We start from the raw sequence: 61505 nt of genomic DNA on the forward strand, positions 1-61505 counted from the left end.
CAGATACGAAGTCACTCACGCACCAGTGGGCACCACGGGCAGCGGAAAGGGCGAGCTGCCCTGCCTGTGGGTGGGCCACCAGGGCCCCGACAGTGGGGTTCTGTGTGCACCATTATGAGTGGCCTGGCTGAGCCACTCTTACCAAGAAACAGGGTTGCCCAGGACACTGGCCTGGGAAGGTCTTGGGGACAGCCCAGAGGGCTGGACTGGCTTGCAGGCCACGTGCACCAGACGCGTGGCCGACATCCATCTCCTCCACGTGCTCTTAAGACCTACTTCCATAGAGAGCAAAGAGCAAGAAAGCAGGCAGAGATGGGGGCGAGGCCAGCAGAGACCCCCACTGTCCCCCTCCCTGGGTATGGATGGCAGCAAAGAACCCATCAGCCCACTACAGCTCTCCCCAAGTGCCTGCACAGCAGCGAGCCCACGCGTGTGCCAGACCTGACGGGTGGTGTGTGGGCGCAGGGCCCGGGGAGACCCCACTTAAATAGTGCTCTATCCTTGGCTGGTCCCAACTAAGCAGAGCACAGTCACATCCTGGAGGCCACGCTCCCCTTGGGACGTGGGCCCAGGGCACAGAGGTCAGCGTGGGCAGCTGGCAAGGAAGCAGAGAGCCAGACCGAGGCTTGAAGCTAGAGTAGCCAGCACCAGCAAGGAGCCCAGGCGGGCTGAGGGCCAGGGCAGTGCCGTGGTGAGTCCAGGAAGGAGGCGGCCAGGGAACATGGCGGAGAACAGGCTGAGGAGGCAGTCAGCAGAGGCCACGGAGCCCACCCTGGTCCTCACAGAAGGCGTCTGCAGGACGGCGGGGATGGAGTGAGTGGACCAGAGCTCGCCCAGGCTGGGCACTGGGGACTTGGTGGACCAGGCGGCCCAGGCAGTACGCCCTGCCTTCACCAGGCCAGGGTGGCCTCAGCTGCTTCCAAGCCCTCTTTGGCCACCGTGACAGAAGCTGCGCCGATTAAGAAAAGGAATTTGTCCAAGGGAGCTGGGCACTCCTGGACTGCGGGGGCCAGAGTGGTGGGCGGAGGGGCCCATGTGGCCCCTGAGTTCTAACCCTAACCCCCCAGGGCACCATTCCTGCTGACGGTCAGCAGGCAGGGATGCACACCCCCATTCCCGCTCGGGAGGAGGCTCCTCAAGATGTCTCCAAGGACCCCAGGAGACCCCCAGTGTCGGGAGTTGCTTGGGATGCCACGAGGCTGAGGGGCCCCTGGAGCAGGGCGCGGTCCCGTGAGTGCAGTTCTAGGGCGTCCGGGGGCCCACCCTGGACCGACGGGCAGGTGGCAGACACCCCCCGGGCGGTCCGACGTGCTGCCGCTGCACACGGAAGTAGAGACACCTTTACTGGCGAGTCTTACGTTTACAGTTTATTAGCTAATCAACCTCAACATGCAAAAATAAGCGCTGAGTACAAACCTCTACCGTACGGTTTCATATAAACTACAACAGTTCGTCCGATTTGAAAAGTCATTGGTGGTTACTTCAACTGAACTACTGGCTTCTGTAATGAATAGTGTTTAGAGCTAGAGTTACTGAGCCGTCGGCAAGGCCTCTGCAGACACCGGTCCAGTGGGTTTCCACGAGATACATTCTCAGGCAGGAGACGAGGCGGCAGGAGTGGCGTGACACTGAGCCTACAGGGCTGAACGCGGCCCCTCGGGTGCGGCCTCGGGCGGGCGGCGGTCCTGGAGGCCAGCGCCGCCTGCAGCCGCGGTGCCGGCGTTTTGGCAGCAGCTCTAGAGGAGTGACAGGGTCCCTCGTGGCACCAGGTCACCACAGGTCAGCCTGGCGTGGCCACTGCCGCTCCCGGGCCATGGCCGAGGACCAGTCCGCCCGGCGGCTCCTTGTTAGCAGAAGGGCAGGGGCTGTGAGAACACGCGGAAGGAATCCGTTCCTGTTGTGAAAGGTTCCAGCCTCCCTCCGCGTGGTCAGTCTGTAAAGAAGCTTCTCTGAAAGCTGAAGCACTTCAGAAGCATCAACAGCTGACGTGTTTCAAACCCGAGTGCGCGCGTGTTCAGTCTCTCCTCCTCTTCCCAGGAGTGTTGTCGTTGCTCAGATCTTTGGTCGCAGAAACAGAAAGGCAGGTCGGCGGGGCCTGAGGCCGCTCGGCGAGGCGGCCCTACATGATGTACACCTTCTCGGCCTGGGAGAAGTGGAAGACCTCTTTGGTTCTCGGGCAGACGACCTTATCATCCTGCCGGATAGAGAGCAGGGACTGAAAAGAAAGACCAGGCGCATTAGGAAGGGCCAATCCAGGCTACATCCACGCTTATGAGAAGCCCAGAGAACCGACTCTCAGGAAACAAATCGCTTCACTTCACGAAAGTCGCTTTCTGCAGGCACCCCTGCCAGGAACTCCTGAGCTTTCTCCACTGCCCCTCAACCCGCCTTGCAAAGGACAGCTCAGGCCCCAACCCCCGGGGCGCTCGGCCCGGCCCCGCCCCCTCCGCACAGGCCCCGCCCCCGGCCCTCACGTTGTAGCCGTAGACGTAGCCGTTGGGCAGCATCATGGGCGGGTTGTTCTCATTCATGACATCTCCCGAGATCTTGCAGACGAGGCGCGAATTGGCGCAGTGCGCCATGGGTAGGGGCTGCGCCAGCTTGTTCAGCGAGCGGCTGCACACGGGGCAGTCGGGGCTCCGCGAGCTGCCGTCCTCCTTGTAGCACTGCCTGCGCACGGGTTAAGGAGGGCGGGCCAGCCGAGGTCCCAGGATGCCGAGCACCCCGAGGAGGCTGCTGAGCATTATGGTCCCTCTCTGGGCACGGGAGCCCTCCTGCACTGGGGCTGCAATGCAACTAAGGCACGGTCTGGGGGGCGGGGGGCACTGCAGAAGTTTCAAGGACAGGGGCTAAGGCTGGTAAGGAGCGGGGTCTGGACGCCAGCCCCGCACTAGAAGGGGCACGTGGGGAGCACTCCCGCAGAGAAGGATACGGCGTCTTTATAGCGGAGAGGCCGGCCTGCAGGGTGAGGGTGAACACGGAGTTGTTTCCCAGCTGGTGCAGCCGGTAGTTGTCGTACCGGAACTGCTGGATCAGCATCCGCCACCGCGCCGGGTCCAGCAGGTCCTGGAAGAAGCGGGGCAGAGTCGATAACAGGAAACAAACAAGCTTAAAGTCTCTTCTCTGCAGACGCAAAATGAGAGCCACCCGGCTCAGCCACGCACCAGCGCCCAGAGGGCAGCCTCGACTTCCGCCCGCAGCCAGGCCACGGCTGACTCCCTTTCTGGGACGTCGACTCGATCCGAGCCTATGCTGATGCTCCGGAGTGTGGGTCCTGTGGCCCAGAGGCAAGTCAAGGACTCGCGGCTGGGAGGAAAGCCCCTCAGTGAACAAGCTCCAGAGCCTCTTGCTGAGGGCGTTAAGGTTTGCAAGGAGAAGCCTTATTCCAGGGGACAGCTTAGTAGAATAGAAAGTTAAACCTGGCTCATGTGGGTCCCTAAAACCACCCAGGTTTAGACTCAAGAAGGGGTGGAGGCAGGGAGGGAGGGGAAGGCAGAGGTTCTGTGAGCCCCTCAGAGCCCTGGCACAGGGCTCACATCACACTCCGAACATTTAAAAAATGGTTTTAACATGTCTTTTATCCAACAGTCCATGGTGAAGGAGGACCGCCCCTAGGGGCTGCTGCACCCAGCACCAGCTGTGAGCCCTGCAGTGTCTGCTACAGCCCTCTCAAAACAAAGCACTTTGTCCATTCCCACCGTGACCCGTCTGGACATGTCTGTGACCTCTTGCCACGAGGGACGAAGGCATCGCTCCCTTGATGAGGCGGCTCCAGCACGTCAGGAATGCCTGGTCCCCTGCTCCTGCTTCCAGAACAGCCGTCCCAACTGTTTCCGAGCTCCCTGCACCTGAGACCCCCCGCTACCTGCGCGGGGTCACGGCTCTCCTGTCACCCAGGCCTTCTCTTTGGAGCCAGGTAACCTGCCAGACCAGCTTTCCTGGGCCATAAAGAAGGCTGAGCGTGGAAGAGCTGATTCTTTTGAACTGGGGTGTTGGAGAAGACTCTTGAGAGTCCCCTGGACTGCAAGAAGATCCAACCAGTCCATCCTAAAGGAAACCAGTCCTGAATATTCACTGGAAGGACTGATGCTGAAGCTGAAACTCCAGTACTTTGGGCACCTCATGCAAAGAACTGACTCATTGGAAAAGACCCTGATGCTGGGAAAGATTGAAGGGGAGAGGAGAAGGGGACGACAGAGGATGAGATGGTTGAATGGCATCACCAACTCGATAAACGTGAGTTTGAGCAAGCTCCGGGAGTTGGTGATGGACAGGGAGGCCTTGCGTGCTGCAGTCCACGGGGTCGCAGAGTCGGACATGACTGAGCGAATGAACTGAACTGAACCTGCCAGACCAACTTTAACAGCCAAAGGTTGTCATGTCTCAGTTGGTGGAGAACTCTGCCCAGGGGAGGGGAAGCCCGCCCTGGGGTCTATTCTGAGGCTCGGTCCCTCTGGGTCCAACAGCAGTGATGACATCACTGCCTAGCTCTTTACAGCTGCTGTGAGACCTCACCAAGGAGTAAAGAGATCTGCTCCACACCCTCCTGAGCTGGGCACCTCATCCCCAAGGGCAGCTGGCCTTTGCTGCACTTTGAAGAGAAAACGCTGTGAGTTAAAATCTGAGTTTAGACCTGAAGATCTTTGTGACCTGATGATTTATTATATTCCCAAACACCACAGAAAGCGTGAATTCAGTTGGGAAGAAGCTTCCAGCAGCTTTCCAACGGACCTGCAGGCACTCTGGGCGGTGGGGGCTGGGTCTGCCCAGAGGGTCCCACAGACACTGAGGGGCAGCGGGGCTGCAGGGAAACACTCGGCCTTGGACAGAGGCCAGCTTCACGGCTCAGAGGACACGGTGGTCCACCACCCAAGGGTTTTACTCTCTCCCCCACAAGTACACCGCTGAAACACTGAGGCCCCAAGTGATGGTCGGGAGAGGCCCTCTGGGAGGGAAAGAGGTCATGGGCAGGGGGCTCACGAACAGGACTGCTGTCCTTCTAAGAAGAGCCCCAGAGAGCTCCCGACCCAGCGGAATCCACTATGGCAGGACCCAGCGGACTCCACCACGGGAGGACCCAGCGGACTCCACCACGGGAGGACCCAGCGGACTCCACCACGGGAGGACCCAGCGGAAGTCGTGCCTCAGGCTGGCACCTGACCTTGGACTTCCAGCCTCCCAAGCCCTGAGCAGTGCATCCTGCTATTCACAGCCCTGGTCTGTGGTACGGGTTGCAGCTGCCAGAAGGGACTAGCCCAGAAAACAGCTGCCAGGAGTGGACGCTGTGGCGACAAGCGCCTGAACCCGGGGGTGGGGCTTCACCACCCGGGGCAGCAGCTAGGCCGACAGAATGGGCCACTGACAGCGAGGGCTCAGGGAGAGAAGAGCGTGGCAGAGCGCACCCCCGTCTCTGCAGAGAGACCTGAGAGCTGTGCACCATCAAGGCCACTGTGATGAGACCTCAGACCCGACGAGGACTGAGTTACTGGGAACTGGAGCAAAGGCTCCTGGTTACAAAGGGTGGCGAGCCTGGCAGAGGTGTGCTCGTGGACGGGGCTGCGGACGACGAGTCTAGCATCTGGCTGAAGCCGTCTGTGGGCAGAGTGGTGAAGGTGGGGCCGGGCTTCTCTTGGGTGTTTATCCTGGGGGTGGGGGGGATGAGGGGAGATGAGCCCAGTGATCCTGACGCAGGGAAGAGAACGCAGGGAGGGAACAGGTGAGCTCAGCAAGGACGCCAGCCGAGCCTCGCAGAGGCTAGGCCTGTCCAGCCTTGACCAGGCCTCCAGAGGAGTGAGCAGGCACTCGGAACTGCCCTTTCCAGCTGAAGTGCTTTAGGAGCTGTTCTGATCAAAGATTTTGCCAGCAAAATGGGAACAAGATGGGAAAAAAGGCCTGGGTGGTGTGCGGGCCACCCTGGTCAGTGGCAGTGACTGCAGGCCCAGCCCAGCCCCGCGCCCAGGGCATGCCGTACCTTGTAGGGGGAGATGTGCGTGTCCGGCGGGAAGGCCAGCATGCCCATGACCTGGCGGACCTCATCCAGCTGGCTCCCCTCGGCCTGGCTGAAGTGCTTCCTCGCGTGTCTGGAAAGGCACAGCGCCGCCTGGAGACGCCCGCGCCCCCACAGCCCCGCCCCGGCGCTGGCTGCGCCTGCCCACACCTGGCCCAGGGGCGGCCCGGGGGCCTGCCCCGCACGCTCGGGGGCCCCACCTCACCGCGTCCAGCCTCTTGTTCTGGCGGATGAGCTCAATGAACTCCTGGATCCTCAGGCTAAACTCCAGGCAGCTCTGAGGGTGAAGACAAGACAAGGGTCGGCTTAGCCAGGCTCACCTGAAGCTGTGTCCCGGCTCGAGGCTGCACGCACTGCTGCAGAAGCTCGGCACTGCCAAGGGAGGCAGGGCTGCTGCTGAAATCCTAATTTCAACCTGCAGCCAATACTTGCTGGGTCCTGACAGGCCATGGCCTGGCCCCAGCCCACATCTCTCAGGGCCAGGCCGGGGGGGCCGGGCGGACATGGGGTGAGGAGCAGCAGGGGTGCTCCCAAGCTGCAGCTGGCTGCACAGACACGACAGCCTGGTCAGCAGAGTCAGCACAGCGCCCTCACCACCCCCTCCTACCCGCAGGTCTCCTCTTTCCAGCCCTGGGCCACACCGAGGGCTCTGGGGAACAGAGACCCGCATGAGGACCCTCACAGTGTGGGCCACGGCGACTCTGCGAACGAGCTAGCTCAGAGGCCCTGGGTGGGCGGGGCCTCGGCACGTGGCCAGGACCGGGCGAAGATGGCAGAGGTGAGCAAGCAGGTCAGGGCCGGCTCCTGGAAGAGCCCAGATCGTGCCGCGGGTGCGAGGGCCCCGGGGCTGGGGCTGCTGTGCTGGGAGGCGGCCGTGGCCCAGCTCCATCTGGGAGGCTTCTGTCCCAAGGCTCTACAGGAGACCCCGGGGGATGCTAATACGGCCGCATCAGTGGGGTAGCTTGTAAGGAGCCCAAGTGAACTTTGAAACCTTAGCAGTATCAACCCAATTTGGGCTAAAACTCCTGCAGCTAGGGGTATAGGGCAACCAGGCAAAATTAACTTTTGTGACCTAAGATGGAAAAACTGGATTATTTTACCACAAAACTAAGACCACATAACATCTCCAACACAGCTTCAGAAAACACCCAGTGTTTCCACCCAGAAACGGAGCATGTGGAGCGCACGGCACGGAGGCGACCTCAGGGCCTCCGCTCAGCCGCCCACAGTGCCCAGGCCCCGAGACGGTGTCAACACTGCCCTGTGCCTGCTGCTTCCACAAGTATGCCAACCTCGCGCCTTGCTCCCTGCCCCCCAGCCTGGCGTACACACTGCTTCTGCGGAGGTGCCTGGGCTGGAGGGGCCCTGGGAGGGCACCCTGCACAAGCCCCGGGCCCGGCGCCAGGCGTACCAAGTGGCGCACAGGCTGGCCTGACTGCAGACCATGGCGCTGGCGCCGGGCACGGCAGAGGTGCAGAGCCACTCACCTGGCACCCACACATCCACTCCGCAGGGGCTCAGAAAAGGTGGTCTGCCTCCCTGCCCAAGCCTTCCTCCCCACCCTGTGCGGGGCACTGCGCCCTGGGCAGCAGTCTGTCCTGACCCCACATGGGTGGGGCAGGGCGAGAGTGGCGTGGCAGGCACCCCATAAACCAGTGAAGAAAATCCCAGCCCCTTTCAGAGGCCAGAGGAGCACGGCTGAGCCGGGGACGGAGGGGAGGGGCGCTGCCTGCCTCCCAGGGAACGATGACCACTTCCATGTGGGGCTCCCGGCCGCGGAGCGTTACCACTAAACCCTAGGTCAGCTCTACAGAACCGCCCCGTGGAAATGTGTCTCCGCGTTTACGGTGGCTCTCTGCTCTCCGAGTTAACCCTCAGACAGTCCCGAGAAGGCAGGCACGAGCGGGCGTCCAGACCGGACAAGGACTGCCGCCACCCAGTGAGCGCATCGCAAGCGGCCTGAGAGGCTCTGCGCACTCCCACTCACGGCCCCACTGAGGCTGCAGACGCAGTGCGCACGGGGCCCCCGCCGGCCTGCCTGCCGTGTCCAAGACCCGCCTCAACTCAGGAGACTTCTGCGGGCTGCACTCACTCCTTTGGAGGCATTTTCAACGACAGGAAACGTGGGTCTCAAAGATTCTTTTCTCGTCTAGACCCTTAGCACAGGTCTGAGGGGCCCCTGGCATCTGGCGTGGGGCCCCTGACACCCCGCCCCCAGCCTGCACGTGCGATCAGGTACCGGCGCTCACGTGTGCCCACAAGGGGACACGCGGGACGGAGCGTGCACACCCGCTCGCGCTCAGCGGAGCTCTGCCCTGAGCGCACCCTGGCGCCCCCTCAGCCTCCGGGTGCACTTCCGGACAGCTACTTAGGCTCCCTCCGGGTACGTGGCGAGACCACAGGAGCGCGCCCTGGGGGGCTCGCCCCGCCAGCCCACCCCCGGCAGGCAGGTGCAAGGCTCCCCGCTGCGACCCGACCCCCGTGGCGTGCCTGGCCAAGCAGCAGTGTTCTCGGGGAGGGAGCAGGGCTTGCAGAAACTGCCTGTTGCACCGGAGGCGTTTTCCTTCTGCCCTGGTTCCCGCCGAGCGCACAGCCTTGGGGGTGGAGCAGAGCGCGGGCGCGTGTTACATACCAATTCTGGCTTTCCTTTTATGGATTCCATACCAAGATCCTCACTCTCTTTAGGGGAGCCACTGGCCACTCTACTTTTCCGTCCCGTCTTCGCGTCGTGCTCGCTTTGGCGGCCCTGAGTGGCAGAGAGTGTCACCCTTGGCTGGTGACTATGTGCACACGACAAGCTCAACGGGGCGGGGTTAAAGGCACTCAGTTTAGAACACAGTTTTTCTAATTGGAGGCAGGAAAGGTTAATACAATCAAGCATTTCTGAAAGCCCTAAGGCGCTGACACCTTTCAGGAAACAAGTTTAAATCCTGCAATTTATGTTTAAGTGTCTATTTTTTAAGCTGCTTCTGGGTCTCAAGAAAGGCTGTATTTGAGAATATCCCAGCCTGGAACTCTGCACCCTCAGAGGCGGGCATCCACTCCTCGCAGGGTGCCTTCCAGAGTCAGTGAGTGGGTGGGTAGGAGCTGGGCCCACCCGGCTCCAATCCCCGGCAGCACATGCGTGGGCCACACCACGTGCCTTCAGAACTTTACTCAACATCTGTCCAAACCATAATGCAGAGAGTGCTTTCCCTAAAACCCAACACCACCCTCTCATATAACAACCCCAAACCCGCACCAAACCCAACAACGGGGACGTATGCATCCACACAACTCCGAAACGACAGGCTCCGGTGCAGCTGGCGCCGCCCCTCCCGACTCGGCAAGCTCCGCCCAGGCACGACCCGCCCCTCCGGGAGCCTCGCCCCGGCGCAGCCCTCGCACCTTCATCTTGCGCAGCCGGGACTTGTTGTCATGGCACCAGGCCAGGCAGGTGGCGGTCTCGCGCCTCTCCAGGGACTCCTCCACCTCTTTGGCAGTCAGGAACATCTCGATGTTCACTAAGTCCTGCAGTGAAGGGAGCCCTGGCTCAGAGCACTGGACCCCGGACCCGCCCGAGGCTGCACGGACACGGCGCCCGGCAGCTGGATCCTCTCCGGCGCTGGGACACCGCGCCGCGGGCCGGGTCTGCACAGCGCGCGGGCCAGGTGACAGCCCAGGTCCTGCCAGAACCTGGGGCCCCACCAGCTCTCACAGGGCCCACATATGGAGATCCCGGCGGTCCACACTAGCAGTTTCTATGCGTTTTACTCTGCAGATTGATTTCAAGTTTAGGCTTTTGAGAAGGGGCAGCTGGGTCTCTCGCCTCTGCGGTCCGCTTCTCTCCCACCCCGAGGCGTGCAATCTGTGCGGGCCAGCCCAGTGCCGCCGAGCTGGAGGAGCCCAGCAGAGCCAGGGACCCACAGGAGCGAGCCCAGCCACTCGAGTGCACACCCGCCAAGTTGAGGGGGCGCTGTGGTGCCAGGAAGTGCGGGAGAGAGGAAGCGCGGGGCCCAAGCAAGAGGCTGGGGTAGCCTGGGAGAAGGACCTCCCTGGCCACGCTGGGCAGGTAATGGACGTTCCGACATGACAAATGAGGGGTCGCCGTAAGATTTCGGAAAGGGAGTCTCTCTTCCCTCAGGCGCAGACTGACCAGGCCATTTTCTGTCACCGGGCGGAGGGACACCAGGCACACAGCGGCCCCGGACTCCCGCGTCTCCAGAGCCTCCACTTCGGCCTCGCGGCCACTCGGACCGCAGAGCATGGGGCAGGACACCGCCTCGCCCGCGCGCTCTCGGCCAAGGCGCGCCGCGCAGAGCAGCTCGGAGCGCGCCAGGCCGAGCTCCGCGCGAGCTGTGCTGCAGAGGGACGCAGAGCCCTACCGGTGGACGCAGCGCGAGGAAGGGCTGCCTGCTCCACGCCGAGACAGAGCCAGTGGAGGCGCCCGGCCAGTGAGGCTGCCGCGAAGCCAGGCACTGACAGCGAAACTAACTAGAGGCTCCACCCGCGGCCCCGGGAGGGGCAGTGGCAGACGCTGGCAGATGCTAGGGCCTGCAGGACGCGCCCCCAACCGCCCCAGCCTGACCCCTCCTCGGCTCCACGTCCTGACTGCCAGACAGAGCAGGACGCGGTCAGACAGGGCTGGAGCGTGGCTGGGCCAGCTCCGGACTCCAAGCCTTCCCGCCAAGGCCCCTGCTCCGCGCAGCTGCTCTCCTGCTTCTCCCTGAGCACGGGGTTCAGGTAAGGAAGTGGCCTGTGGCTGTGCAGCCGAGACTCGCTAGTCCGGCCCTCGCGCACGGCCCTTCCTACAGCGGGGCTGCAAGGCTTCCAGCCGCGGCCGCGCCCCGCCCTCCCGACAGAGGGGGCTGTGCTCTGCGGCTCCCTTGGCTGTCTCTCCACGGCCTCCTTTTTCCGGAACGTTTCCCGCTAGGCCAAGGCCAGGCTGTCTTCCTTCTCTCCCGTGCCCCATCCTCCCCAGGCCTTCTCTGACTCCCAGGCGGTGGCCTCTCCTGCCCACACCCCTGGAGTCTAGCCTTTCCCAGCCTCTCCCGTTCCTGTGGACAGTCCTCTGATGACCGTGGACCCTGGGCTGTGGGAGCCACGGTAAAAATGTTACACCAGCCCGCCGAGAGTGAGCCAGTGAGCGAGCACCGCCCACGGCCCCTCCGGGGAGGCGCCACCACAGAGGCGGCTAACAGGGGGCCTCGGCTGACCCCATCAGGCCTGCTGCCCACCACAGCCCCAGCGGGGCCCGGGCGCCCTTCCCTCTTCACAGTGTCTTTGGATGAGGAGGAGGAGCCCCAGCGCTACAGCCTGTTCCTGGGAGGCCTTGCCCACCCCAAGGCCAGGAGGGTGCCCTCCTGTGTCTGCTGCAGAAAGCAAGCTCCTTTCTGTGCTCAGTGTGAGGCTGGGGGCTCCACGGGGAAACCCCTTCTGGGACTGGCTCCGAGACATTCACACCAACTGACCATCTGGGGCCCCTGCCTGCCCGCCACTGCAGACGGATGACCACCGGCCCCCGCCCGCCCCCCGCTGCTCCTCTCGGCGCCTCTGCAGATGGCTCACGTTCACTGCATCTGGTCTGGCTTCGCGCTTCCCCCCACGGTGCACACCTGGGGGCCAGGAGGCACAGGGAGCTTGGGCATCACCAGCCAGCGAGGGTGGGTGAGCCTGGCCACGCCCTTGCAGGTGCAGGGGTGGGTGCAGGAGTGAAGCCTGACCGACGGACAGGCTGTGCCGAGGTGAGGCAGGCAGAGCCTGTGGTGAGGCGGAAGCTGGCATGGTGGGCGGGGGATTGGGCGCTGGGGACCCCTGGGCACCAAGCTGAGACTGGAAGCCCTGCCATCCACAGCAGGAGTCTGGGCCCAGGCACGCCCAGCTCGAGGAGCTGCCTGGGGTTGGGGTGCAAGCGGGAGGACGCCCACCCCCGACCCCCCTACACGAATGTATCAGCCACGTTGGAGGAAAGGCCTGGAGCTGTAACTAGGTGAGGACAGGAGCCCGTGGGAAGCAGCTGGGCTGGGCATGTTGCTGGAGACCCCAGGCACCTCCTGGGACGGGAGCAGGGTCACACCACATTCGGAGCCACCAGGGCTGAGCCCCGTCAGCCCAGGGCGGGAGCCACGCACACTGGATGGGGATGGGGTTGTGGTGGGGGCCGGGGGGCCTGAGGACACGAGGGCACGGAGGCTCAGGCCCAGGGGTCCCAAGCGCAGCAGAGGAGCTGGCTGGGGCGGGACCCGGGATGCAAAGACAAGGACACCGCCCTCAACAAAGGTGCTCCCACCAGAAGCTCCAGTCGTTGGAGGTGGGCACACGGGGTGACCACGCACTCCTGCCAGGCACGCCTGACTATGCCCACCGCAGTGAAGGCTGCCCTTGGGACATTGAGGCGCCGCCGCCCCCAGCCAGCAGCCTGAAGACAGGGGGACCCGCAGGGGCAGTGCAGGGCACCGGCGGGCCAATCACCACTGCACGCGGCCTGGGGCATCGAGTGCTTCAACACCTGCACCCTGGGGCCGCCACAAAGGGACAGACAGAAAGCACGCCCGGCCCAGAGAGAAGCTCACACGCGGGGCAAGGGCATGGGAGGTCACCACGCGAGGGAGGGGCTGCCCGGCTCAGGACAGGGCGAGGGCCCTGCCCGCGCCCACCTCGATGCCGCTCTGGCGCGCCAGCTTCACGGCTGTGTTGTAGTAGCCGCAGCGCAGCAGGTGCTCCACCATCATGCGGTCCATGCGCTTCCTCTTCCACACGCTGGCCGCCGCCGGCTGGTCGCTGCTGTGCTCCTTGAGGTGCTCGATCCGGCGCTTGCACAGCTTGGCGCTCTCATCCTCTGCCTGGATGGACTCCACCGCCTGTGCCAGTCACAAGAGCTCAGGGTTCTCCGGCTGCCACCGGCCGCCTGGACGGCCCACCTAGACCGCCCACCGGGACCACAACGGCTAGGCAGCAGGGAGGCCAGAGCGGGCAACAGGCCCCTGGGCTGCACGGGAGGGGAGGGACGGGAGGGGAGGAGACGGGAGGGGACGGGAGGGGAGCGGAGGGGAGGGGACGGGAGGGGGCGGGAGGGGACGGGAGGGGACGGGAGGGGACGGGAGGGGAGGGGGAGGGGAGGGGACGGGAGGGGACGGGAGGGGAGGGGAGCGGAGGGGAGGGGAGGGAGGGGAGGGGAGCGGAGGGGAGGGGACGGGAGGGAGGAGGGGAGCGGAGGGGAGGGGACGGGAGGGGACGGGGAGGGGACGGGAGGGGAGGGGAGCGGAGGGGAGGGGAGGGGAGGAGCTACTGCTTCCAAGGCGATGGCAGGGTCTGTCCTTCCCCACAGGGACGTTACTTTCTGTTTCAGGTACTCAAGCTGCACTGCCCGAGACAGAGAACTTCACCTTTCTCCAGCTTCGCGGTTAATGAATCCACTTGTCATTATAACCTGAGTTTCATCTCTTATAACGCTCTCTCTATTAACACTTTCTCTAAACACTCTCTCTACTTAGCTCTCTCCGAACTAAAGGCTACTTAGTCCGGAATTGCGATGGCCAAGTGGCCGTGTTCTGTGCCTGCTTATCACACAGCAGCCGCTGGCGACCACCTGAGGTGTGGCCCTGGGGCCCTGGCACCGGGTCCCTGACTTCTCCACGGGAGCGTCAGTGACACCGGCGGCTGGTGCCTACGTGCTGGACGCCAGGTCCGGAGTCCTGGTCAGCCCTTGGCTGCTTCCAGCACATTCCACCGTCAAGAAGCCAGCTGTCGGGGCGTTCGCTGCTCCTTGACAAAGGGCCTCTCCTCTACCTGCTGTTCTAAGCTCTTCAGTCTCACTGAGTGAACATCCCAGGTAGGCTCGCTTGCAGTTACTGGGTTGAAGTCCCTGAGCTGCGGACCGTCAGTGGAAACCTCCCAGTCATCTCCCCGCACTCGGGGCCCAGGGCAGGCTCTGCCCGACTCGCCCGCCTCTCGCCCTCTTCTCATCTCTGCGCTGTGTCCCAGGTCATCTCCTCAGACGATCTTCCAGCTCTCCAACTCTCTGTTTAGCTGCATCCGATTGTTAAATGTAACATGTTTGTTGTGAGTAAAATCTGAGTTTCTCATCTGTTCTCTTTCTTTTCTTGAATTTTTACTTGGCAGTTTTTAACTTCAAACCACTTGCGCTTTCTACTCCCTGCAGGTATCTCCGAGCTGTTTTTCCACCCTTTAAACGCAGTGAAGCGTGGCGTCTGCTAGTTTCTGCCTCTGAAGTCTGTGCGGACTTCCTATTCCTTCTGAGCCTCCCTCACGGTGTCCAGTGTACCTGTCGCCTCCCACTGTGCTGGCTAATGTCGCAGAACCACCCGAGGCTCAGACTGGAGGCAGCCTCCACCTGGGAGAGCCTGGAGGCAGCAGCTGCTGGGACCACGCCTACCAGACGGAGGCTGGGGGTGGAGTCACAGCGCACAGTTTAGGCTGTGAACCTGGGTGCCAACGCCTGCTGGGCAAACCGCTTCTGGGCTCCCTCGCCCGAGGTACAGCGTTTCTGCCATCAGACCCCCGCTCTCAACGGCCCGAGGCCCGGGCCAGGGAGGCCCTTGCGGGAGGGGGGGCCTCTCCCGAGGCAGCAGAGGTCCCTCACCTTCTGCCCCATCCCACCCCGGACCGCGTGTTCTCCAAACCTGATGCTTTCTGTCTCATGAGCTCCCGACACTTTTGATAAAATGTTTTCAAAAATCTTATCTCACTCGGGGGGTTATCTACCATCCTCAGAAACAGGAAGGCCAACGTGCTGTTTTGAGGTGAAACAGAGGAAATGATAACCCTGCTCCCATCCTGGACCCAGGACACATGGAGACGGGAACTGGAAGGGGGGCTCGGGAAGCCAGCCTCGCGGCGGCAGAGGCCCAGAGCAGGACGGGTGGGGGGGGCGGACAGCCTCCGCACAGCGCCCCCCGGGGCAGCCGGGGAAGGGGGCGCCCGCGGGCGCCGGCGGCTGGGGGCAGGGCAGGCGGGCCGCGCCGCGGGAGCGCTGACCTTCCTCTTGAGGACGCTGAGCTTCTCCACCACGCCGTCCAGGAGGCTGACCACGGAGTCCACGGCGGGGCAGCCGCCCAGCGTCCGCTCCAGCTCGGCCACCGCCGCGCTGACGTGGCTCGTCTCCCGGTCGATGCTTTTCTGCGCGGCGCGGAAGCGCTTGTTCAGCGTCTCGTAGGGCACCTGCGGGAGACGGGGGCGGGAGGCCGCTGCCGCCGGCGCCGGGGCGGGCGGGGCCTTCTCATTCGCTAAAAATGTGTCTCCTCTAAAGCCTGCCTGGGCCCCACAGAAGGCCCATGTGAGCGAGGGCCACCTGTGTTCCCAGACAAGGACATAAAGGCTGGCATGCGCCCAACCCGCGTGAGACGCAGGGCAGCCTCCACTCTCCCCAGAAACCCCCATGTGCTGGTGAACAGAAGCGCCCCCGAGTTCATCTACAACAGCACACAGTTAAGGCAAAGACCACACTGGGGGCGGGAAAGCCCACGATGGCCCCCGCTCAGCGGCCGGGACGCTGATGAGGCCAGGAGCACGGACAGGAAGCAGCATCTTGGACGCCGCGGTCAGGAAAGCGGAGGCGGGAGTGCTCACAAGAGACGACGCCCATTCCCCAGAACCCAGGATGGCAGACAGCCCCCGGAGCGCCACTGAAGTCACAGCACCTGGGGACTCCGGGAGGGACTCCCTACCAAGAGGGGGGCTCCCCGCCGGCACACGCTGCCCACAGGGCAGGCCTGCGCGGAGCTGGGCAGGGGCTGCCCCAAACCCGCCCTGCCTGGGGCAAGGACCGCTCACGGGGGCCCCGCCGGCTGCCCCGACACTCAGGGGGAACCGACCCTGTGCCAGGTGCTGTGCGGGGCGGGGAGGAGACAGGGCCTGACCCAGGGCCTGGGCTTCCCGGGAGCAGATATCCCTGGGTGACGGCGGGGCTGGGGCGGGGACTGGCCAGGAGACCCGGCAAGGCCACCACCTGCCTGCCCCGGCTGCCACTCCCACTCGGCATGGAGACCCGGCTGCCCACACCTCGGCTCGTCAACGGGAAGCTGAGCCGACCCGCCAGGCCTCGGGCTCCCTGATGGCCGTGGGCAGGGGGGTGGCGGCTCTCAAAACAACCCGGCTAAGAGCACGGGCCCAGCGGACACGGCGACGGCCTGACAGGGCGTTCAGGGCCCTGCTAGCGGCGGACGGCACGGGCCCCCTGCGCAGACCACCGACTGGTCCCCTGGCCCGCCCGCACACTGCCGCCCGCCTGGACTCACTGCTCGTATCAGCAAAGCGGAGGCTGCTGGGGGCCCGCAGCTCAGGAGTGACCACCACGCAGCACCGTGGCCAGCAGCCGGCACAGGCCCTGGCTCGAGGCAGACGCGCAGCCAGGACTCAGCCCCTCGGTGGAGGGCGCACCCGCCTCCAGGTGCGGCTTCTGGAGGGAGCAGGCACACCTGGCCTCCAACCACTGCCTGCGGGAGACCGGACTCGGGGAGGGGGGAGCGTCTCTGCAAGGAGCCGAGCGGCAGGCAGAGCCCCCGAGACCACACGACTCACACCAGGGAAGACGCCTCAGGGCGCTGAGAGGCCTGGGATCTGCGACCCGGCCCGCGTGGGGAGAGCATGCAAGACGCCGTGGGGGCGCAGGGCAGGGGCCCCCTTCGAGAACCTGGGCCGCCTGTGAAACCCAAGTGGCAGTGGTGGCTCCACTGCCTGCCCGAGTGAGCGCTCGGCTGCAGGGACCCCCTCACCCGGCAGCTGCACCCCAAGGACCCCCCCACCCGGCAGCTGCACCCCACGGACACCCCCACCCGGCAGCTGCACCCCAGGGATCCTCCACCCGGCAGCTGCACCCCAAGGACCGCCCCACCCGGCAGCTGCACCCCAGGGATCCTCCACCCGGCAGCTGCACCCCAGGGAAACCCCCACCCGGCAGCTGCACCCCAGGGACCCCCCCACCCGGCAGCTGCACCCCAAGGACACCCCCACCCGGCAGCTGCACCCCAGGGACACCCCCACCTGGCAGCTGCACCCCAGGGACACCCCCACCCGGCAGCTGCACCCCAGGGATCCCCCACCCGGCAGATGCAACCCAAGGACCGCCCCACCCGGCAGCTGCACCCCAGGGATCCTCCACCCGGCAGCTGCACCCCAGGGATCCCCCACCCGGCAGCTGCACCCCAGGGAACCCCCCACCCGGCAGCTGCACCCCAGGGATCCCCCACCCAGCAGCTGCGCCCCAAGGATGCCCCCACCCAGCAGCGGCACCCCGGGGAACCCCCCACCTGGCAGCTGCACCCAGGGATCCTCCACCCGGCAGCTGCGCCCAGGGTCCCCCCACCCTGCCTGCTGTGCTCCAGGGACCACCACGCCCCCCTCCCGCACTCAGGGGCCACACACACCCAGTGCTGAGTGTTCTGCTCCCCTTTCTGCCGCCCAGGCCTCCCACAGACCTGGCCTCCCTCCCCACCATCCCTTCACAAGCTCCTGGAACCCATGTCCTTTCCGGGCCACCCGGCCACCCAGGCTTTGCCTCTCGCACTGTCCCCAACTGTCCTGTCGTCACCAGCTCCACAGGCGCCTCCTGAAGGGCTTTTGCCAAAAGGGACAGAATTCCAGAAATGCTGCAGACTAGAGAGCCTCCTGGTGAGAGTGAGAGAGGAAAAGCCTCCTGATGAAGGTGAGAGAGAGGGAAAACGCCGGCCTAAAGCTCAGCGTTCAGAAAACTAAGATCATGGCATCCGGTCCCATCCCTTCATGGGAAATAGATGGGAAACAGTGGAAACACTGTCAGACTTTATTTTGGGGGGCTCCAAACTCACTGCAGATGGTGACTGCAGCCATGAAATTAAAAGCCGCTTGCTCCTTGGAAGGAAAGTTATGACCAACCTAGACAGCGTATTCAAAAGCAGAGATATTACTTTGCCAACTAAGGTCCGTCTAGTCAAGGCTATGGTTTTTCCTGTAGTCGTGTATGGATGTGAGAGTTGGACTGTGAAGAAGGCTGAGTGCCGAAGAATTGATGCTTTTGAGCTGTGGTGTTGGAGAAGACTCTTGAGAGTCCCTTGGACTGCAAGGAGATCCAACCAGTCCATTCTGAAGGAGATCAGCCCTGGGATTTCTTTGGAAGGAATGATGCTGAAGCTGAAGCTCCAGTACTTTGGCGAAGAGTTGACTCATTGGAAAAGACTCTGATGCTGGGAGGGATTGGGGGCAGGAGGAGAAGGGGACGGCAGAGGATAAGATGGCTGGATGGCATCACGGACTCGATGGACGTGAGTCTGAGTGAACTCCAGGAGATGGTGATGGACAGGGAGGCCTGGCGTGCCTCGATTCATGGGGTCGCAGAGTCGGACACGACTGAGCGACTGAAGTAAACTGAAACCACTCTAAGGAGAAGGCAGCGGCCCCCCACTCCAGTCCTCTTGCCTGGAAAATCCCATGGACAGAGGAGCCTGGAAGGCTGCTGTCCACGGGGTCGCTAAGAGTCAGACACGACTGAGCGACTTCACTTTTACTTTTCACTTTCACGCACTGGAGAAGGAAATGGCAACACACACTAGTGTTCTTGCTGGAGAATCCCAGGGACGGGGGAGTCTGGTGGGCTGCCGTCTGTGGGTCGCACGAGTCGGACACGAGTGAAGCGACTCAGTAGCAGCAGCAGCAGGCCAGTGCAAAGTGTCACTGAGAAGAAGGCAAAACGGAGATGCTTCCCGAGCAGTGAGACTCCAGGCTTGGCTGCCAAATCCTCTGGAAGGAGAATTACTCAGAGACAGTCCTGGTGCAGATGACAAAAAAATCACGGAGACACGAGAGACGGCAGTGAGGGTGGAACCCAGGGAAGAGCCAGACCCAAGAGGAGGTGCCGCTCCTCCACTCGCGCCCATCAGGACAGGCGGCAGAGACAGGATGAGCAACGTTCAACTTCAGAACTTTGTGAAACGAAAGAAACCAGCATCAGAGGGAAAAGGCAAGCCAGAACAGGAGGAAATGTGTGCGAAGCCCACGACCAGGACGGGTGAGCATCTGGGCTGCGTGAGGAGCCTGACGGCCCCCGTGACAGACAAGAGCAGGCTGGAAACCAGGCAAAGGACGGGGACTGACGCTGCTCTGAGGCAGACAGACACCGCCCCCACACTGAGCATGGGCGCTCAGCCCCACCTTCGCGGGGCAACGCCCCCCAGGCCTCCTGGAGCACCTGGGACCCGCGGAGGGACGGGGGCAGCAGTGCCGGGGGCGTGCGGGTCCCCCCTGCCCTGGGTCCCTCCTCCAGGACCGGGAGGAACACGTGTGCTGTGGCACGCCATCTGATCATCAGAAGCCGACCGAGACGGGCACGGAGCTCCCTGCACGACACAGCCCTGCTGGACGGTCAGAAACGATGAAGATGGTCACCTGGTTTTGACCACAGTAAAAAAAGACTCTGAATGATTCTGTTAACATACGGACAGTGGTGCCTGATTCACAGCACTGGCCCAGGGAGGCTCGGAGACCAAGGAGGGGTGGACCTGGTGGGAACCCACAGGCACAGTCTGTGTGGCCAACCAAGGAGGCAGGGCCACTCGGGCAGAGGACCGACCGCCTCCGCAGCAGAGGCACCAGACGGAGCCCGCTCGGGCAGAGGGCCAACGTGCGCTGCCCAACGTGCACTGCCCAACGTGCGCTGCCCAACGTGCGCCTCATACCATCTGTACAGATTCCCTCGAAGGGGACTGCAGACAAAAGGTAGGCGCTGCAACTCTAAGGCTCCCAGCTGGAAAGCACAGGGGGAGAGCTTCCTGGCCCTCAGGGAACGCTCTCCCGCAGGGATACAGACAGCACCCACTGTAAAAGACCAGTCAGTCTTTATCCAAACTAGGACTTCTGCCTTCGAAAGACAACTTAAGAATAAGGACAATCTACAGTAAGCCGCATCGCTATTTTACAAATTTCTGACATATACTTCAGACACCATAAAATTTACCCTTGTAACTCAAGAATAGAGCCCAGCGGAGTTCACTACAACCCCAAGGCCATGCAACCAGCAGCACCATCTGCTTTTGGAACATTCTCCTCACCCCGAAACAGAAACTCCTGCCTACAGAAGTCGTGCCCCCAGTCAAGGAAGCAGCCCCCCCCCCCCCCCGCCCCGTGTCCACCTGGTGGACCTGCCGCTGCGGGACACTCCTATCAGCGACTCATCCCGTCTCTGCGCCCGCGAGCGCGGCTCCTCCTCAGGGCCGAGCGGCATCCCGGCACGGGGGCATCCCGGCACGGGGGCATCCCGGCACGGGGGCATCCCCGCACGGGGGCATCCCGGCACGGGGGCATCCCCGCACGGGACCGCGCTGCCTCTGCACTGCGAGGGAGACGGGCGCTGAGGCTGCTCCCGCCTGGAGAGAGGCGCCGCTCTCAGAGGGGAACCGCTGGGCCGTGTTCTAACTGTCTAAGCAGGCGGCTTTCCTCAGCCGGCGCACCGCGCGACACTCCTTAGCGAGGACCAGGGTTTCGGCTTCTCCGCATCCTCGTCCAGCAAGCCTCCCGTCCAGCTCTGTGACCGGGCCCTCCTGCGGGCGGCAGGTGCAGCCGCGCTGCGCCGCACTGTCCGCCGCCGCAGCCGCCGCCATCTCCGCCGCGCGATCAGCCACTCCTCTCTCTTCAGTCTCCTCGCAACCATCTGCTGTTTCTGCAGCTCATTCGCTTCTGCTATGGACTGTGAGAGTCGTTTGTTTATTCTGTATACTAAAGCCTTAGAAATTGTTTGCAAATATTTTCCTTCTGTACGTAAGCTTTCCTCTTCTTTAAACGGCGTCCTTTGAAGTACAAGCTTTTTTGGTTTAATGAAATTCAATCTGTCATCATTTAACTATAAACAAAATTGCTTCCTCCATTTCCCTTTCCACTGTTCATCTTCAGGGTGGAAAATGAGAGTCGTCGTTATCTGCTGGTCTTGCGTCCGAAACTGTTCTGAGCCCGGTCCTCGGCTCGGGGAGGCCTGCGGGCGCGCGGCGCACGTGCACGCCTCCGGATCTTCGGCTCACGATCATCTCATCTGCAAACTGTCACCGCTGGCTCTCCAGTCTGCCTGCCTGCTGCTTAGCTTTCTCGCCCAAGCCCCCGTGAGGGTCTCCAGGGCGACGCTGAATGGGAATGGTGAGTGGACACACCTGTCCTTCTGCTGACCTTTCCGAGTTCCACCACGGAGTGGGATGGCGTCTGCGGCTTTCTCAGAGTCGCTCTTTACCAGGCTGAGGACGTCCTCCTCTATCCCTAGCTGGCTCGCTGCTGTATCGTGAAAGGGTGATGGGCTTTGTTCAGCGCTTCCGCCTGCGCCTGCTGAGACGGTCGTGCGGTTTCGTCCTCTCTGTTTCCGGGGCAGCGATGCACCGGCTTCTGCGTGTTGAGCCAGCCTCGCATTCCCGGGGTGAGCCCCACTTAGTGACGGCGCGCAGCCCTCTTCATGTGTTGCCAGGCCCCGTCTGCAGGCACCGCTGAGAGTTCGGCACCTATATTCATCCATGAGACTCGTGCAGTTTTCTTGCGGGCCGTGTGTCTGGTCCCACTATCAGGGTAAAACTGACCTCATTAAGCTCAAGTGCTCTTCCTCTCCCGCACTTGGGTTCTTGTCAGGGAGCAATGCCTCTTCTTCTTTAAACATTTAACAGAATTCACCCGAGAAGCCATCAGGTCCTGAGTCTTTCTTTATGGGAATTTTTTTTTAATCTGTCTACTTGGTACAGAGGACCCAGCCATCATGTTCACAGAAGGGCGATTTCATGGTCCAGCTCCACACGCTTTCCTCCCATGTCTCTGCCCCGCTTCTGCAGCACTCCACTCGGAAGCGGGGCGGGGAGCTTTCTCATCAGCTGGAACCAGCTCTTCACGGGTCACAGGTGGTGGCTTTTTAAGGTCTGTCATGTGCTTTTGAATTCTGGTTTCGGGACTTTCTGGCGGCCCAGTGGCTGAGCCTACTCTGCGCTCCCAATGCAGGGGGCTCAGGTTCAGCCCCGGTCAGAGAACGCGCTCCCACACACCTCCACTAAAGCTCCCCTGTGCCAGAACCGAGACCCGGTGCACTCAAAACAAATAAAAGCTAAAATAATAATGATAATTCTGGTTTTATCTTATCTAGTTATACCAAAGACTTAAACCTGTATTAATCAAATCTACTTAATGTTTCCTTGGTACAGTACAGCTTTTAAGACTACAGGATTTCTCCACTTAATCAGCTGGTGCAACTATTCCCTCCAGCACCTCCTTGCCCTTCAGTGGCTCACAGAAAGTGACCCTGCCTGTTTTAGTAACTGAAACAGATCCTGGCAAACACCCTCCGCTGAGACCTGCAGGGAACCTCTGCAACTCCGGTCCCGCTCTCAGCCACCCTCCCACACACTGCCGTCTGCCCCAGGGTGTGCGGCTCCCACCTTCTCCAGGGCTTGCCTTCTCCAGGGCTTGCCATGGTCTCCTCGTCGTATTTGCTGACGAAGAAGCGCATCTCCCTCTGTCATCACGCTCCCACCACTTCTGCAGGCGCAGGAGGGAAGCCTCTCGCCAGCGGCACAAGGCCCTTCATCTTTCACAAGAACCTCCGAGGGGGTTCCCACATATTTATCACAAAGCTAAAGGAGTCCTCTGAAACTCTGGGCTGCACCCTAAACACAGCAGACGCCCCTCCCTGTCCTGGGCTGACCTCCCCCGGCACACACACCCCTGCAGAGGCTCGTGAAGGACAGCAGGGCTGAAAACCCCTATTTCTAAACAGGCTTCTTAGAAAAATGACCTTTCTGGTCCACGCCTGTGGGCATGGGGTGAGATGGACAAAGCTGGAGGAGGGAAGGACACCGTTGGCACCTCTGTGGCCCTCTCATCCTGATAGCCAGGGTCCTCACAGGAGTTTTTCCATGCCACCGGTCCACCTCAGCAAGGGCAACAAGCCACAGGGACACGGGGGAAAGGATTCTGCACAAAGCAAACAGCGGCACAGACTGTGAGGCCCCCAGCGCTGGCATGTCCTGTAGCAGTGGGAGGCTGCTGTGGCTCAGCGTCCAAAGGGGTGGGGGAGCAGGTGGGGAGGGGGAGTGGGGGAGGGGAGATGGATGAAGGCGGGGAGGAAATGGGGGCAGTGGGGGAGGGAGTGAGGAAGGGGAGGTGGGGAAGAGAAGGGGGAGGGAGTGGGGGAGGGGTGGTGGGGGAGGGGAGATGGGGAAGAGAAGGGGGAGGAAGTGGGGGAGGGGAGATGGGGAAGGGGGAAGTGGGGGCTGTGGGGGAGGGAGTGGGGGAGGGGTGGGAAAGAGCAGCGGGGAGGGGAGGGGAGGGGGCAGGGGGAAGCTGGAAGGAGGGGGGAGAGGGGCCCAGTCACCGCAGGCCAGGGGCCCCTCTAACAGCCCTGGAAAGTGAAAGTGTCAGTGGCTCCCTCGAGTCTCCACTCTTTGAGACCCCATGGGCTGTAGCCCACCAGGCTCCTCCATCCACCGGATTCTGCAGGCAAGCACACTGGAGTGGGCTGCCATTTCCTCCTCCAGGGTGCCTTTCCCCGGGTCTCCAGTGCTGCAGGCCAATTCTTCACCATCTGAACCACCCTGGACTTCAGTCCAAGTAAGACGGGAGCTGCCAGGCCAGAAGGACGGCCCCACTGCGGCTGTGCGGGCATGGCGGAGCCAGGACAGTGAGGGCCGCCCACAGCCCAGGGAGCCAGGGCGAGAGGCGGCCAGAGCGCGCGTCTGTCCTGCAGGCAGAGTGAGGAGGGGCGAGCTGGGAGAGTGGGGGTCCAGGAGGGCTCCGCGGCGCAGCCCTCAGGCTGGCTCAGCCAAGTCTCCCCACCGGGACTAGGGCGACGGGGTGGGGGTCTGGGGAGGCGGCGGGCACGGGAACAAGTTTAGATCCCCAGCTGCTAAGAAGCTGGGCAGACCAAGATGGGGCATCGGGCAGGCTCCAGGCCACCGCTCTGGGGCTGGAAGGGGTCCCACTGGGAGTCAGGGCATGCAAGGGGGTGCTCAGAGAGGGTCACCAGGGCTATGAGCAGCCCCGACGGGGGAATGAGGCAGGGCCAGGAGCCTGGGAGGTGGTGCTGTGGGAGCCAGGGGGAGCTGGTCTGGAGGAGGGCCCGGCAGGGGCGAGGCGGGCAGCACAGCCTGCCAAGGGTGCACCTGGAGGCCCTGCTGGGCAGTGGCGGGGCAGAGCTGGCCTGGAGGCCAGCGGCGCACGAGGCCGGGCGGCGGCCGTCTCAGAGGGCGCCCGAGAGGCTGCCCCCTCGTCACCCAGAAGGTCACAGAGCACACCTTCGGGCCGGGGCCGGGGTCGTGAGCAGACCGTCCTCCCCATCAGCGGACCCTTCGGAGAGGAAAGGGGTGCAGGCGGGGAGTGGGGGTCGGAAAGGACCCTTGAGGCCTCACACCCAGGCCGCCGCTCTCAACAACAACAGGTGGACGCCAGTGCCCGCGGGGCCCCTTGCACAGAGGGGAGGCCCACCCGGAGCAGCGGGCCCGCCCCGAGGACCAGGGGCCCAAGGAGGGTCTGACAGAAAAAGCACCAGACGCTGAGTGAAGACAGAAAGAAGAAACCAGGGCAGGGCCCAGGGAGAGCCGCAGGGCGAGGTGTGGAGGGGGCCGGCCCGGGAGAGGCCTGCTCGGGTGGGGCCAGTGACCCGCTGCGAAGGGGCAGCTCGCCCACAGGGGCAGGGCCGCAGCTGTGAGAGGAAAGGGGCGGGGGTGACGGCTGGGTCTCTGGTCCATGAGGCCCCTGGGCAGCCAGGGTCCCTCTACTCAGCGCGACACATTCCAGAGTCAGGGAGTGAGACCGTCACCAAAGGATCTCTTTAGGGACCGACTGGTCCCTACTCAGCAACACTGAGTTGTTAAGTAACAGCTAGCAGTGATCGAAAACAGTGAGCAGCTCTCCTTTTCAAAAGATTCTGAATGACCTACACCTGAGAATAACTGCCCATTCCCGGGGAATCTGCTCGGCCAGGTGCAGGGCGGGGTCAGACATCGCCCTGGGCCTTTTCTGCCCAGGCCCCTGTGCCGTCTCTTCCCTGCCCCAGGCACGCAGTGCCCCTGCCCTCTGCAGGGCTTCAGGGGCGCCTGGAGACCCCTGCTCCAGCTGGACCACAAGCCTTCAGGGTCAGGCCTGCCCAGATTTCAACTCAGCCCATGCGGCTCCTCCCCAAATCCGCCAGCCCGCCCCATGGGCCCTCCCCCCTCACAGGACCTCCCTGAACCCCAGGTCCCCAACTCGAGGCCTCCTCCACCCAGTGTGCGACAGGACGACCCAACGGGGCCTCCCCCAAACAGCGCGCACCGAGACGGAGGCACCTACAGGGATTCACACTCCCCGAGTGTGCCCCAGCCGTGTCTGAGCCTCACTAGAGCACAGAGGTGACAAGCTCAGTGGTCACAGTCATGCCAGACCCGCCCGAAGCCCGGGGCCTGCAGCGCGTGGCGGCGGCAAGGCCCTCGGCCAGCACTGCCCGTGGCTAGGGTCGGCGCTGGCTCCGACAGCTACGCAGGGAACTGGAGCCCAGAAAGCTCCCCCCAGACTCGAAGCTGCTTAAGATACAGCAGCACTTAACCACAGGCAGCCTGCAGCGAGAGCACCTGCCCGGCAGGCTGCGTCTCTGCGGGAGGGCCCGGGCAGAGGACGCGCCGGCGGCTCTCCTCCAGGGAGTCCCACGTCCCAGCGTCAGCAAGCGGCGCGGCAGTGTTGGGCCGGGAGGCCGTGCTGGGTGGGCACGGGGCTTCTAGGGGGCCTTCCAGCCAAGCGCTAGGCTTGGGAGGCCAAGGCTGGGCCGGGGGCGCTCTCAGTTGACAGCAGACAGCACTCTGCAGGTGTGACGAGGCTGGACCCGCGAACGGGGGGGCAACCGCGCTGCGAGTGTCTGCGGGAGAGGCGGTCACTCTCTGATCACAGAACCTAAAGAAAAAAGCTCCCGGCTGGCGCGAGTGGTAAAGAACCCGCCTGCTCATGCCGGAGGTCTAACAGACGATCCCTGGGTCAGGAAGACCTCCTGGAGGAGGGAACAGTGACCCACCCAGTACCCTTCTCTGGAGTGCCCCTCAGACACAGGAGCCTGGAAGGCCACAGTCCAGAGGATCGCACAGAGCTGGACACGACTGAAGCGACTTAGCACGCACGCAAAGAAAAAGGAGGTGAGGACCCAGCCCGCAGCCACCATGCCCTCGTCTCCAAGGCTCTGTGCTTCGCGCCACCGGCACGTCTCAAACCTCAGACCACGCGGATCCCCAAGTCCAGCTGAGACCGAGTTTGGAAAACTGGACTGCAAGTTGTAACTTTAGGCATATACTTGGAACGCAAAGTACAAAGCCAGGATTCGAAATTGCAGATAAGTACTTGGTCAACAAAACTGTCGCCACGCTAAAAGTAGAAAACTTACATACTTCTATGGAGAATTAAAACACAGCCGAACCGTCCCCAGATAGAGTGAGGGGCGACGTGCCGGGCGGGGGGTGCTGGGAGGCGGTGCTGACTCGGGCGACCCCTGGCCGAGGCGCCCAGACGAGGTTCCGGGTGCCCGGGGGTGGGCCCAGGGGTACCCACGGGAGGAGTGAGGTGCAGGGCCGGGCTCCCATCACCAACACCACGTCCCCAATCCTGGCTGAGCGGACCCTGCTGATTCGTGGGGTGACAGACGCGCCTCTATAAAATACGATTTTCCTTCAGTTATCTGAAGGGAAAAAACAGAAGTAAAAACCCCAAAACCGAATGGGGCAGTCAGCAAAATAACTTGGAGAATAAACACAAATTGCTTTCATAATCAGAAAACACTTCCAAAGACAAATTAAAACAGGGTTTCCAGCTCACAGGTTTCCACTCCTCCTTCCCTGAGGCCCGGGGGCGTGAGCCAGAGCCCGACACCGACAGCACTCCAGGGAGCTTCGCCGGCCAGGCCAGGGCCCAGGCGCGCCCCCGGCGCCCACTGCGGGGAGGACGCCTCCCCCACAGCCAGGGCAGCCAGGCCAGCGGCTGTCAGCCGGCGGGGCCTCCTGCAGCCCCACTGCAGACACGCGCCCCAGGGTCCCCAGGCCTGGGGTCAGGGAGGAGGGCAGGTCAGAGGGCGCCAGCAGCCTCAACCCGGGCCGCGCCCCGCCGCCCCCCACCCCGCTCCTGTCTGAAGGAGGCTTGCCCGCGGCATACTGGTCCCCACTGCCTGCAGGAGGACCTGCCTTCGCGCTGGAGCTCGGCCTTCCAGCACCGGCCTCGGCCCCCTCGCACCTCTGCACCCCGCTCAGATGAGGCCAGCAGAGCTCCCGAGACAACCGCTTTCCTGTGCTCTGACTCTGCTTCCCAACCGAGCAGCCCTCGTTCCCAGTGAAACTTCCTCATCGCCCACTGGGAACGAGTCCCGAGAAAGGCTCACCAGCAGCGACACCTGTGTCAAGATGGGAGGGATTATCCTGCGGGATGTAAACAATCTGTACGGGAAAAACGGACAGAGCACCTCGTGAAAATTCTACTTTCCAAAATCATTCCAATAAAGAAGCGAAACATTTTCAGCTGGCAGGCTCACTTGAGACGACACTAGAATATTTCTCTGCCTCTAAGAATGTCGGCACGCCTCCTTGGCTCCTGTGCGCTCAGCTGTGTCCGACTCTGCGACCCCAACGACTCCTCTGTCCATGGGATTCTCCAGGCAAGAACACTGGAGTTGGGTTGCCATTTCCTCCTCCAGGGGACCCTCCTGACCCAGGGATCGACCCCACGTCTCCTGCCGCCTGCCCTGGTAGGTGAATTCTTTTCCACTGAGCCACCTGGGAAGGCTGCGTGACTACTTCAGTCAAAGTCTATTTAACAGGTTTGGAACTCAAACTGCGTTCATGGTTATGAACTGAGAGAGGAGGACCTGGAGGAGACATCCTTCCAGTCTGGTGTTTCCCACCTTCTCATGTCTCAGCTTTCTCGTCTGTCAGTGGAACGGCGGGCCTGAAGGGGTCTGAGTGAGACAATGGGTCAGCAGCTAACGGCTCCCTACTCACACTTTTTCTGGTGGTGGTGGGGGCACTTAGTTGGGTGCATGGGGCAGCAGAGAACCCTGGCCTCTGAGATGCAGGGCCTTGCCTGAGTTGCGCATAAAAACACCACGCCCCACAGGGGGGTCCAGCAAACAGGCCTCTGGTTCATGTCAGCGGCACAGGGCTTCCCTCCCTCCCTCCCTTCCCGTCAGGGCTCAAGGCGTAAGGAGTGTGGCAGCTACCTCCCAAGCCAGAGCCCGCACTGCACCCTGAGCAGAGCAAACAATCTCCAAGGGTTCAGGACCCTCCAGAGGTCTCCCGAGAATCGACCAGAGCTCATGGCAATCTTGCCACAATGCACCCACCACCTGCCACCATTTTGGTGGACAGGGAAGCTGGGCCCTCCAGGAGCAGAGACGCTGCTTGACTCCCAGGGAAAGAGCTCAGACTCCACAGGCTCAGCTGCAGCTCTCCTGGGAACGTTACAACCTTGATCCTTGAAGGAATTTACTCCCAGCTGTTTCACTGCAGCCAGTCAGCGTCGAACCCTCTACTAACCAGGTAAGAACTACTGGGGGGTCCCTCTCCCAGGAAAGGCGGTGCCACTGCAGTCTACGTCGACTTGGCTAAGCGGCCATCCAAGGTCACGCAACTGTCGGCCAAGCTGCAAGAGCTGTATTTCAGGTTTGGTGACGCCCCGCGGTGGTGAGGCCTCTCTGCACAGGTCCCTAATGAGAGGCTGGAAGCCATCCGTCAGCACCGTCTGACAGAAGCTTCCGGGACGAAAGCTGGACGCAACCGCCGGCTACGGTCTTTCTCTCGCTGGGTGCCCCCGACCCCACACCCCCGAGATCCCCGCCTCCAAAGCAACCAGCCTGGCTACGGCCAGAACGGTCCCTGATGCGGCTCGCGTTCTTTCGAGGACGAAGGGCTCCAGAGGGCGAAGTGGGGCGCCAGGGAGACGCGCTCCCTGCCCAGTCGCTGCGGCAGAGACGGCCACACGCCGCGCCCGCCCGGCCCCAGAGCGCAGGCACCCAGGCCCCAGGCCCCGGGGAGCCCGGCCGCAGACCCCGGGGAGCCCGGCCCCAGAGCGCAGGCACCCAGGCCCCAGGCCCCGGGGAGCCCGGCCGCAGGCCCCGGGGAGCCCGGCCCCAGAGCGCAGGCACCCAGCCCCCAGGCCCCGGGGAGCCCGGCCGCAGGCCCCGGGGAGCCCGGCCCCAGAGCGCAGGCACCCAGCCCCCAGGCCCCGGGGAGCCCGGCCCAGGCCCTCGGCCCCCGCCCGGCGCCCCAGGCCGCGCCCCGGCCTCGGGCCCGCCCCCCGCCCCCCGCCCCCGCGCCCGCTCGCCGCCCCGCCCGCGGCCCCTGGCAGGCGCGGGCGCGCCGCGGCCACAGACCCCACCTTGAGGGTCGGGTACTCCTGCACCTTCAGGGTCATGGAGAGCTGAGCGGCGGACTCCTGCACCGCCATCTTGGATCGGCCAAAACATCAGCGGCCGAGGGGCAGCGCGGCGCGCGGCACGCCGGGTAGTGACGTCGAGGGGCGCGGCGGGCCGGCGCCCGCACCCAGCGCCTCCGCTCGCCGTTCGGCGGCCGAGGAAGAAGGCGCGGCCACCGGCCCACCCAATCCCCGCCCGCCTTTCTCCCGTCCAGCCAATCAACGGGAAGCCCGGCTGGGCGGGGTCCCTCCTTGAACCTGAGGCGGGGTGGGGCCGGCTGATCTGTGCGCGAAGCTCGCGGTTGCCTGCGGCCCTGCGCCCGGCGCGGGCGGTCGGGGGCTCCCGCGGGGTGGGCGAGCGCGCTCCCGCGAGCAGCGCGGCCGTGGCGGTCACTGGGCTCTCGCGGGCCGGCCTCCAGCCAGTGAGCCCGCTGTGCCGGGACGTCTGCAGGCTACCAGCGCCTGTCCGTGGGCTGCTCTCCGCAGAGGGGCGCGGCTGCAGCCCACAGCGGCGGCCCAGGCACCCGCGTTGGGGAGGGGAGGTGGCGGTTCTGAACTCGGTAAGGAAAGAGGCCGCCACAGTGTACAAAGGCCCAGTGCGGGCAGAGCCTCCGGCGTCCCTGGCTCCCACACCGACTCAAGTTGCCTTTCAAACCGCTCCATGTACTTATCCCCTTTTAGTCCTTGCAAAAATAGAAATTAAATTGGGTTTCACTAGTTAGAAGACTTTCAAATTAAGCCAAATTTCACACTCTTTTTAAATGATTTTTTTAAAGAAACATTAGCGTCAAAAACCCATGCACCTGAGGCGGCACAAGAAATCCACCGTTGCGGGGGGCACGCTGTCTGGACCCTCTACAGACATCTTCACCAGCCTCGCCACACACGCACACACGCACGCACGCACGCACGCACACACACACGTCAGCCTGAGTAAATACATCAGGGCTTTCAGAGTCTTCGCAGCTAAAGGCTAACTAACGAAGCCTCTGTCAGCTGTAATAGGATGACAGCCAGTTTTTTTCACCAGGAAACGAGAAATTAAGTGAAAGCCGCTCAGTCGTGTCCGCCTCTTTGCGACCCCATGGACTGTGTATGGAATTCTCTAGGCCAGAACACTGGAGTGGGTAGCCTTTCCCTTCTCCAGGGGATCTTCCCACCCAGGGATCGAATCCAGGTCTCCCGCATTGCAGGCAGATTCTTTACCAGCTGAATAAAAAGATCTGTAATTTAATAATATCTTAATTTTTTACGTGGGCAACACATTTCACCAAAGAAGGCACACGAACAGCTGAAGAACAAATGAAAAGACCCTCAACACCATTAGCCACAAAGACATGCCACTTCAAGCACCAGATTAGCTCTGACCAACACCGCGGAGGGACCAGAGTTCAGGACGCACAGAGAAGGGCCCACCACAGGCAAATCCGGAGCACAAGCCCTGGGAGCTCGTTTTCTAGGGAAAAAATCTGGGTGGGGCTCTGATAGCCAGAGTCCACTGGAGGGGCAAAGCACGGAATCTTCCAAATTAGCTGGGCTGCTGGGGGCAGGGGCAGAGGGAAGTTTTCTTCTTCCTGCCAGAAAGCAGGTAGAAGTCTCTTCCAGTCAGGGAAATTGACACGCGAGGAGGGTATGAGAGCGCCTCCTACCGGCCTGCCTTAACTCCAAAGGCTAGCTGACTATTCCTTAATGAATTCCACGTTTTCCCCTTTTGATCAACATCTTTCCTTGAAAGCATCACTGATCAAGAATCAGGGTCTTCCCACGTAGCAGACTGCCAGTGGCTTGTGGGAAAGGCTACCCACTCCAGTATTCTGGCCTGGAGACCTGCACGGACTATAAGTCAGTTCAGTTCAGTCGCTCAGTCGTGTCCGACTCTTCGCCACCCCATGAATCGCAGCATGCCAGGCCTCCCAGTCCATCACCATCTCCGGGAGTTCACTCAGACTCACGTCCATCGAGTCCGTGATGCCATCCAGCCATCTCATCCTCAGTCGTCCCCTTCTCCTCCGCCCCCAATCCCTCCCAGCATCGGAGTCTTTCCCAATGAGTCAACTCTTTGCAAGAGGTGGCCAAAGTACTGGAGTTTCATCTTTAGCATCATTCCTTCCAAAGAAATCTGAGGGCTGATCTCCTTCAGAATGGACTGGTTGGATCTCCTTGCAGTCCAAGGGACTCTCAAGAGTCTTCTCCAACACCACAGTTCAAAAGCATCAATTCTTCGGCGCTCAGCTTTCTTCACAGTCCAACTCTCACATCCATACATGACCACAGGAAAAACCATAACCTTGACTAGACGGACCTTAGTCGGCAAAGTAATGTCTCTGCTTTTGAATATACTATCTAGGTTGGTCATAACTTTTCTTCCAAGGAGCAAGCGGCTTTTAATTTCATGGCTGCAGTCACCATCTGCAGTGATTTTGGAGCCTAAAAATAAGTCCAAGGGGTCGCAAACTGTTGGGCACGACTGAGCGAATTTCACTCACTTCCCTTTGCAGGATCTTAGTTCCCCCACCAGGGATGAAACGCAGGCCTCCTCTGGAGTCTTAAGCACTGGACCACCGGGGAAGTGCCAGCTCACCCTCTCTTCTCATGACGCCCCATGTCTGGGGCTCCGCCTCCAAGTGCCTCCAGATCCAGCAGGTGGGATGTCAGAATAAGATTCCAGGAACATGAAAGCCCAGAGATTCGCATGGCAGAGACGTTGTGTGAATCCCCCTAAATCTGTCTGGGGGAATTCATACTGAGAATTCTTGTATTTGAAGATAAAGCTGCATTTTAATTACTTGGCCCATTTTGAATAACCTTTATTAGTATAAAAAAAAAGTTACCTACTTTGTGTGTGTGTGTGTGTGTGTGTGTAGTGTGCACGGCCCCTGCACCTTAATGTGCTTTCCCAGGAACAAAATACAAAGCCAGGAAAAAACAAAATCATCCAGAAACAAAGTAACAGGTGTCAGTGAAGGTGTGGACAAGACGGAGCCTGCTCACTTGCCAGCGGGCCAGGCCACTGCTCTGGAAGCCAGACTGGCAGGCTGCTCACCACGTCACACCGGAACCAGCAATTGCTCCCGGCGGAAACCCCCAAGAGCCTCCCAGAGAACCCAATTCAGTGTGGTCTGTCCCGCTTTACCGTGGGAAGCCAGTCCTGGAGGGTGGCCGGGGCCGGGCCTGGGGGCTACCAGACCGCCCAGTCCCGCTCGGAAAGACGGGTCCTGGTGCACAGCTGGCGGGACCACAGTCAGCGTGTCAGGACGTTTGGCTGTTGCTGCCGAGATCGTCCACAGCCACGCCTCATCAGTTCTGGAGCATGGATGGAAGCCACGTGCCCACAGGCTCTGTGCCCATGACAGAGAACCCTGGCCGGGGGAGAGGCCTCGAGCCGCGGGGCCACCACGCTCAGCCCCCACGCAGACGCCTGGCCGGGCTGCGGCTTCCCCGGGCTCCAAGCACCTCCCTTCCCAGGACTGGAGTCTGGGCTGAGTGGACAGCCGGGTGGCGGCCCCGACCCTGAACCTCCACATCCTTCTTCCTGGGACTGCCTTGGGCCCCGCCCCAGGGTGCGCTGAGCGCGGGCCATCCGAGCCGCGGCCCCCCCCCCCGGAGTTCTGTCCCCACGAGCCCAGGGCAGCCGGCGCCCCGACCTGTCTCCAGCCTGGCCTTGCCCACCCCCCCCACCACATTTGCTCCCCGGAGGTCTGCGTGAGCCTGGCACCTGCTGCCACAGTGTCGAGGTCCAAACCCAAGTTCTGCCACCGACTGGCTGGGATGCCTGTGCCAGAAAGGGTCTCCGTTGGAACCCCCGGGTGGGGCTCCCCTCTGCTGCTTTCCCTCCCGTCAGAGTGGCACCCGGCACTGGCCGCGAGCCCGGGGATCTGCAGTTCCGAGCCGGCTGGCTGCAGGGCGAGGACACGTGTGGGCTGGAGCAGCCCTTGACCCGGCCCAACCATCACGGGACAGTGTCTACACACAAAACTGTTTATTCAGGCCAGCTCCTTCCCGGGGTTGGGGGGACACAGACAACCTGTCCCGGGGCACAGGCTTCCAGGAAGCCCCGGAAGTTGAGGAAGAAGCCCTCCAGGTCTCGGACCCACGCCTCCTGCTGCCCCATGTGTTCAACTTGTTTTTTTAGAGCCTCCACCTCCACCTCCAGCTGGGAGAACCTGTACCTGAGCAGGCCCAGCTCAGCCAACAATTCCAGGGTGCCTATGGGTTGGGGCTCTTCTGGGACACGGTCTCGGGTGCCCTGCCCACCGTCACATATTCCTCTAAAGAGGTTTCTCATCTTCTCTTGGAGAGCAGGGCATCCCTCTCACCCTCTGGAGAAAACTCTCCAGAGCACCAGGGCACAAACCAGGAAGAGCCGGCTTAAACTGGTCCCAGGCCAGCGGCCCATCAGCGCCTCGGCACTGAGACACACCAGGCGGACCACACAGGGCATAGGTCCGAGCCCCGGCCAGGAGGTGCTGGCGTTTCCGACTCTGTCTCCCACGGTCGAAGCGGGCACCCAAGCCTGCAGAGACAGCCTCCAGGCCAGACCCGGCGATGGAAGGCCGAGGCACGCCGGGAACTGGGGTCTCGGGGTGGTCTCGCCCAGGTGAGAACGCCCTGCTTCGCCGGATGGAGGTGGCCATCCGGTCCCCATTACCAGACCTCCCGCCAGACTCAAGGGTGTCAGACTCGAGCTTTGAGGTCGTCCTTTGCTCCTCAGCGAGCTGGAGGCCCGGAGTCTTTCGCGGGCACTCTGTAGCCCTGTGCGGAGCCAGTGTGCAACCCCGGAGGCCTGAGGGTCCCCTGTGCTCCAGTTCTCAGCGCCCAATCTCGGGCTGCAGGAAGGGAACACAAAGGCGAGGGATCGGGCCAGCTCCACAGGACTGGAGTCCAAGGGGACCTTGGTGTTAAGGTTCCGAGGTAGGTCACCTGTGGCCGCAGCTTTCTGGCTGCCCTTGGCTCTGCAGGGAGCCCACCGAGAGGTTTGCTGGCTGTGGGCAGGAGTCCGGGGAACTCTCCCAAAGAGTCAGAGGCAGCCCTCCGCGGAGCAGCACATCCCAGGTGGGGACCCTGTGAAGGAGGAAACGTCACGGCCTCTATCTTGAGAGCACGATCCATCTTGGGTTGGACTGTGGACTTTGAGCTCTATGAGTATCTATGGGAACGGCATACCAATGGAAACCCAGAGCCCCGAAGAAGGAGCCTCGGGACTTGTACCTGGACTCTCGGCCGCCTAAAAGCATATGCTAAGTAACTCTAACAGAACCAAGTTGTAAACCCCATTATGCTCAGCGGGGTATGACCACAGGTTTATTGCTAACTGGCCACTGTTTAACTATGTAGGCTTATGACACATGAATCCTGGCTTAACTCCGATGCTATCTCCCTTTTACCTTGTCCAGAGTAGTTTCAAGGAATTTGGGGAGGCGGGTTTGGGATCGTACACTTAGGCTATCTGAGAATTTCAGAAAAACAGGTCAGATCCTTGGCTGAGAGGAGACTCTGCCTTGGGGCTGCCGGTGTAATAATCTGCACTCCACCATCGGCCCTGTCCTTCTGAGGGAGTTGTTTCCCCGCAGCGCGTGGTTACGACACCTGGACCTGTTGTTGGGCGCTGCTCCAAGATCGATGAGCGGCCGAGTCGGGCTTTGAGGGCGCCCTCTGCTCCGCGGCGGGCTGGAGGCCCGGAGTCTTTCGGGGGCATCTGGCGACCGCGTGGGGTGCCGGTGTGTGATCCCGGAGCTTGAGGGTCCCCTGTGCTCCGTTTCTGGGAACCGGATCTCGGGCTGCGGGAGGGGAACACAAATGACAGGCCTCGTGCCAGCTCCGTTGCCGGGAGCGGGTGCTCCGGGCGCCGCGTGCGGGTCCGGGGACTGGAGAGCCCACAAAGAGGCCCTAAAGTGGAACCCATCACGAAGGTGGATTGAGCGGTATGGGCCAGAGGCCCGGGGTAGGAGGAATGGGCGCTGGTCGCCAGAAGGGCGACCGAAGAGGCGGTGAGCCGAAGAAGAAGCGGCAGCAGCCGCGGTACAAGCGCCACGTCGACCCTGTGCTCTCTTCTTGGGAGACCGCGGCGGCGCCCAGCCTTTATACCCGCCCCGTGCGTCCCGCCGCCTCTCTGCGACGTCACGTGCACCCCCGGCCAATCGCCAGGCGGCTTTCACCGCTGCGCGCAGCGGGCCAATTGCGGGGCGCTTCTCGCCTTCTCCCTCCAGTCCGGCCCCGCCCCGCTCTCCGCGTGGTCCCTGAGGACCTGGGGGGCGGTGCAGCCACGAGCCGGTCGAAGAAGGGCGCTCCAGGGGTTGCCATGGTGATCCTAACGGTCCAACGGCTCCCTTTGGTGTCTCAGCTTCCGGTAGCTTTTTTTTTTTTTTTTTTTTTCTCTCGGTAGCTTCTGATAGCGGATGGAGGAGAGGCGGTCGGCGAAACAGAGGTGGTGTGCAGGGGGCTGGCTGCAGGAGGTGTGGAGATGGATAGAGGAGGTGAGATGCTGGGGAGGGGGCGGGGGCTCCCACCGAAGGGTCCGGGCAGCAGAGGAAACGGGCGGCCCCCTCTGCTGGTTTCCCTCCTGTCAGAGTGGCAGCCGGCGCTGGCCGTGAGCCTGGGGCATCTGCAGTTCAGACCCGGCTGGCTGGAGGGCGAGGACACGTGTGGGCTGGAGCAGACATCGATCCTGCAGCCACCATCACGGGACGCTGTCTTCCAACACTACTATTCACAACTCATATACGTGGTGAAGGTCAGGCCAGCTCTGCCCCCGCTTCCAGGCCCCCTTCCCGGAGTTGGGGGGCGCACAGACATCGGCCTTCCTACTGTGAACCTGTCCCGAAGTTGAGGAAGAAACCCTCCAGCTCTCGAACCCGTGCCTCCTGCAGCCCCAGGTGCTCGGGGTATTCCTTTAACGTCTACGCCTCCACGTCCTGGTGGGAGAACCTGGACCTGAGCAGCCCCAGCTCAGCCAACGAGTCCTGTGTGCGTGTGGGCTGGGGCTCTCCTGGGACACGGCCACAGGCGCCCTGCCCAGCGTCAGGTATTTCTCTTGAGACGTTTTTCAGCCTCTCCAGTCAGAGCGCAGGGCATCCGTCTCGCCCTCTGGAGACAACTCTCCAGAAGACGAGGACACCCCAGCTGACCCAAACACAGAAGAGCCAGATAAAACTGGTCCGAGGCCAGCGGTCTTCAGGTACACGGCCCATCAGCACCTCAGCAGTGAGGCCCCCACCCCCAGGGGGAACCACACCCTGCACGGGTCCGAGCGCCGGCCACGAGACGCTGGCGTTTCCCAGCCTGTCTCCCAGGACTCAGCCACCCAAGCCTGCAGAGACATCCGCCTGCCCAGTCCCCGCGGTGGGAGGCCGAGGCCCGCCGGGGCCCGGGGTCTGGGGGTCTCGGGGTCTCGGGGTCTCGGGCTGGTCCCGCCCGGCTGAGGATGCGCTGCTACCGTGGATGCAGGTGGATCTCCCAGCCTCCCGCCAGCCTCACCGAGTGACTGAACTGCTGCTGGGGTGAGGGGCTACTGGAGCCGGATCTTCCCTCTCTGGGGGTCGTGGCGCCACCAGGGCATCAGGGAGCCAGTGGGGTCCAAGGTCGCCTGGCGGCTTTGGAAGGGTTCCGAGGCCAGCCTTCTCACCCTCTGCAGGCTCTGGGCGCTGCTTCTGGGAGGAGTGCGCAGAGCTGGGGCGCACACTGACACACTGATGGGAATCAGGTGTTTCTCCTCCACCAGGTAGCAGTCCTTTCCAGCCAGCGCCCCTGGGCTGAACAACGGTGTCGAAGGTCACAGGCACACAAGGACTCGGGGGTCATCACGGGAGGCTCCGGGCTGGGTTTCCGGCCTGCACGTGGGTAGGGCCCTGAATGAGAGGGTGCGCGGGATGGCCGCTGCCCTTTGGTCCGAGTCGGGGTTGGAGGTCGACCTCTGCTCAGCACTGAGCTGGAGGCCAGGCGCGTTTCGGGGGCGCTCTGCTGGCGTGTGCGGAGCCGGTGTGGGACCCCGGAGGACTGAGGGTCCCCTGTGCTCCGGTTTTGGGCGCCGGATCTCGGGCTGCAGGACGGGAACACAAATGACAGTAGTCGGGCCAGCTCCGTTCATGGGAGCGGGTGCGCCAGGCGCCGCGTTCGCGTGCGGGGACTGGAGAGCCCACAGAAAGGTCCCCAGTCAGATCCGAGAATATGTGTCATCTGCACGGTACAGGCCAGAGGCCCGGGGCAGGAGGAATGGGCGCTGGTCGCCAGATGGGCGGCCGAAGAGGCTGAGAGCAGGAGAGCAAGCAGCGGCAGCAGCCGCGGTAACACAGCCATTGCTACCCTGTGCTCTCTTCTCCCTGGGAGACCGCGGCGACGCCGGGCCTTTAGAGCGGCCCCTGCCTCACCGCCTCCCTGCGACGTCACGTGCAACTCCAGCCAGTCGCCAGGCGGCTTTCACCGCTGAGCGCAGGAGACCAATTGCGGGGCGGTTCTCGCCATCTCCCTCCAATCTGGCCCCGCCCCGCTCCGCCCCCACCCCTGCCCATGGTCCCTGAGGCCCTGGGGGGCGGGGCGGTGCATCTGTGACCCTGTCGGGGGACGGCGCTCCAGCAGTTGCCATGGTGACCTTAAACCTGCCTGGATCCTGGTGCCCCATTTGGTGTCTCAGCTTCCTATAGCGTCTGGTAGCGGAGGGAGGACAGGCGGTCCGCCAGACAGAGGTGGTGTGCAGGGGGCTGGGCTGCAAGAGACGTAGAGGAATGGAGGAGGTGAGATGCTGGGCAGGGAGCCGGGACTCCCGCCGGAGGGTCCGGGCAAGAGGAATCCGGCGGCCCATCTGATCCGGCGGGTGGGTGCTCCCTAGACGGATCCCAGCACGCCCGTGCAGGTGAGTCTGTGTGCCACTGGCACAGCGAGGCCGAACATACTGAATCCTCGGAATCCGCAGCAGAGAAAGGTTACTTGCTGCACGATGCGAGGAGACGTGAGGCTCCCACCTTAAAAGCCACAAACTCCCCAAAGGTTTCAGCATAGCCCTGTCCTGAGAAAAGGGAGGGAAGGCGTGGTGAGTCTTGCCAACTTCTTGGTGTCAGATTCTTTGTTCTTGAGGTCAGGTCAAGGTCAGATAACAGTGTTCCTGTAAATGTCTCCTGAATGAATACCATTTTCTGTTCTGACGAGAAAAGACAAGGCCCAGCTTGCCCCCTCCAAGGCCCAGGTCCTGGCTAAGGGCTGGGGGGGGTGGGGGTGCGCTCCCTGCTCGGCCAGTCTCACTGCCCAGGAGTCTTCTCCAGCACCCAGTCTGGGTCCTCCCACGAGCACCCAGGCCGGGCTGAGGAGGCAGGTCTCGGCTGGTGGTGCCCATGGAGCCAGGCCCCAGGACCCTGTGCACTGTCCTCTCTGAGGCAGCTGGGCGCCCAGGACCCAGCTGGTCGCCGGTCTCCTCAGGGCCTCCAAGCAGCAGGGGCGCAGGCTCCTGGCAAACTGCAGCTGCCCTTAGGTCCCAGCGTGGGGACTGGGAGCCCTTCACTGTGGCCTCTCGGCCTGGGCCCGGCCAGCGGGCAGCACTGGCGAGGGCTGTGGAGCCCAGCAGGACAGAGCCCTGGCCGGTCCCCCACCCCCATCCACTGGCGAGCGCCAGGTGAGCAGGAGGGCTCCGGGGTGAAGGCTGGGGTCCGCCTCTTACCTCCCTCTCTGCCTGACTACCACCACAAGTGTCCGTGAAGGTGTGGACAAGACGGAGCCTGCTCACTTGCCAGCGGGCCGGGCCGCTGCTTCTGGAAGCCAGACTGGCAGGCTGCTCACCACGTCACACCGGAACCAGCAATCGCTCCCGGCGGAAACCCCCAAGAGCCTCCCAGAGAACCCAATTCAGTGTGGTCTGTCCCGACTTTACCGTGGGAAGCCAGTCCTGGAGGGTGGCCGGGGCCGGGCCTGGGGGCTACCAGACCGCCCAGTCCCGCTCGGAAAGACGGGTCCTGGTGCACAGCTGGCGGGACCACAGTCAGCGTGTCAGGACGTTTGGCTGTTGCTGCCGAGATCGTCCACAGCCACGCCTCATCAGTTCTGGAGCATGGATGGAAGCCACGTGCCCACAGGCTCTGTGCCCATGACAGAGAACCCTGGCCGGGGGAGAGGCCTCGAGCCGCGGGGCCACCACGCTCAGCCCCCACGCAGACGCCTGGCCGGGCTGTGGCTTCCCCGGGCTCCAAGCACCTCCCTTCCCAGGACTGGAGTCTGGGCTGAGTGGACAGCCGGGTGGCGGCCCCCACCCTGAACCTCCACATCCTTCTTCCTGGGACTGCCTTGGGCCCCGCCCCAGGGTGCGCTGAGCGCGGGCCATCCGAGCCGCGGCCCCCCCCCCGGAGTTCTGTCCCCACGAGCCCAGGGCAGCCGGCGCCCCGACCTGTCTCCAGCCTGGCCTTGCCCACCCCCCCCCCACCACATTTGCTCCCCGGAGGTCTGCGTGAGCCTGGCACCTGCTGCCACAGTGTCGAGGTCCAAACCCAAGTTCTGCCACCGACTGGCTGGGATGCCTGTGCCAGAAAGGGTCTCCGTTGGAACCCCCGGGTGGGGCTCCCCTCTGCTGCTTTCCCTCCCGTCAGAGTGGCACCCGGCACTGGCCGTGAGCCCGGGGATCTGCAGTTCCGAGCCGGCTGGCTGCAGGGCGAGGACACGTGTGGGCTGGAGCAGCCCTTGACCCGGCCCAGCCATCACAGGACAATGTCTTACACAGAAAACTGTTTATTCAGGCCAGCTCCTTCCCGGGGTTGGGGGGACACAGACCTGTCCCGGGGCACAGGCTTCCAGGAGGCCCCGGAAGTTGAGGAAGAAGCCCTTCAGTTCTCGGACCAATGCCTCCTGCTGCCCCAGGTGTTTGGCTTCATATTTAAGAGCCTCCACCTCCTCCTCCAGCTGGGAGTACCTGTCCCAGAGCAGCTCCAGCTCAGCCAACAACTCCAGGGTGCCTGTGGGCGGGGGCTCTCCTGGGACACAGTCTTGGGTGCCCTGCCCACCGTCATATATTCCTCCAGAGAGGCTTATCATCCTCTCCTGCTGCAGGGCAGGGCATCCCTCTCGCCCTCTGGAGAAAACTCTCCAGAGCACCAGGGCACAAAGCAGGAAGAGCCGGCTTAAACTGGTCCCAGGCCAGCGGTCTCCAGGCCCGCGGCCCATCAGCGCCTCGGCACTGAGACACACCAGGTGCTCCACGCAGGGCATAGGTCTGAGCCCTGGCCAGGAGGCGCTGGCGTTTCCGACTCTGTCTCCCATGGACGCATCCGGCACCCAAGTCTGCAGAGAGAGCCTCCAGGCCACACCTGGCGGTGGAAGGCCGAGGCACGCCAGGAACCGGGGTCTCGAGGTGGTCTCGCCCAGGTGGCCAGATGGAGGTAGCCGTCCAGTCCCCATTACCCGACCTCCCGCCAGACTCAAGAGCTGAGGTCCTCCTTTGCTCCTTGGCGAGCTAGAAGCCCGGAGTCTTTCGGGGGCGCTCTGCAGCTGTGTGCGGAGCTGGTGTGCGATCCCGGAGGCCTGAGGGTGCCCTGTGCTCAGGTTCTCCGCGCCCGATCTCAGGCTGCAGGAGGGGAACGCAAAGGTGAGGGATCGGGCCAGCTCCACAGGGCTGGAGTCCAAGGGGACCTTGGTCTTAAGGTTCCGAGGTGGGTCACCTGTGGCCGCTGGTCTCTGGCTGCCGTCGGCTCTGCAGGGAGCCCAGCGAGAGGTTTGCTGGCCGTGGGCAGGAGTCGTGGGATCTCTCCCAAAGAGTCAGCGGCGGTCCTCAGCCGAGCAGGACGTCCCAGGTGGGGACCCTGTGAAGGAGGAAACGTCACGGCCTCTATCTTGAGAGCACGAACCATTTCGGTCACACTGTGGACTTTGAGCTCTATGCCCAGTATCTAGGGGAACGGCACAGCAATGGAAACCCAGAGCCCCGAAGAAGGAGCCTCGGGACTTGTACCTAGACTCTCGGTTGCCTAAAAGCATATGCTAAGTATCTCTAACAGAACCAAGTGGTAAACCCCATTATGCTCAGCGGGATATGGCCACAGACCTATGGCTAAATGGCCATGCTTTAACTATGTAGGCTTATGACGCATGAATCCTGGCTTAACTCCGATGCTGTCTCCCTTGTACCTTGTCCAGACTAGTTTCATGGAAGCTAGGGAGGCGGGTTTGGGCTCGTACACTAGGGTATCTAAGGAGTTCAGAAAAACTGGTCGGATCCTTGGCTAAGAGGAGACTCTGCCTTGGGGCTGCCGGTGTAATAATCGGCAATCCACCATCAGCACTGTCCTTCTGAGGGAGTTGTTTCCCGAAGTACATGGTTACGACACCTGTACCTGTGTAGGGCGCTGGTCTGAGGTGTTCGATGGTCCACGCTAATCTGGAAGCCCAGAGTCTTTCGGGGGCGCTCCACGGCCATGTGTGGAGCCAGTGTTCAACCCCTGAGACCGGAGGGTCCCCTGTGCTCCGGTTTTGGGCGCCAGATCTTGGGCTGCAGGACGGGAACACGAAAAAGAGTACTCGGGCCAGCTCCGTTCATGGGAGCGGGTGCGCCAGGCGCCGCGTTCGCGTGCGGGGACTGGAGAGCCCACAGAAAGGTCCCCAGTCAGACCCCAGAATATGTGTCTTCTGCACGGTACGGGCCAGAGACCCAGGGCAGGAGGAATGGGCGCTGGTCGCCAGATGGGCGGCCGAAGAGGCTGAGAGCAGGAGAGCAAGCAGCGGCAGCAGCCGCGGTAACACAGCCATTGCTACCCTGTGCTCTCTTCTGGGAGACCGCGGCGACGCCGGGCCTTTATAGCGGCCCCTGCCTCACCGCCTCCCTTACGTCATGTGCAACTCCGGCTAGTCGCCAGGCGGCTTTCACCGCTGAGCGCAGGAGACCAATTGCGGGGCGGTTCTCGCCATCTCCCTCCAATCTGGCCACGCCCCGCTCCGCCCCTACCCCTGCCCATGGTCCCTGAGGCCCTGGGGGGCGGGGCGGTGCATCTGTGACCCTGTCGGGGGACGGCGCTCCAGCAGTTGCCATGGTGACCTTAAACCTGCCTGGATCCTGGTGCCCCATTTGGTGTCTCAGCTTCCTATAGCCTCTGGTAGCGGAGGGACGACAGGCGGTCCGCCAAACAGAGGTGGTGTGCAGGGGGCTGGGCTGCAAGAGACGTAGAGGAATGGAGGAGGTGAGATGCTGGGCAGGGAGCCGGGACTCCCGCCGGAGGGTCCGGGCAAGAGGAATCCGGCGGCCCATCTGATCCGGCGGGTGGGTGTTCCCTAGACGGATCCCAGCACGCCCGTGCAGGTCAGTCTGTGTGCCACTGGCACAGCGAGGCCGAACATACTGAATCCTCGGAATCCGCAGCAGAGAAAGGTTACTTGCTGCACGATGCGAGGAGACGCGAGGCTCCCACCTTAAAAGCCCCAAACTCCCCAAAGGTTTCAGCATAGCCCTGTCCTGAGAAAAGGGAGGGAAGGCGTGGTGAGTCTTGCCAACTTCTTGGTGTCAGATTCTTTGTTCTTGAGGTCAGGTCAAGGTCAGATAACAGTGTTCCTGCCGGGAGCCAGTGTGAGGAATCCCGCCCGTGACAAGGTCATGAGGAAGGAAGCTGACATACGCAAGGCGTGCTCAGACTTCAGGGACCTGCTATCTCAAATGGGAGTGTTACTTTTTAGCCCTGATGTAAAGTGACCTCTCAGATGTTGCAGATGGGCTATAATCCATCAAAAGGATTGGGTAAACAACAGACAGGAATAATTGAGCCAATTTGCCCAACTCCTCGCAAGCTACGTGCTGGATTGGGATATCCAAATTTATAATGGAGGCCATTGTTTTTGCTGCCGACCCCATTACATGAAAATCTCAAGATCTGGTGTGGATAGAACAATGGCCTCTGCTTAAAAAAAAAAAAAAATTACTGACATTAATTTAAAAAATTCATTCAAGTATACTGATTTATTAAATTGTTTAGTAAAGAGCCATCAAAAATTGTAATTCCATATAACAAAACAACTTGATGCTTTTCAAATGTTTGATGATTTGCAGATTGCTATAGGAAATTATTGTGGTCAAATCTTGCATCATATACCCTCACGTGCTTTGTTAATTCAAAAATTAAAAAAGGAAAAATTAAGTATAGTTTTCCCCCATCAGATTTTACAACGTGCTCTTTCTGTAATAAATCAAATGCTGATTCATCTGGAACAGTAAGATGTAAAACCATTGATGAAGTGGAAAGATCTCCTCACCAGATAACGAAAAGATCCCGACCCAGAATTTACTGCGGGTCGAGGAAGTGTTTATATTTTTTCCACAGGGTGCAGATTCGTCAATTTGGATCCCGGACAGACTGACTCGCCACAAAAGAAAAAGGGAACTTCTCTGCCGCCACCGCCACGGGAAACAGCCGTGCACTGAAAGCCGCGGGCGGGGCCAGCCTGACTGACTGACGGGACCCAGTGCTCCGCCAGCGTCCGTCTGCGAAACTATGGGATAGAGACTTGATGCGGAAAGGAGATGTATGGGAACTGTATACTATTTGCTCAAATTTTCGTGTAGCTTGGCTGCCACGCGCGATGGCAGAAGAGGCAAAACAAACATCAAGATCCCGGCGGGACTGACAGCTGCTGCAGCGCAAACTCCAACCAGAAAATGACTCTACTCACTCTATTTTGGCTTGTCTATCCTCTCCTTATGTTTTTCTTTTCACCAAAGATTCCAGAAAACTTAACGCACCTAATGTAGCGACTTGTGAGCCATGGATGCTTTCATCTTGCTTAACTCCTCAAAATAATGTCTGCTCTTCTGTGGTTTTAAAGATGTCCTGTAACTGTAACCACTTATTGGTATGATAATCATGTTCTTGCTGTGTTACAACAACTGTATGGCGGCAATCATTGACTCAACAAGCGTAAATGCCCAATATGTTAAAAAATCAAGTTTTAGGTGTTTTGGAACAGCTCAGATATTGGTTTAGACTTAGGGAAACTGCATAATCAGATTCAGACCTTGGAACACTCCCGATTAGATTTTACCACCGCAGGAGAAGCCAATGACTTTCTCCACACTTTCTCTAACTTCATTTCTGAAAAGACTGTTCTGTCTACTCTTTATAATCTTGCTCCTCATAATCATACTTCCCTGTATTGTCTAGATTCTTCGGCAGAGCATTCGGAATCTCGAGACCGAACTGCACCTGATTTTAAACATAAATAATTAATTATTTAAAATTAAAAAGGGTGAGATGCCGGGAGCCAGTGTGAGGAATCCCGCCCGTGACAAGGTCCTGAGGAAGGAAGCTGACATACGCAAGGCGTGCTCAGACTTCAGGGACCCCTCTGGAAATTCCTAAGCATGTACCCCAACAAAAATCTGCCGGCTTTTGTGCTCTGCTTTTCCACTCTTCTGACATTTTCTGGAAAAGTCAATTCAGGGCTTTAGTCTTCTGCATTTGAAAGAGTGTTTCAATCCAAAAACCCCTCCGATGGCTTTCTAGCCTGCCTGCAGAACTCGTACAGCTGCGCATGTGATTGTTTGAGGCCTCCTGACCGCAGGAGGCACAGGAAGCTTAAAACATCCTAGGAATGTAGGGGCTTCCGAGGAGTCAAAATCTTTAGAATAGGACTGATTAAAAGTTTCATTTGTTGAGTCAATGCTTGCTGCCAAATTTTCGTATCCTTTATTTTTAGATACAGTTGGTATATAGAAAAACGAGTAGTAGACCTGGTATTAGCAACATTAGATCTTTGAGTTAAGTACCTTCTTTGTTATAACCCACTGCACCTTTGTTCTATAGAGATGTAACTTTAATGCTTTAAGGAGATGTAGATTAAAGAAAACACTTCAGGGGAAACAAAATTAACATTCATTAAGGAAGAGAGCCAAAAAGTGTTAACAAGCCTCTTGGCCAGAAGATAATGTAAATCACCTGAGACCTTCTATATACAAAATGATGTACAGAAAGAGTCTGGGCTGCGAACGCTACATAATTTTGTGTTATCCATTGATCTCCATGTTTTATCAAAAGTATAAAAGGCCTTCTGAACAATAAAGGATGGGGCCAGGGGCCAGTTTCTCGGACCAGTTTCTCGGACCAGTTTATCGAACTAGTCTCTCGGCCTGGTTTCTTGGGACTCTGGCTCCCCCCGTGTCTTTCTCTCTCTTTCTTCTTCTCTCCATTTCCTTCTCTCTGCTCTTTACTTTAACTTCAGGCTGAATCTCCACCTGGGGCACGGAGGCTCGCCAGGTCTACTTACTTGCCCTGGCTGTTAAGACCCGCACGAAAGGGAGCTTAAGGCGAGGCACCCTTAGATATTCAAGCGGGCGCCGGTGGCCCAACGTAGATGGTGCAGATTCCTTGTCTGGAATTTTATTGGTCTTCCACGTAATCCAAGTTATTCAGCCCTCTTCCTCCACTTAATCTTCCTACTACGCTACAGTTTCTTAATCTAATCTTATATTAATAAATGAACAAGTCTTTCCACGCCAACGCCGTCCACCCTTCGAATTCCCTGGATCCACCGGGGCTGGACCCCGGCATCTTCCTGTAAATGTCTCCTGAATGAATACCATTTTCTGTTCTGACGAGAAAAGACAAGGCCCAGCTTGCCCCCTCCAAGGCCCAGGTCCTGGCTAAGGGCTGGGGGGGGTGGGGGTGCGCTCCCTGCTCGGCCAGTCTCACTGCCCAGGAGTCTTCTCCAGCACCCAGTCTGGGTCCTCCCACGAGCACCCAGGCCGGGCTGAGGAGGCAGGTCTCGGCTGGTGGTGCCCATGGAGCCAGGCCCCAGGACCCTGTGCACTGTCCTCTCTGAGGCAGCTGGGCGCCCAGGACCCAGCTGGTCGCCGGTCTCCTCAGGGCCTCCAAGCAGCAGGGGTGCAGGCTCCTGGCAAACTGCAGCTGCCCTTAGGTCCCAGCGTGGGGACTGGGAGCCCTTCACTGTGGCCTCTCGGCCTGGGCCCGGCCAGCGGGCAGCACTGGCGAGGGCTGTGGAGCCCAGCAGGACAGAGCCCTGGCCGGTCCCCCACCCCCATCCACTGGCGAGCGCCAGGTGAGCAGGAGGGCTCCGGGGTGAAGGCTGGGGTCCGCCTCTTACCTCCCTCTCTGCCTGACTACCACCACAAGTGTCCGTGAAGGTGTGGACAAGACGGAGCCTGCTCACTTGCCAGCGGGCCGGGCCGCTGCTCTGGAAGCCAGACTGGCAGGCTGCTCACCACGTCACACCGGAACCAGCAATCGCTCCCGGCGGAAACCCCCAAGAGCCTCCCAGAGAACCCAATTCAGTGTGGTCTGTCCCACTTTACCGTGGGAAGCCAGTCCTGGAGGGTGGCCGGGGCCGGGCCTGGGGGCTACCAGACCGCCCAGTCCCGCTCGGAAAGACGGGTCCTGGTGCACAGCTGGCGGGACCACAGTCAGCGTGTCAGGACGTTTGGCTGTTGCTGCCGAGATCGTCCACAGCCACGCCTCATCAGTTCTGGAGCATGGATGGAAGCCACGTGCCCACAGGCTCTGTGCCCATGACAGAGAACCCTGGCCGGGGGAGAGGCCTCGAGCCGCGGGGCCACCACGCTCAGCCCCCACGCAGACGCCTGGCCGGGCTGCGGCTTCCCCGGGCTCCAAGCACCTCCCTTCCCAGGACTGGAGTCTGGGCTGAGTGGACAGCCGGGTGGCGGCCCCCACCCTGAACCTCCACATCCTTCTTCCTGGGACTGCCTTGGGCCCCGCCCCAGGGTGCGCTGAGCGCGGGCCATCCGAGCCGCGGCCCCCCCCCCCCCGGAGTTCTGTCCCCACGAGCCCAGGGCAGCCGGCGCCCCGACCTGTCTCCAGCCTGGCCTTGCCCACCCCCCCCCACCACATTTGCTCCCCGGAGGTCTGCGTGAGCCTGGCACCTGCTGCCACAGTGTCGAGGTCCAAACCCAAGTTCTGCCACCGACTGGCTGGGATGCCTGTGCCAGAAAGGGTCTCCGTTGGAACCCCCGGGTGGGGCTCCCCTCTGCTGCTTTCCCTCCCGTCAGAGTGGCACCCGGCACTGGCCGTGAGCCCGGGGATCTGCAGTTCCGAGCCGGCTGGCTGCAGGGCGAGGACACGTGTGGGCTGGAGCAGCCCTTAACCCGGCGCAACCATCACGGGACAGTGTCTACACACAAAACTGTTTATTCAGGCCAGCTCCTTCCCGGGGTTGGGGGGACACAGACAACCTGTCCCGGGGCACAGGCTTCCAGGAGGCCCCAGAAGTTGAGGAAGACGTCCTTCAGTTCTTGGACCAATGCCTCCTGCTGCCCCAGGTGTTCGGCTTCATTTTTAAGAGCCTCCACCTCCTCCTCCAGCTGGGAGTACCTGTCCCAGAGCAGCTCCAGCTCAGCTAACAACTCCAGGGTGCCTGTGGGCGGGGGCTCTCCTGGGACACGGTCTTGGGTGCCCTGCCCACCGTCATATTTTCCTCCAGAGAGGCTTATCATCCTCTCCTGCTGGAGGGCAGGGCATCCCTCTCGCCCTCTGGAGAAAACTCTCCAGAGCACCAGGGCACAAAGCAGGAAGAGCCGGCTTAAACTGGTCCCAGGCCAGCGGTCTCCAGGCCTGCAGCCCATCAGCGCCTCGGCACTGAGAAACACCAGGTGCTCCACACAGGGCATAGGTCTGAGCCCTGGCCAGGAGGCGCTGGCGTTTCTGAGCCTGTCTCCCACGGGCGCAGCCGGAACCCAAGACTGCAGAGAGCGCCTCCAGGCCAGACCCAGCAGTGGAAGGCCGAGGCACGCAGGGAACCAGGATCTTGAGGTGGTATCGCCCAGGTGGCTGGATGGAGGTAGCCGTTCGGTCCCGATTGCCCGACCTCCCGCCAGACTCAAGAGCTGAGGTCCTCCTTTGCTCCTTGGTGAGCTGGAAGCCCGGAGTCTTTCGGGGGCGCTCTGCAGCCGTGTGCGGAGCTGGTGTGCGATCCGGGAGGCCTGAGGGTGCCCTGTGCTCAGGTTCTCGGCGCCCGATCTCAGGCTGCAGGAGGGGAACGCAAAGGTGAGGGATCCGACCAGCTCCAGAGGGCTGGAGGCCAATGGGACCTTGTTTTTTAGGTTCCGAGGTGGGTCACCTGTGGCCGCTGGTCTGTGGCTGCCGTCGGCCCTGCAGGGAGCCCAGCGAGAGGTTTGCTGGCCGTGGGCAGAAGTCGTGGGATCTCTCCGAAGGAGTCAGCGGCGGTCCTCGGCCGAGCAGGACGTCCCAGGTGGGGACCCTGTGAAGGAGGAAATGTCACGGCCTCTATCTTGAGAGCATGATCCATTTCGGTCGGACTGTGGACTTTGAGCTCTTTGTCCACTACCTATGGGAACGGCATACCAATGGGAACCCAGAGCCCCGAGGAAGGCGCCTCGGGACTTGTACCTAGACTCTCGGTCGCCTCAAAGAATGTGCTAAATATCTCTAACAGAACCAAGTGGTAAACCCCATTATGCTCAGCGGGATATGACCACAGACCGATAGCTAAATGGCAATTGTTTAACTAGGTAGGCTTATGAGGCATGAATCCTTGCTTAACTCTGATGCTGTCCACTTTTACCTTGTCCAGACTAGTTTCAAGGAAGCTGGGGAGGCGGGTTTGGGCTCGTACACTAGGGTACCTAAAGAGTTCACAGAAACCGGTCGGGATCCCTGGCTAAGAGGAGACTCTGCCTTGGGGCTGCCGGTGTAATAATCGGCAATCCACCATCGGCACTGTCCTTCTGAGGGAGTTGTGTCCCGGAGCGCGTGTTTACGACACCTGGACCTCGTGTAGGGCTCTGGTCCGAGGTGGACCATCGTCCCAGTCGGGCTTTCAGGTCGCCCTCTCCTCCCCGATGACCTGGAGGCCCAGAGTCTTTAGGGGATGCTCCGAGGCCGTGTGCGGAGCCGGTGTGTGACCCCGGAAGCCTGAGGTTCCCCTGTGCTCTGGTTCTCGCAACCGATCTCGTGCTGGGGGCGGGGAACCCCAAGGCGAGGGATCGGGCCTGTTCCACGGGGCTGGAGGCCAACGGGACCTCGGTTTTAAGGTTCCGAGGTGGGTCACCTGTGGCCGCTGGTCTGTGGCTGCCATCGGCCCTGCAGGGAGCCCAGCGAGAGGTTTGCTGGCCGTGGGCAGGAGTCGTGGGATCTCTCCGAAGGAGTCAGCGGCGGTCCTCGGCCGAGCAGGACGTCCCAGGTGGGGACCCTGCGAAGGAGGAAATGTCACGGCCTCTATCTTGAGAGCACGATCCATTTCGGTCGGACTGTGGACTTTGAGCTCTTTGCCCAGTATCTATGGGAACGGCATACCAATGGGAACCCAGAGCCCCGAGGAAGGCGCCTCGGGACTTGTACCTAGACTCTCGGTCGCCTCAAAGAATATGCTAAGTATCTCTAACAGAACCAAGTGGTAAACCCCATTATGCTCAGCGGCATATGACCACAGGCCTATGGCTAAATGGCCATTGTTTAACTAGGTAGGCTTATGAGGCATGAATCCTGGCTTAACTCCGATGCTGTCTCCCTTTTACCTCGTCCAGACTAGTTTCCAGAACGCTAGGGAGGCGGCTTCGGGCTCGTATACTAGGGTATCTAAGGAGTTCAGAAAAACTGATCCGATCCTTGGCTAAGAGGAGACTCTGCCTTGCGGCTGCTGGTGTAATAATCAGAAATCCACCATCGGCACTGTCCTTCTGAGAGAGTTGTGTCCCGCAGCGCGTGCTTACGACACCTGGACCTCGTGTAGGGCTCTGGTCCGAGGTGGACCATCGTCCCAGTCGGGCTTTCAGGTCGCCCTCTCCTCCCCGATGACCTGGACGCCCAGAGTCTTTAGGGGACGCTCCGAGGCCGTGTGCGGATCCAGTGTGCGACCCCGGAAGCCTGAGGTTCCCCTGTGCTCTGGTTCTCGCAACCGATCTCGTGCTGGGGGCAGGGAACCCCAAGGCGAGGGATCGGGCCTGTTCCACCTGGCTGGAGGCCAACGGGACCTCGGTTTTAAGGTTCCGAGGTGGGTCACCTGTGGCCGCTGGTCTGTGGCTGCCCTCGGCCCTGCAGGGAGCCCAGCGAGAGGTTTGCTGGCCGTGGGCAGGAGTCGTGGGATCTCTCCGAAGGAGTCAGCGGCGGTCCTCGGCCGAGCAGGACGTCCCAGGTGGGGACCCTGTGAAGGAGGAAATGTCACGGCCTCTATCTTGAGAGCACGATCCATTTCGGTCGGACTGTGGACTTTGAGCTCTTTGCCCAGTACCTATGGGAATGGCATACCAATGGGAACCCAGAGCCCCGAGGAAGGCGCCTCGGGACTTGTACCTAGACTCTCGGTCGCCTCAAAGAATATGCTAAGTATCTCTAACAGAACCAAGTGGTAAACCCCATTATGCTCAGCGGCATATGACCACAGACCGATGGCTAAATGGCCATTGTTTAACTAGGTAGGCTTATGAGGCATGAATCCTTGCTTAACTCCGATGCTGTCCACTTTTACCTTGTCCAGACTAGTTTCAAGGAAGCTGGGAAGGCGGGTTTGGGCTCGTACACTAGGGTACCTAAAGAGTTCACAGAAACCGGTCGGGATCCCTGGCTAAGAGGAGACTCTGCCTTGGGGCTGCCGGTGTAATAATCGGCAATCCACCATCGGCACTGTCCTTCTGAGGGAGTTGTGTCCCGCAGCGCGTGCTTATGACATCTGGACCTGGTGTGACCATCGTCCCGGTCGGGCTTTCAGGTCGCCCTCTCCTCCCCGATGACCTGGACGCCCAGAGTCTTTAGGGGACGCTCCGAGGCCGTGTGCGGAGCCGGTGTGCGACCCTGGAAGCCTGAGGTTCCCCTGTGCTCTGGTTCTCGCAACCGATCTCGTGCTGGGGGCGGGGAACCCCAAGGCGAGGGATCGGGCCTGTTCCACGGGGCTGGAGGACAATGGGACCTCGGTTTTAAGGTTCCGAGGTGGGTCACCTGTGGCCGCTGGTCTGTGGCTGCCCTCGGCCCTGCAGGGAGCCCAGGTTTGCTGGCCGTGGGCAGGAGTCATGGTATCTCTCCGAAGGAGTCAGCGGCGGTCCTCGGCCGAGCAGGACGTCCCAGGTGGGGACCCTGTGAAGGAGGAAATGTCACGGCCTCTATCTTGAGAGCACGATCCATTTCGGTCGGACTGTGGACTTTGAGCTCTTTGCCCAGTACCTATGGGAACGGCATACCAATGGAAACCCAGAGCTCCGAAGAAAGAGCCTCGGGACTTGTACCTAGACTCTCGGTCGCCTCAAAGAATATGCTAAGTATCTCTAACAGAACCAAGTGGTAAACCCCATTATCCTCAGCGGGATATGACCACAGGCCTATGCCTAAATGGCCATTGTTTAACTATGTAGGCTTATGAGGCATGAATCCTGGCTTAACTCTGATGCTGTACCCTTTTACCTTGTCCAGACTAGTTTCCAGAAAGCTAGGGAGGCGGGTTTGGGCTCGTACACTAGGGTACCTAAAGAGTTCACAGAAACTGGTCGGGATCCCTGGCTAAGAGGAGTCTCTGCCTTGGGGCTGCCGGTGTAATAATCGGCAATCCACCATCGGCACTGTCCTTCTGAGGGAGTTGTGTCCCGCAGCGCGTGTTTACGACACCTGGACCTTGTGTAGGGCTCTGGTCCGAGGTGGACCATCGTCCCAGTCGGGCTTTCAGGTCGTCCTCTCCTCCCCGATGACCTGGAGGCCCAGAGTCTTTAGGGGACGCTCCGAGGCCGTGTGCGGAGCCGGTGTGCGACCCCGGAAGCCTGAGGTTCCCCTCTGCTCTGGTTCTCGCAACCGATCTCGTGCTGGGGGCGGGGAACCCCAAGGCGAGGGATCGGGCCTGTTCCACGGGGCTGGAGGCCAACGGGACCTCGGTTTTAAGGTTCCGAGGTGGGTCACCTGTGGCCGCTGGTCTGTGGCTGCCCTCGGCCCTGCAGGGAGCCCAGCGAGAGGTTTGCTGGCCGTGGGCAGGAGTCGTGGGATCTCTCCGAAGGAGTCAGCGGCGGTCCTCGGCCGAGCAGGACGTCCCAGGTGGGGACCCTGTGAAGGAGGAAATGTCACGGCCTCTATCTTGAGAGCACGATCCATTTCGGTCGGACTGTGGACTTTGAGCTCTTTGCCCAGTATCTATGGGAATGGCATACCAATGGGAACCCAGAGCCCCGAGGAAGGAGCCCGGGACTTGTACCTAGACTCTCGGTCGCCTCAAAGAATATGCTAAGTATCTCTAACAGAACCAAGTGGTACACCCCATTATGCTCAGCGGGATATGACCACAGGCCTATGGCTAAATGGCCATTGTTTAACTATGTAGGCTCATGAGGCATGAATCCTGGCTTAACTCCGATGCTGTCCACTTTTACCTTGTCCAGACTAGTTTCAAGGAAGCTGGGGAGGCGGGTTTGGGCTCGTACACTAGGGTACCTAAAGAGTTCACAGAAACTGGTCGGGATCCCTGGCTAAGAGGAGACTCTGCCTTGGGGCTGCCGGTGTAATAATCGGCAATCCACCATCGGCACTGTCCTTCTGAGGGAGTTGTGTCCCGGAGCCCGTGTTTACGACACCTGGACCTCGTGTAGGGCTCTGGTCCGAGGTGGACCATCGTCCCAGTCGGGCTTTCAGGTCGCCCTCTCCTCCCCGATGACCTGGAGGCCCAGAGTCTTTAGGGGACGCTCCGAGGCCGTGTGCGGAGCCGGTGTGCGACCCCGGAAGCCTGAGGTTCCCCTCTGCTCTGGTTCTCGCAACCGATCTCGTGCTGGGGGCGGGGAAGCCCAAGGCGAGGGATCGGGCCTGTTCCTCGGGGCTGGAGACCAACGGGACCTCGGTTTTAAGGTTCCGAGGTGGGTCACCTGTGGCCGCTGGTCTGTGGCTGCCCTCGGCCCTGCAGGGAGCCCAGCGAGAGGTTTGCTGGCCGTGGGCAGGAGTCGTGGGATCTCTCCGAAGGAGTCAGCGGCGGTCCTCGGCCGAGCAGGACGTCCCAGGTGGGGACCCTGTGAAGGAGGAAATGTCACGGCCTCTATCTTGAGAGCACGATCCATTTCGGTCGGACTGTGGACTTTGAGCTCTTTGCCCAGTATCTATGGGAATGGCATACCAATGGGAACCCAGAGCCCATGAGGAAGGAGCCTCGGGACTTGTACCTAGGACTCTCGGTCGCCTCAAAGAATATGCTAAGTATCTCTAACAGAAGCCAAGTGGTAAACCCCATTATGCCTCAGCGGGATATGACCACAGGCCTATGGCTAAATGGCCATTGTTTAACTAGGTAGGCTTATGAGGCATGAATCCTGGCTTAACTCTGATGCTGTACCCTTTTACCTTGTCCAGACTAGTTTCCAGAAAGCTAGGGAGGCGGGTTTGGGCTCGTACACTAGGGTACCTAAAGAGTTCACAGAAACTGGTCGGGATCCCTGGCTAAGAGGAGACTCTGCCTTGGGGCTGCCGGTGTAATAATCGGCAATCCACCATCCGCACTGTCCTTCTGAGGGAGTTGTGTCCCGGCAGCGCGTGTTTACGACACCTGGACCTCGTGTAGGGCTCTGGTCCGAGGTGGACCATCGTCCCAGTCGGGCTTTCAGGTCGCCCTCTCCTCCCCGATGACCTGGAGGCCCAGAGTCTTTAGGGGACGCTCCGAGGCCGTGTGCGGAGCCGGTGTGCGACCCCGGAAGCCTGAGGTTCCCCTCTGCTCTGGTTCTCGCAACCGATCTCGTGCTGGGGGCGGGGAACCCCAAGGCGAGGGATCGGGCCTGTTCCACGGGGCTGGAGGCCAACGGGACCTCGGTTTTAAGGTTCCGAGGTGGGTCACCTGTGGCCGCTGGTCTGTGGCTGCCCTCGGCCCTGCAGGGAGCCCAGCGAGAGGTTTGCTGGCCGTGGGCAGGAGTCGTGGGATCTCTCCGAAGGAGTCAGCGGCGGTCCTCGGCCGAGCAGGACGTCCCAGGTGGGGACCCTGTGAAGGAGGAAATGTCACGGCCTCTATCTTGAGAGCACGATCCATTTCGGTCGGACTGTGGACTTTGAGCTCTTTGCCCAGTATCCTATGGGAATGGCATACCAATGGGAACCCAGAGCCCGAGGAAGGAGCCTCGGGACTTGTACCTAGACTCTCGGTCGCCTCAAAGAATATGCTAAGTATCTCTAACAGAACCAAGTGGTAAACCCCATTATGCTCAGCGGGATATGACCACAGGCCTATGGCTAAATGGCCATTGTTTAACTAGGTAGGCTTATGAGGCATGAATCCTGGCTTAACTCCGATGCTGTCCACTTTTACCTTGTCCAGACTAGTTTCAAGGAAGCTGGGGAGGCGGGTTTGGGCTCGTACACTAGGGTACCTAAAGAGTTCACAGAAACTGGTCGGGATCCCTGGCTAAGAGGAGACTCTGCCTTGGGGCTGCCGGTGTAATAATCGGCAATCCACCATCGGCACTGTCCTTCTGAGGGAGTTGTGTCCCGGAGCGCGTGTTTACGACACCTGGACCTCGTGTAGGGCTCTGGTCCGAGGTGGACCATCGTCCCAGTCGGGCTTTCAGGTCGCCCTCTCCTCCCCGATGACCTGGAGGCCCAGAGTCTTTAGGGGACGCTCCGAGGCCGTGTGCGGAGCCGGTGTGCGACCCCGGAAGCCTGAGGTTCCCCTCTGCTCTGGTTCTCGCAACCGATCTCGTGCTGGGGGCGGGGAACCCCAAGGCGAGGGATCGGGCCTGTTCCTCGGGGCTGGAGACCAACGGGACCTCGGTTTTAAGGTTCCGAGGTGGGTCACCTGTGGCCGCTGGTCTGTGGCTGCCCTCGGCCCTGCAGGGAGCCCAGCGAGAGGTTTGCTGGCCGTGGGCAGGAGTCGTGGGATCTCTCCGAAGGAGTCAGCGGCGGTCCTCGGCCGAGCAGGACGTCCCAGGTGGGGACCCTGTGAAGGAGGAAATGTCACGGCCTCTATCTTGAGAGCACGATCCATTTCGGTCGGACTGTGGACTTTGAGCTCTTTGCCCAGTATCTATGGGAATGGCATACCAATGGGAACCCAGAGCCCCGAGGAAGGAGCCCGGGACTTGTACCTAGACTCTCGGTCGCCTCAAAGAATATGCTAAGTATCTCTAACAGAACCAAGTGGTAAACCCCATTATGCTCAGCGGGATATGACCACCGGCCTATGGCTAAATGGCCATTGTTTAACTAGGTAGGCTTATGAGGCATGAATCCTGGCTTAACTCCGATGCTGTCCACTTTTACCTTGTCCAGACTAGTTTCCAAGGAAGCTAGGGGAGGCGGGTTTGGGCTCGTACACTAGGGTACCTAAAGAGTTCACAGAAACTGGTCGGGATCCCTGGCTAAGAGGAGACTCTGCCTTGGGGCTGCCGGTGTAATAATCGGCAATCCACCATCGGCACTGTCCTTCTGAGGGAGTTGTGTCCCGCAGCGCGTGCTTTACGACACCTGGACCTCGTGTAGGGCTCTGGTCCGAGGTGGACCATCGTCCCAGGTCGGGCTTTCAGGTCGCCCTCTCCTCCCCGATGACCTGGAGGCCCAGAGTCTTTAGGGGACGCTCCGAGGCCGTGTGCGGAGCCGGTGTGCGACCCCGGAAGCCTGAGGTTCCCCTGCTGCTCTGGTTCTCGCAACCGATCTCGTGCTGGGGGCGGGGAACCCCAAGGCGAGGGATCGGGCCTGTTCCATCGGGGCTGGAGGACCAACGGGACCTCGGTTTTAAGGTTCCGAGGTGGGTCACCTGTGGCCGCTGGTCTGTGGCTGCCCTCGGCCCTGCAGGGAGCCCAGCGAGAGGTTTGCTGGCCGTGGGCAGGAGTCGTGGGATCTCTCCGAAGGAGTCAGCGGCGGTCCTCGGCCGAGCAGGACGTCCCAGGTGGGGACCCTGTGAAGGAGGAAATGTCACGGCCTCTATCTTGAGAGCACGATCCATTTCGGTCGGACTGTGGACTTTGAGCTCTTTGCCCAGTACCTATGGGAACGGCATACCAATGGGAAACCCAGAGCCCCGAGGAAGAGCCTCGGGACTTGTACCTAGACTCTCGGTCGCCTCAAAGAATATGCTAAGTATCTCTAACAGAACCAAGTGGTAAACCCCATTATGCCTCAGCGGGATATGACCACAGGACCTATGGCTAAATGGCCATTGTTTAACTAGGTAGGCTTATGAGGCATGAATCCTTGCTTAACTCCGATGCTGTCCACTTTTACCTTGTCCAGACTAGTTTCAAGGAAGCTGGGGAGGCGGGTTTGGGCTCGTACACTAGGGTACCTAAAGAGTTCACAGAAACCGGTCGGGATCCCTGGCTAAGAGGAGACTCTGCCTTGGGGCTGCCGGTGTAATAATCGGCAATCCACCATCGGCACTGTCCTTCTGAGGGAGTTGTGTCCCGCAGCGCGTGCTTATGACATCTGGACCTGGTGTGACCATCGTCCCGGTCGGGCTTTCAGGTCGCCCTCTCCTCCCCGATGACCTGGAGGCCCAGAGTCTTTAGGGGACGCTCCGAGGCCGTGTGCGGAGCCGGTGTGCGACCCCGGAAGCCTGAGGTTCCCCTGTGCTCTGGTTCTCGCAACCGATCTCGTGCTGGGGGCGGGGAACCCCAAGGCGAGGGATCGGGCCTGTTCCACGGGGCTGGAGGACCAACTGGGACCTCGGTTTTAAGGTTCCGAGGTGGGTCACCTGTGGCCGCTGGTCTGTGGCTGCCCTCGGCCCTGCAGGGAGCCCAGCGAGAGGTTTGCTGGCCGTGGGCAGGAGTCATGGGATCTCTCCGAAGGAGTCAGCGGCGGTCCTCGGCCGAGCAGGACGTCCCAGGTGGGGACCCTGTGAAGGAGGAAATGTCACGGCCTCTATCTTGAGAGCACGATCCATTTCGGTCGGACTGTGGACTTTGAGCTCTTTGCCCAGTACCTATGGGAACGGCATACCAATGGAAACCCAGAGCTCCGAAGAAAGAGCCTCGGGACTTGTACCTAGACTCTCGGTCGCCTCAAAGAATATGCTAAGTATCTCTAACAGAACCAAGTGGTAAACCCCATTATCCTCAGCGGGATATGACCACAGGCCTATGGCTAAATGGCCATTGTTTAACTATGGTAGGCTTATGAGGCATGAATCCTGGCTTAACTCTGATGCTGTACCCTTTTACCTTGTCCAGACTAGTTTCCAGAAAGCTAGGGAGGCGGGTTTGGGCTCGTACACTAGGGTACCTAAAGAGTTCACAGAAACTGGTCGGGATCCCTGGCTAAGAGGAGTCTCTGCCTTGGGGCTGCCGGTGTAATAATCGGCAATCCACCATCGGCACTGTCCTTCTGAGGGAGTTGTGTCCCGGAGCGCGTGTTTACGACACCTGGACCTTGTGTAGGGCTCTGGTCCGAGGTGGACCATCGTCCCAGTCGGGCTTTCAGGTCGCCCTCTCCTCCCCGATGACCTGGAGGCCCAGAGTCTTTAGGGGACGCTCCGAGGCCGTGTGCGGAGCCGGTGTGCGACCCCGGAATCCTGAGGCTCCCCTCTGCTCTGGTTCTCGCAACCGATCTCGTGCTGGGGGCGGGGAACCCCAAGGCGAGGGATCGGGCCTGTTCCTCGGGGCTGGAGACCAACGGGACCTCGGTTTTAAGGTTCCGAGGTGGGTCACCTGTGGCCGCTGGTCTGTGGCTGCCCTCGGCCCTGCAGGGAGCCCAGCGAGAGGTTTGCTGGCCGTGGGCAGGAGTCGTGGGATCTCTCCGAAGGAGTCAGCGGCGGTCCTCGGCCGAGCAGGACGTCCCAGGTGGGGACCCTGTGAAGGAGGAAATGTCACGGCCTCTATCTTGAGAGCACGATCCATTTCGGTCGGACTGTGGACTTTGAGCTCTTTGCCCAGTACCTATGGGAACGGCATACCAATGGGAACCCAGAGCCCCGAGGAAGGCGCCTCGGGACTTGTACCTAGACTCTCGGTCGCCTCAAAGAATATGCTAAGTATCTCTAACAGAACCAAGTGGTAAACCCCATTATGCTCAGCGGCATATGACCACAGGCCTATGGCTAAATGGCCATTGTTTAACTAGGTAGGCTTATGAGGCATGAATCCTGGCTTAACTCCGATGCTGTCCACTTTTACCTCGTCCAGACTAGTTTCCAAGGAAGCTAGGGAGGCGGGTTTGGGCTCGTACACTAGGGTACCTAAAGAGTTCACAGAAACTGGTCGGGATCCCTGGCTAAGAGGAGTCTCTGCCTTGGGGCTGCCGGTGTAATAATCGGCAATCCACCATCGGCACTGTCCTTCTGAGGGAGTTGTGTCCCGGAGCGCGTGCTTACGACACCTGGACCTCGTGTAGGGCTCTGGTCCGAGGTGGACCATCGTCCCGGTCGGGCTTTCAGGTCGCCCTCTCCTCCCCGATGACCTGGAGGCCCAGAGTCTTTAGGGGACGCTCCGAGGCCGTGTGCGGAGCCGGTGTGCGACCCCGGAAGCCTGAGGTTCCCCTGCTGCTCTGGTTCTCGCAACCGATCTCGTGCTGGGGGCGGGGAACCCCAAGGCGAGGGATCGGGCCTGTTCCACGGGGCTGGAGGCCAACGGGACCTCGGTTTTAAGGTTCCGAGGTGGGTCACCTGTGGCCGCTGGTCTGTGGCTGCCCTCGGCCCTGCAGGGAGCCCAGCGAGAGGTTTGCTGGCCGTGGGCAGGAGTCGTGGGATCTCTCCGAAGGAGTCAGCGGCGGTCCTCGGCCGAGCAGGACGTCCCAGGTGGGGACCCTGTGAAGGAGGAAATGTCACGGCCTCTATCTTGAGAGCACGATCCATTTCGGTCGGACTGTGGACTTTGAGCTCTTTGCCCAGTACCTATGGGAACGGCATACCAATGGGAACCCCGAGCCATGAGGAAGGAGCCTCGGGACTTGTACCTAGGCTCTCGGTCGGCTCAAAGAATATGCTAAGTATCTCTAACAGAGCCAAGTGGTAAACCCCATTATCCTCAGCGGGATATGACCACAGGCCTATGGCTAAATGGCCATTGTTTAACTAGGTAGGCTTATGAGGCATGAATCCTTGCTTAACTCTGATGCTGTACCACTTTTACCTTGTCCAGACTAGTTTCCAGGAAAGCTAGGGGAGGCGGGTTTGGGCTCGTACACTAGGGTACCTAAAGAGTTCACAGAAACTGGTCGGGATCCCTGGCTAAGAGGAGTCTCTGCCTTGGGGCTGCCGGTGTAATAATCGGCAATCCACCATCGGCACTGTCCTTCTGAGGGAGTTGTGTCCCGGAGCGCGTGTTTACGACACCTGGACCTTGTGTAGGGCTCTGGTCCGAGGTGGACCATCGTCCCAGTCGGGCTTTCAGGTCGCCCTCTCCTCCCCGATGACCTGGAGGCCCAGAGTCTTTAGGGGATGCTCCGAGGCCGTGTGCGGAGCCGGTGTGCGACCCCGGAAGCCTGAGGTTCCCCTGCTGCTCTGGTTCTCGCAACCGATCTCGTGCTGGGGGCGGGGAACCCCAAGGCGAGGGATCGGGCCTGTTCCACGGGGCTGGAGGCCAACGGGACCTCGGTTTTAAGGTTCCGAGGTGGGTCACCTGTGGCCGCTGGTCTGTGGCTGCCCTCGGCCCTGCAGGGAGCCCAGCGAGAGGTTTGCTGGCCGTGGGCAGGAGTCGTGGGATCTCTCCGAAGGAGTCAGCGGCGGTCCTCGGCCGAGCAGGACGTCCCAGGTGGGGACCCTGTGAAGGAGGAAATGTCACGGCCTCTATCTTGAGAGCACGATCCATTTCGGTCGGACTGTGGACTTTGAGCTCTTTGCCCAGTACCTATGGGAACGGCATACCAATGGGAAACCCAGAGCCCCGAGGAATGGCGCCTCGCGACTTGTACCTAGACTCTCGGTCGCCTCAAAGAATATGCTAAGTATCTCTAACAGAACCAAGTGGTAAACCCCATTATGCTCAGCGGGATATGACCACAGGCCTATGGCTAAATGGCCATTGTTTAACTATGTAGGCTTATGAGGCATGAATCCTGGCTTAACTCTGATGCTGTACCCTTTTACCTTGTCCAGACTAGTTTCCAGAAAGCTAGGGAGGCGGGTTTGGGCTCGTACACTAGGGTACCTAAAGAGTTCACAGAAACTGGATCGGGATCCCTGGCTAAGAGGAGACTCTGCCTTGGGGCTGCCGGTGTAATAATCGGCAATCCACCATCGGCACTGTCCTTCTGAGGGAGTTGTGTCCCGCAGCGCGTGCTTATGACATCTGGACCTGGTGTGACCATCGTCCCGGTCGGGCTTTCAGGTCGCCCTCTCCTCCCCGATGACCTGGAGGCCCAGAGTCTTTAGGGGACGCTCCGAGGCCGTGTGCGGAGCCGGTGTGCGACCCCGGAAGCCTGAGGTTCCCCTGTGCTCTGGTTCTCGCAACCGATCTCGTGCTGGGGGCGGGGAACCCCAAGGCGAGGGATCGGGCCTGTTCCACGGGGCTGGAGGACCAAATGGGACCTCGGTTTTAAGGTTCCTAGCTGGGTCACCTGTGGCCGCTGGTCTGTGGCTGCCCTCGGCCCTGCAGGGAGCCCAGCGAGAGGTTTGCTGGCCGTGGGCAGGAGTCGTGGGATCTCTCCGAAGGAGTCAGCGGCGGTCCTCGGCCGAGCAGGACGTCCCAGGTGGGGACCCTGTGAAGGAGGAAATGTCACGGCCTCTATCTTGAGAGCACGATCCATTTCGGTCGGACTGTGGACTTTGAGCTCTTTGCCCAGTACCTATCGGAACGGCATACCAATGGAAACCCAGAGCCCCGAAGAAGGAGCCTCGGGATTTGTACCTAGACTCTCGGTCACCTGAAAAATATGCTAAGTATCTCTAACAGAACCAAGTGGTAAACCCCATTATGCTCAACGGGATATGACCACAGGCCTATGGCTAAATGGCCATTGTTTAACTAGGTAGGCTTATGAGGCATGAATCCTGGCTTAACTCCAATGCTGTCTCCCTGTTTCCTTGTCCAGACTAGTTTCAGGGAAGCTAGGGAGGCGGGTTTGGGCTCATACACTAGGGCATCTAAGGAGTTCAGAAAAACTGGTCGGATCCTTGGCTAAGAGGAGACTCTGCCTTGGGGCTGCCGGTGTAATAATCGGCAATCCACCATCGGCACTGTCCTTCTGAGGGAGTTGTTTCCCGCAGCGCATGGTTAGGACACCTGGACCTCGTGTAGGACGCTGTTCCGAGGTGTTCGATTGTCCCCGGCGATCTGGAGGCCCAGATTCTTTCGGAAGCGCTCTGCGTCCGTGTGTGGAGCCGGTGTTCAACCCCTGAGACCTGAGGGTCCCTGTTG

General features: G+C 61.0%; 1 protein-coding gene across 3 annotated transcripts; it reads right to left on the reverse strand.

Moving 5' to 3' along the window:
* MAEA (macrophage erythroblast attacher) lies at window positions 1341-29438 on the reverse strand. Of its 3 annotated transcripts, none has more exons than XM_018049867.1 (10): window positions 29312-29437; window positions 14984-15166; window positions 12643-12846; window positions 9395-9517; window positions 8640-8753; window positions 6208-6284; window positions 5972-6080; window positions 2933-3066; window positions 2475-2670; window positions 1341-2194 (listed from the first exon to the last, which is right to left on the reverse strand). In XM_018049867.1, exons 1-10 carry the CDS (start codon window positions 29378-29380, stop codon window positions 2120-2122), a joined length of 1284 nt encoding a protein of 427 aa, XP_017905356.1. In that variant the 5' UTR covers window positions 29381-29437; the 3' UTR covers window positions 1341-2119. The 3 variants fall into 3 exon arrangements, with proteins under 3 accessions (XP_017905356.1, XP_017905355.1, XP_017905357.1); XM_018049866.1 differs by having other exon boundaries at window positions 1341-2215; XM_018049868.1 differs by lacking the exon at window positions 8640-8753 and having other exon boundaries at window positions 1341-2215; window positions 29312-29438.

The sequence above is a fragment of the Capra hircus genome, chromosome 6, assembly GCF_001704415.2.
Source record: "Capra hircus breed San Clemente chromosome 6, ASM170441v1, whole genome shotgun sequence".
Classification (NCBI taxonomy): Eukaryota; Metazoa; Chordata; class Mammalia; order Artiodactyla; family Bovidae; genus Capra; species Capra hircus.

Coding starts and splice junctions, on each gene's coding strand:
- MAEA (XM_018049866.1), bottom strand. CDS start 29,380: ATGGCGGTGCAGGAGTCCGCCGCTCAGCTCTCCATGACCCTGAAGGTG. Junction 6,081..6,207: donor AAGAGGCTGGACGCGGTGAG/GTGGGGCCCCCG, acceptor GTGCCTTTCCAG/ACACGCGAGGAAGCACTTCA. Junction 2,671..2,932: donor CTCTCCGCTATAAAGACGCC/GTATCCTTCTCT, acceptor ACCCGTGCGCAG/GCAGTGCTACAAGGAGGACG.